The sequence below is a fragment of the Sinohyriopsis cumingii genome, chromosome 17, assembly GCF_028554795.1.
Source record: "Sinohyriopsis cumingii isolate HCF-2022 chromosome 17, ASM2855479v2, whole genome shotgun sequence".
Classification (NCBI taxonomy): domain Eukaryota; kingdom Metazoa; phylum Mollusca; class Bivalvia; order Unionida; family Unionidae; genus Sinohyriopsis; species Sinohyriopsis cumingii.
This window is the reverse complement of record NC_142977.1, coordinates 9,871,587-9,943,675: the sequence shown is the minus strand read 5'-3', so window position 1 is coordinate 9,943,675 and position 72,089 is coordinate 9,871,587.

Here is a 72,089-nt window from a genome sequence, read left to right as displayed (position 1 = left end):
TGACGAAATTACATTTAAATAAAATAAATAAACGATGTGACGATAACGAAAATGACACTGACGACGACAAAAATACCTACGACCAATTTATTAACAATGGTACTAATATACTTATTTTTCAGGAACTATAAAAAAAAAGCTGGACAAACTCATGCAAGAGAAAAAGAGGAGGGTCATGTGAGGCTCTAGAACAAAGGGTCACGTGAAGCCCTGGGATAAAGGGTCATGTGGAGTCCTGGGAAACAGGGTCATGTGAAGCAGTGTGACAAAAGGTCATGTGAAACTATGGGACAAAGGGTCGTGTGGAATCCTGGAGCAAAGGGTCACGTGGAGCCCTGGGACAAAGGGTCATGTAGAGCCCTGGGACAAAGGGTTATGTGAAATCCAGGGACTTAGGGTCATATAAAGCTCTGAGACAAAGGGTCATATGAAGCTTTGGGGCAAAATGATCACGTGTCTGTCAGCAGGAGAGATTTGCATAATCAATTGCGATCTTTTCCTGTATAGCCTAGCATTATCTCCAACCTTTAGTTGTTTGGTTTCTTTTTCAACTAAATACTGCGCTTGAAGATGGGGTGGGGGAAACACAGGTACATATTTCTTCCGTCCATTAGAGACACGCCGAAATGTAATACAAAATAAAAAATTTAATTTCCTGAAAGATGATGTTTAGTGCAAGGGCATAGATTGCTTCATGCAAGGAGTGAGTGTTCCATTTAAAACCAAAATATATGCCGACCTATCCGAAATGGAGGTATATTTTGGACTTGTATTTTGCTCGCCTTATGCAAATCATCTCTTATTCGACCGATACAATGAAAGATTTGAGCTGATGGAGTACAATGAACTCACCCTAACCCTAACCCCTAACCCTAATCCCCCTAGACATAACTCTAACCTTAACTCTATCCCCATTTATTCTATTGATGTCAGGATAGATTTGAACAGATGGATTATAATGTACTCATTCAAGTAATTATTATGTTGATGTCACCAGATATTTGACAGATGGAGTATAATGAGCTCACTTAATTATTCTAGTGATGTCACAAGAGGACCCAAGACTGAGTAAAATGCTATAATTTCAAGCAAAGCATCTATTTTTCTAGTGATATCATTCGACACTTGGACAAATGGTATGTATTTTGGTTTTCTGACCAAATGACCATGTCCAAAAAAACGGTGTGTATTTTGGTGCTCTGACCAATGACCATGTCCAAGCAGAAACATAGTCATCTTCACGTCCGAAAGCGTGTGAAGTTGGAACAAAATGGCGACTTATTTCTTATTTGCTTCAGCGTATACAAAATTACAGGCTAGGCATGGCGGCCGTTTCCTTGACCTTGCTGCCGTTGCAATGATTACAACTTCGCTTATGCAATGCTCAGACTAATGACGTAATAATACTACAAACTATGACTAAAAAGTGATATAGGTTCCTGGTCAGAGCACAGTTCAGAGTCTGATCCAGGAATAACATTGGGGGCAGGGGGCGTGAACAAGTATGCAGGTGGTCTCTGCAATAGTCTGTGCAAACTCGATGAGTTTTTCCCGGATGTAATTTTTGCGTCAGTTCCGCTGTCATGGACGAACAAATCTAGGTATCAATACCATAGTTGTCGATTGTAATTAATTCTGTTTGTTCACAGTTCCTGATGCATATATGAGTAAGTAAAACTCGACAAATGGTTGAGATACATTACCTTTGAAGGGAGATTATCCTTTAAAAGCCTTCTTTCAATTTAACAAGGATCTGGTGACGATCTTTAATGTTAAATAATTACAGATTTTACCAATGCTTTGTATAAAGCCTTTAGATTGGATAAAATTGGCCCATATGACACAGAAAACAAGAAGTTCACAACACTAAAAAAGAACTAACTGTGTATTAATATGCCATTTTTGTGTGCTTTGACAATAGTTTTAGAAAACGCTTAAAATATAGTTCTAGTATTTATTTGTCGAAATTCTTTGATTAAATGAGAATTGAACTTCATACTTTACATGAAGTATGACGTAATGAGGCCTGAACATTTATTATATACAATACGACTGGCTAAAGCTTAATCTATGAAATTCAATTCTTAAATATATTTTTTGTTTGTTTTGTTTTTGATGGTTTTTTGTTTTAATAAAAGGGGTTCATATTTTTTAAACCTTATGATAAATTTGAGCAATAACTACTCAGGGGGTATGCTGAATAACGCCAACTTCTGTGATTTGGTCAAAACAATGTAGTATGGCGTTACGAGTTTAAATAGATTTATTCACCTCACTTCAGTAATTGCTCATTATTAGTATGGAACAGTATTCATTGATTAGTAGTTCAAATAGCCAAATAGCATGATCCTTATGCAACGTATCTTTGATTACCGTATATACTTCCGTTAATTTTGGTTCAAATGGAAATGACTACACCCTGATCTTCCTTGGCATAAATCAGGTTCTATGATATTTGTTCTACTTTACAATCCTTACGAACCGCACAAACCCAGAACTGCTTGCACCTTATCCGAAGGTAGATCCGGAACTAAACAATTTACAGTTGGAATCAACTGAGACGAGGGTATATACGGTATATCAGGGAATGAATAGGTGCATAATTCAATACATTGATCAGCATGACATACCTTATAACATTAAAAAAATGATTGATTGCAATACTTGAATGCGTCTGGAAACTTTGACACCATATCAATAGATGTTTACAAGACTTAATCCAATACGTAATATTTAGTACATCTTCAATGACTGACAGTACCACACAGAGGTCACAGTAAATATTGGGATTCAGATCAAATTAAGTTTAATCCATTTTACGCTGAATGTAGAGCTTGGTGACAGAACGAGTTAGTTTTCTTTTGATGAACAGTCATAGCATATTGTGCCTTTATTCCGTTAAGGAAAAACCTATAACTTATCCATATTATAACTTCGGTGGCCTAAGTGGTTTGAGTGCCCGCCTCGGGTGCGGGAGGTAGAGGGTTCGAAGCCCAGCCGAGTAATACCAAAGACATATTTATAACAATGGTACTAGCAGCTGCCTTGCTTGGCGCTCAGCGTTTAGAGGTTAGTGTTAGGACCAGTCGGCCCGGTGTCAGGATACATGTCTGCGTCATGATATCCCAGTGCTAGATATCACTATAAACTGCCATACTGCAGACATCGTAGCGATATGTGTAGAAAATTGTTAAAGCTATGTTAAAAATCCAAATCACACACATACGCGCGCGATATTATAACTGTTTGAAAACAAATCAACATGACAGCGTCCCTCAGTAGAAATTCTGCCATATTGGTTCAATTCCTCGTGGTAAATGACCGAGATTATGCGAAAACGGTTACGCTAGTAAATGGTCTGATTTCTGGTCAATGCATGAATATCCAATATATTAAATGTAAGAGTTGTTTTCAATTTTCTTTCTTTTTCTCTTTCTTGGTGTCAAATTAATGTTGTGCTTGTTTTGTGAAGGACAGTTACGTGTCTGTAGATGACCAGTTGCCTTGATTGAGCAACCCTTTGTTCGAATCGGTTATAGTCATCGCACCGGGTGTCATGGAGTCGACGGTCAATCAACGAATCACGACCATCGACTTACTTTATTAAATATGAGGTTATGAATAAATTTCAGTAGGTATTAAGCAGGTCATTTTTGATAGATATTAGAAATTATGCAAACAGGTCAATCAAGCATCATTTGCCTACTTTCACTGGATGTGCCAACATATTCGAAGTACATTCTTGAGGCCCTTATTGATACGAAGAATACCAAGCCAACATATGCGGATGATCCCTGTCAATATCCAAGTTTTCTATTGTAGAACCATTCTTTATAAAGCATGATAAAAAATACTGGATTGTGACCCAGATATCATGGTTTTCAGCAAAGTTGGACCATCTATATATTCTAAACTAAAAAATGTATGAAGACAAACAAGTGAATTACTTGCTGGATTTTCAAGTCCGTCAGTATATTCCTTATATAGTCATCCGAAAGCACATGGCGATTTTCTCCTTAGTGGTTTGTAAGTCTTGGTGATTTTGTCATATGCGACCTGTCAATACGAAATGTGAACACAGAGTAAAAATGCAGTGTCATCATGGAACTGGAAATAATCTTATTAATTTTTATTCAGTTATGCAGTTCAATGCGGTCAAATTCCAAACGAAGAGGCTTCTTCATCAAATGTTCTTGGACAAAATAAAGTGGAGAAAATATGATCAATTAATCAGTCAATAACGAAAGAGTTCATGCGTAGGTTTTATTCATTTACATTGTAAATAAAGGAATTTTCAATGAATTCTACAAAGAATAGAACTTTTGTTAAACGAAAATTCTCTTAGGCGAAACAAAGGCGACATATTATAAACCTGCTGGAATTCCAAATAAAGATTGGAGAAAAATAAATGTTGTATGGGTACAACGTTAGTACGTGTATTGCACACGTTTGTATTTCACAAGCATTAAGTCTGAAAAGACCAGCTATCATTACATCTCGGTAAATTTATAGACACGCAGAGGGAATGCATGGCTAAGAGTGTGGAAAGCTAGACACATAAATGGGTAGATAAATATATAGACACATAAATGGGTAGATACATATATAAACACATAAATGGGTAGATACATATTTAGGTAGAGGAGTGAGATATTAAATTGAAAAGTTAAATTGAACTTAATTTGATTAGCCGAGGTAAACAATAGTCATTAGAAATAACAATAAATCGATATATATATATATATATATATATATATATATATATATATATATATATATATATATATATATATATATAGAGAGAGAGAGAGAGAGAGAGAGAGAGAGAGAGAGAGAGATTCACTGTTCATTGCATTTTGCTATGTGAAAAAGATAATCTCGTAGTTAATCAAAACAAATCAAATTATTGAAATTTAGCATTACAACGATAGTGAAAACATGTAACTTTTTTCAAGTTTAAATATTTGTAGAATTATATAGGATATAATGAATATGCGTTTGGCCTTGAATAGAACAAAAGACTCAAGATGGCCCGTTGGCATCATCTGACTATGAACGCTAACAACGCACCCTAACATCTACATCACTACTAATACATAGAAAACCATTTACCGAACTATAAGCGATTAGACTTTAAAATGTATAGTTCGTTCCGCACAGCATCGCGAATAATATTCACTCTGTTTCTTTTTCATTCAATATTCACGTCACCTTCAAGAAGTGAAGATAAAATTATCAATTTTGTTGTGCATGAATAATTGAAACATAATTAGTATGGGCCAACAGCGCAACGTTGTTTACTCGATACATGCTGAAAAATAGTTGTCAATGTAAATTTAATCATCTGTTTTCGCCTTAGAGTTATGGAGCACTGACCTTTATGGGAACCGTAGCGTGTTACAGGTAAGCGAAGTGTTGTTCATATTATATCATATTTCATACCGAATAATTTATTTTAAATAAACCAATGCAGAGAAAACGTGCCAGTCGTAACGCAAGAGCTGTCACCCTCTACATCTACACCAACCTTGTGTGTTCCACATGCGGAAGAGACTTCGGTGCCCCAAAAGTCCTCCCCGTACAAACCGAGCAACAACAATCATAATTATTATTATTATTATTATTATTATTATTATTATTATTATTATTATTATTATTATTATTATTATTCTATACAATTAGGTCACTTCCTAACCGGCCTAGCTGGTCCGGAACTGTTATTCTGGTGATATGTACACTCGACTGTGAGCCGGAGGAACCGAGTTCGATTGCCGACCGCGACACTTAGAATTTGTCTTCCCACGAATGTCAGTGTCAGGGTAAATTGTAATATTCTGAACCATTTTTTGTTGTTGTTGCCGACATTATTTATCATATTCCTGCATCTCTTTGGATCGTTTGACTGTAAAGTGCGTAATTTCTTATGTAATGATTTTGAAAACTAGATTAATATTTTGCATTATTTTTCTTATATGGTCTACTAGCAGTCAGCCTGTTACATTTACTGAATAATGTACATTTATGACGTTTGCTTCAAACAATTGGCTAGTTACTTAGTTTGAGAAATATCTTCCCAACACCGACTCCCCATACTCAAACAATCACTTAATTCTAACAAAGCAATTATCAGAGACGCAAAAACAAATGGTACAGATCATAGTTCTTTTATTAAAGTATGTATGTAGTAGCGGTAAAGTTCAAAAATGTAAATATCAGTTGTTCAAACATTTGAAAGGATAAGTCATTTAAACATATAAAAATGTTAAAATTATCAATAAAGGAACAAAATAATATAAATTTTCAATTTTATACAATTCAAGAAATGAATATCAGGCGAAAATGTGTTGTATAGTAAACTTTTTTGAATCCTGGTTGATGTTCTTAAAACTAATTCCGTTTAATTCTAATAAAGTATAAAGTCTTTGGTTGAATATACATGTCAATATCTTTTCCAAACAACCACTACTAGATAGGAGTCATTAATTGTCGGTCTTTGTAGGACCCCCATATTTCGTATAAACTGGCAGTAAAATACCTTCTAAACCATCAACCAGGTATAACGCTCCAACTGAAAATGAAATTAAAGGCAGAGGTTTTAAGATATCAGTCTGTTATTAGAAGTAAATAGGATACACATGCTATGAATACCGATTGGTTGAAAAGATATAACTGTAGTATATGCTATGGATTGTGATTGGTCGAGGAGATGGAAGTGTAAAATGCTCATGCATTCTGATTGGTCGAATAGCGAGAAGCCAGTTAGTTAACCGAATCAAAGTGCGCTAAGAAAGAACTTTTATAATAATCTCGTGGTGTAATGAATAGCAGGTTGATTAGCCTACTTCTATAGACAATTAACATTGACAGACCAATTAGCCTACTTCTATAGCCAGTTAACATTGAAAGGCTAATTAGCCTACTTTTATAGCCAATTAACATTGACAGACCAATTAGTCTACTTCTTTAGCCAGTTAATATTGACAGGCTAATTAGTTTACTTCTATAGCCAGTTAACATTGAAAGACCAATTAGTTTATTTCGAAAGCCAATTAATACTGACAGACCAACTAGCCTACTTCTATAGCCAGTTAACATTGACAGACCAATTAGTCTACTTCTATAGCCAGTTAACATCGACAGACCAATTAGCCTACTTCTATAGCCCGTTAACATTGACAGACCAATTAGCCTACTTCTATAGCCAGTTAACATTGACAGACCAATTAGCCTACTTCTATAGCCAGTTAACACTGACAGACCAATTAGCCTACTTCTATAGCCAGTTAATATCGACAGACCAATTAGCCTACTTCTATAGCCAGTTAACATTGACAGACCAATTAGCCTACTTCTATAGCCAGTTAACATCGACAGACCAATTAGCCTACTTCTATAGCCAGTTAACATTGACAGACCAATTAGCCTACTTCTATAGCCAGTTAACATTGACAGACCAATTAGCCTACTTCTATAGCCAGTTAACATCGACAGACCAATTAGCCTACTTCTATAGCCCGTTAACATTGACAGACCAATTAGTCTACTTCTATAGCCAATTAACATTGACAGACCAATTAGTCTACTTCTATAGCCAATTAACATTGACAGACCAATTAGCCTACTTCTATAGCCAGTCAACATTGACAGACCAATTAGTCTACTTCTATAGCCAATTAACATTGACAGACCAATTTACCTACTTCTATAGCCAGTCAACATTGACAGACCAATTAGCCTACTTCTATAGCTAGTTAACATTGATAGGCCAATTAGTTTATTTCGAAAGCCAATTAATATTGACAGACCAATTAGCCTACTTCTATAGTCAGTTAACATTAACAGGGTAATTAGCCTACTTCTATAGCAGTTAACACTGACAGACCAATTAGCCTACTTCTATAGCCAATTAACATTGGCAGGCTAATTAGCCTACTTCTATAGCCAGTTAACATTGACAGACCAGTTAGCCTACTTCTATAGTGAATTAACATTGACAGGCTAATTAGCCTACTTCTATAGCCCGTTAACATTGACAGACCAATTAGCCTACTTCTATACACAATTAGCATTGACAGACCAATTAGCCTACTTATAAAGCCAGTTAACATTGACAGACTAATTAGCCTACTTCTATAGCCAGTTACCATTGACAGATGGACAGTTAGATGTGACATTTCACTTGCTGTCACCGTGTCAATAAAAATCTCCAATGTAAGAAAGCCAATCAGATCACGATTAAAAAAAATGTTTCCTCAATGAATGCGAGATAAAGATCGAAGGACGGGGCCAAGCCTCCTATTTTAATGGCGGGGCCTCGACCTTCGAAAGTTTTTTTTTTTTTTATATACGCCGAATGTTTATGGCGGGGCCTCGACCTTCATAAAGATTTTTGTTTTTCATCTACGGGGATTTTTAAGTCTCTACTTGTTTTGAGAAATTCGTTGAGTGTATTGTCTTGTGACAGTGATTTATTATCGTATAGCCGTTAGTCAGATTTACGTATTTCATCTTCAGTTATATTGTTATCCTCGATATGCATTGTTGTCTCAACATTTTTGTGCTCATCAATTGAATATAATTTACGGTCACACTGTCTATTTTTAGAATCAAAACTAAATGCATCATATTGCTTGAAATTAGTACTATTCATGTTACATGTATTCTAGGGCTTATGAAAAGTCGCACTCAGGCTGTATAGCGTCTTTTCCATATGATTGGAAGATTTGTGCACATAGCAACAGCATCAGTCTAAGCCTTATCACATACAATACTCTGCTTTCAAATCCGTTTATTCGACATGCAGAATTGTTATAAGATTAAAAGCGTAATACATTTATCTTTATTTGCAAGAATTTGGCAAGGAGATAAATTACAGGTCACCTGGTTGGCCATTAGGACTGCCTGTTAGGGCCATCGGAAATAGAAGATAGTTTGTATCTTGCGAGAATATTCGTCTACACATGCATACAAAGATCGTGTTTGTGACACGAAGGTACAAGTAGTTTTTACGACAGACAATCACAGGTTGCGTTTACGACATCCAGGCACCGGTAGCGTTTATGACATACATGCACACGTTCACGACACACGGAATCAGACCACAATTAATAGTTCCGGTTCAGTGCCCACGAATGTAGTCCAAGTCTATTTTTAGAGCATTTTTTCCTGTCTCCTTTTGGTGGTGATACAAGAGTTAGATTTAGGAATTCTTGGTATGGAATTAAAGTTAATTTTTATTCTTTAGAATATGAGCTTATAGTTGGGTTGTCTGTGTGAGTGTGCTTCAGCGACAGTGTACAGTGAGTAATAAGGTCTTGGTGATGATCCGGAAGTGAAATCTGTGTCCATTGCACGTTGGTTTGTTTACAGTCCAGCCTCTCAAAAAATACCAGTGAACCTATGACAAGAATTTCACCGTGAAGTCATCTTTGAAGGTATTTTAGATTAATATATGATTTGTATTGATTGTTACACAGTGAAAAGTTCAGTACTGAGAAACAAATGTAGAGAATATATAGTAAAATTTATTGTGTTCTGGGTCCATACAGGCACAGGTCGCTTTTACGACCTGCAGTCACATGTTGTGTTTACGAGTAATTTAGTTGAGCACAACAAGTGTCCCGAAATGGTTCATAATTATTAGATCACAGATACCTCCAACACTTAAGCCACACGGTAGCTTAATGTAATTTCTAAAGATTTACTGACCAATGCCTTCACTGGTTGGATGTGAACTATGACGTAATTACACTTACAATGGCGGCTTTTTTGAAGTAGTCAGGTGTAAAGGTCCGACATTCAGGTGACTGCATTATAAACTGGTATTGTAAGGACATACTAGTGTTCAAATAGTCCGAACTAATTATTCCAGTGTTTTGCATTCAATTTACTCATAACTTTTAGTATACACAAAGTATGGTGGGAGGATTTATGTAAAGAAAAAACTTTTAGTTTGTATAAACCGGCATGCTAATAAACAGGTGGACCTTACTGTCTTGACTTTTCATAGGTCTCTACACATGACGGCACTTGACATTGAATTTATATCCATGAAGGTGTGAGGTGAGTTTATTGGCACACTACCCTCTCTGCGTTACCTACTCGACACTATCAGTACCTAAATGGTTACTTAGTCCTTTCTATTACGACCTAAATAATGGTTGCTTATTGGGTCCTATCAATGCCTAATAAATGGTTACTTAGTCGATTCTATCAGTACCTAAATAATGGTTACTTACTTAAACTCCTCAGTACCTAAATAATGGTTATTTAGTCGATCCCCTCAGTATCTGAATAATGGTTACTTAGTCAATCCCTTCAGTGCCTAAATAATGGTCACTTAGTCGATCCCCTCAGTATCTGAATAATGGTTACTTAGTCAATCCCCTCAGTACCTAAATAATAGTTACTTAGTCGATCCTCTCAGTGCCTAAATAATGGTCACTTAGTCGATCCCTCAGTGCCTAAATAATGGTCACTTAGTCGATCCCCTCAGTACCTAAATAATAGTTACTTAGTGTTACGTGTTTAGGCTCGAATAAACAGTAACAAAGAAAAGAGTGAAAACATCAAGCTTTGAAAAATTTAACAAATAATTTATTTCCCTGGAAAAAACTCTGTAAAAATGAAAGAATAGGGACTTAGGTTTTAAAGAATCAAATCCCAAAAAAATAATCCAAGAATAATCCACGAATCAGATTTTTGAAGTCCTAATAATGAAATGTTCTAATGAATTCAAGTTCGAGTCTCGACCAAAAAAACCAAGATGGAAGGCGATGACGTATACCGTATTCTTTGTGGTGTTGTAAGGTATACAGTTCTGTCTTTTTCACAAACAATAATCCGGTATTTGAATTAATGAAATGTCTTTGTCCAAGAATTATGGATGAGCATTCATATATTTCCAGGAAAAGGGTTATCCTTTAGAATCCAAATAATTCAAATAGAAATTAAATTATAACACCAACTGACACAACAAACACTTTCCAGTGTAAAGTAAAATCCCCGACTGAGAAATATCTCTATAATGGAAGATTATACAGTAACTTGAAACGCAAAACAAATTCCCGGATGAGGGTCAACTTTCCAGAACCTTCGAGAAGTATTTACGTCTAAAATCACGTAGCCCCAGTATGACCTTGACAAAAACCAACCATTTACTCTAAGAATAAGATAAAAATAAAAAGTTGTTTAATTGTCTCAGTGATTTCTGATATTAAGGTCGGGAACTAGGTCAGCTTTAGGTGTTTACAACTGAAGAGTCAAGGACAAACTATTTTCTGAAAAAAGTTATAGTTCCTAGTAAAGAAAAGTACATTATTTTGACATGTAGTGAAATTAATAATATAAAGATTTTAAAACTTACAAACAACTAAATTAAATCAAATATAAATTAAATCAAATATACATAACACTCGATCCTATCAGTACCTTAATAATGGTTACTTATTCGATCCTGTCAGTACCTAAATAATGGTAACTTAGCCGATCCTATAGGTACCTAAATAATGGTTACTTAGTCGGTCCTATCGATACCTAAATAATGGTTACATAGTCGATCCTGTCAGTATCTAAATAATGGTTGCTTAGTCGATCCTATCAGTACCTAAATAATGGTGACTTAATTGATCCAACCAGAACCTGAATAATGGTTTCTTAGTCCATCCACTCAGTACCTAAATAATGGTGACTTTGTCGATCCACTCAGTACCTAAATAATGGTGACTTAGTTGATCCACTCAGTGCCTAAATAATGGTGACTTAGTTGATCCACTCAGTACCTCAATATGGTTACTTAGTCGGTCCTATCAGTACCTAAATAATGGTGACTTAGTTGATCCCACAGAACCTTAATAATGTTTTTTTAGTCGATCCACTCAGTACCTAAATAATGGTGACTTAGTTGATCCACTCAGTACCTGAATATGGTTACTTAGTCGATCCACTCAGTACCTAAATAATGGTGACTTAGTCGATCCACTCAGTACTTAAATAATGGTTACTTAGTCGATCCACTCAGTACCTGAATATGGTTACTTAGTCGATCCACTCAGTACCTAAATAATGGTTACTTAGTCGATCCACTCAGTACCTGAATAATGGTGACTCAGTCGATCCACTCAGTACCTGGATATGACTACTTAGTCGATCCACTCAGGACCTAAGTAATGGTGACTTAGTCGATCCACTCAGTACCTAAAAAATGGTGACTTAGTTGACCCACTCAGTACCTAAATAATGGTGACTTAGTTGATCCACTCAGTACCTAAATAATGGTGACTTAGTTGATCCACTCAGTACCTGAATATGGTTACTTAGTCCATCCACTCAGTACCTAAATAATGGTGACTTAGTTGATCCACTCAGTACCTAAATAATGGTGACTTAGTTGATCCACTCAGGACCTAAATAATGGTGACTTAGTTGATCAACTCAGTACCTGAATATGGTTACTTAGTCGATCCACTCAGTACCTAAATAATGGTGACTTAGTTGATCCACTCAGTACCTAAATAATGATGACTTAGTTAATCCACTCAGTACCTGAATATGGTTACTTAGTAGATCCACTCAGTACCTAAATAATGGTGACTTAGTTGATCCACTCAGTACCTAAATAATGGTGGCTTAGTTGATCCACTCAGTACTTAAATAATGGTGACTTAGTTGATCCACTCAGGACCTAAATAATGGTGACTTAGTTGATCCACTCAGTACCTAAATAATGGTGACTTAGTCGATCCACTCAGTACCTAAAAAATGGTGACTTAGTTGACCCACTCAGTACCTAAATAATGGTGACTTAGTTGATCCACTCAGTACCTAAATAATGGTGACTTAGTTGATCCATTCAGTACCTGAATATGGTTACTTAGTCGATCCACTCAGTACCTAAATAATGGTGACTTAGTTGATCCACTCAGTGCCTAAATAATGGTGACTTAGTTGATCCACTCAGGACCTAAATAATAGTGACTTAGTTGATCAACTCAGTACCTGAATATGGTTACTTAGTCAATCCACTCAGTACCTAAATAATGGTGACTTAGTTGATCCACTCAGTACCTGAATATGGTTACTTAGTCGATCCACTCAGTACCTAAATAATGGTGACTTAGTTGATCCACTCAGTACCTAAATAATGGTGACTTAGTTGATCCACTCAGGACCTAAATAATGGTGACTTAGTTAATCCACTCAGTACCTAAATAATGGTGACTTAGTTGATCAACTCAGTACCTAAATGATGGTGACTTAGTCGATCCACTCAGTACCTAAATAATGGTGACTTAGTTGATCCACTCAGTACCTAAATAATGGTGACTTAGTTGATCCACTCAGTACCTGAATATGGTTACTTAGTCGATCCACTCAGTACCTAAATAATGGTGACTTAGTTGATCCACTCAGTACCTAAATAATGGTGACTTAGTTGATCCACTCAGGACCTAAATAATGGTGACTTAGTTGATCAACTCAGTACCTAAATAATGACCCATATTATGTAATCACCAAAAATAACCATTATTTACAAGCGTTCGGTATCGTGCTAAACGTATATGGAAACGTGTATACACATTTACATTATGTATACAGTATACTAGGGTAAATACTGCGCTGTGAGATTCGATGTTCTCTATGCATTTCTAATACAAACCCATGTAAAGCTTGTAGCAGATAGCTAATTGGTTGCAATATTCGCGTACGGTTCATATTCATATGTAAATGTAATGATGTGTCGATGGCTTTTAGTATCATAAGGCATTCAACCAGAGTTCAGAATAGGTCACAATATAAACATAATATATGAAGTGGAATATTTATTAATTAACTATGAATGATAAAAGCACGTGTTAATGTACACAACTTTACACATCGAAATCAAAGGTTTGAACTCGTCAAGGTCACAGTATTTAATGGGCTCTATCAAATAAACAAAGGTTTGAACTCGTCAAGGTCACAGTACTGAATGAGCTCTATTAAATAAACAAAGGTTTGAACTCGGTCAAGGTCACATTATTGAATGGGCTCTGACAAGTAAACAAGGTTTAAACTCTGTCAAGATCATAGTATTGACTGGGCTCTATCAAATAAACACGTCTTTATGTAAGAATTGATAAGTGTGCTGTCTGTAATATTTGCGTGAAATGTGAAAGAAGCATGCACAGAGATTACCAAAGAGCAAAGCATATCAGTTTGTAATAAAGGGTGTTTCCAAGCCATCGTTTTCTTTTGATTGCTGTACATATGAGACCGCTCCGGTGGCCTAGGGGTTAGTGCATCCCTCGGATGTGGGAGGTCGCTGGTTCGAACCCTAGCCGAGTCATACCAAAGACTTTTTAAAATGGTACTAACAGCTAATTAAAATTTTAGTGTTAGTACTGGTCGGTCTGGTGTCAGGACATGATGCCCCAGTGCTAGATATCACTATAAGCTGACACACACAGTGTTCTGGTAAAAAAGAAACCATTTCAGTCTCATAAATAAAGAAATACTATTTGACGATGTTTTCCCTGATAATAATGTGTGCGACCGTGAATCAACTTCAGCAATTAGCTCGTGGGAGTAAAATAAAGATCGCAAGCTGTATGTGAAATGCGGATATACATACAGAATTAAGATTCAAATGAGACAACGTCCCCACGACTTCCCCACGATGAACCACGACTTCTCCACAACTCCCTAACGACTTCTCCACGATGAACCTTGGCTGGATGTAACAGCGATTGTTAAAAACAAAACAAAACAAACAAAAAATATATAAAAAATACGCTCGAGAATGTAGAACAAATATAAGGAGAGACACAGGAAAAGCCGACAGACTTGCGCTATCAGGACGTTCGCAAGATAAGTTTTATATTGAAATTCCTCCACAGGCCACGCTGGCTGAAATTGCAAGTGCGGTTGCTAATGAAAAAATCCGTTGTCGAAGCTACCGAGTATTTTCACCAAAAGTCTGTGGAGCATCTCTCCAACATTCGTCCGTCGATAATATCAACACTCAGATACCTACGGGTTCAAGGCAGACATTATTCTGGCTGCACACATGATTATGTCACTTAAGCTAACAACGAGACTCGATTCATCAGACAATGATTTGTTTAAAATCGCAAAGCAGCGGTTACACAGTAGTGCCCGTGCAATCTTCAACGTGATGAAAACGAGGCCATCAATGAGGTGGCATCAGTGAGAAAATACAGCACGCAATCATGCCAGAGCCTAGCAAAAACATTTTAAAATTTACATCAGTATAGCAAAAGATGAAGGTCCCATATGTTTTTTTTTTTTTTTACGCTGATTTCGAATGTTTGAATATTTCATTAGGCTCCAACGACCTAGAAATCCGCACGGTTAAATCAATTATGGTGCAAGTGTCAGATTTATACCCATGCAAGGTTTGTTACGTTGTACGTCCGATGTCCGATGTGATGGAACGAATGTGCCACCAGTGTTGTATCATGGCAAGTATTCTTTTGACGTGTTTATTAAATCACTCAAGGTTACCGCGACATGGATCTAATAGCAGCATACCTCGCCCACGGACATGATTATGACCCGTGATGAAATTTGTGAGTTTTCCACAGTCAGTAATTGCTGGATTTGTCAAGTAGCTTCAGCTCCATCGATGAAAACGTGCGTGATCACTGTCACATCATTGACCGTACATCAAAGGAATTGCAACAGGAGTTAATGCAACATCAAGTGTCATCCCCAATAATACTGAGAAAGAAAAAACACATGACAGACCGTCATATGCACTCAGATTTAATCTTGTCAAGAGCAAAGCAGAAATTGACTTTTCTGACCACCACCCTGGTGGATTAATACCAACGCGAGGCCTGCTTCAAAGCATGGTATTCGAACGTAAAAACACCCAGTCGCAAAGCACCTATCCAGGCGTGCAAACATATAGGAATTGTGTTTACAACGATGAAGAGGTATTCACCGAGAAATCCAGCCTGGTTACATTTGCCAAAAAAATAGGTCGAATTAACGTTAATTTATCTAAGAAGAGAAAGATCTCGACTGTTACTAACCAAGGACACACTTGTTCGTGTAACAGTTTTGAATCGAACGTGAGAATACTCGTTTTTGAAACTATTCAATCGCGTAGTCAGTAGGGTTTTATATGTCTATGGTGCAGACGCCAGAACTCAGTATCACCGAAGACTTAACTATTCCCGAGAAAACTATTATTTGTTAGTATTTTTCACTTGAACCAGTAAAAACAAGTAACTGGTTAGAAGTTCTTTTGCGCGTTAGACCTAGACTTGATGAGTCTGGAAAGGGTCTGTAATTATAATACGCGATTATTTTATTAGTAGAAGAAGCGTGATGAACCCTCAAAGTTACCGGATTGAAAACATAATTGAAGCAGAACAACAGCTGAAAAATTAAATCGCAAAGAAACTCGTTTCACTCGCGAAATAAAAACGCGCGTGCGTGGTAGTATATGTTATCGGCGGAATCACTGCTACGACCACTGTTGGTCTCGGTGTTGCTGCAATTGTGCTGTCGAGGCTATACCGATAGTAACCAGCGTCGCAGTCGGCGCTAACGAAATAGCGAACTAATTTCGTCATCGCTTCTTTTCGCGAATACGTGTCTATTCAGAAATTCTAGAGGCGGCAATACAGTCTCAGTACAATTTGCCGAGCTGTATTCGGTGGCCATGTAAGATAAAACAGCACAACAGAGTTGGAGATGGTGCTGCCTGAGATGGAAAACCACCGACGTCTCCTCGCACAGGTACGGAACCGGGGTGTTAGTGACCCAAAACATGTATATATACCCTAGGTAGAAAAATAGAGTAAATGTTTGCCCGTATATATCAATCTGTCTGCGAACTCACAGCACTGCAACTATCCAACTCATTACCTTTCCTCACTGATGATTTTCGCACACGTGTGCATCTGTGATTGTAGCCCACTTGAGTCCACGTGTAAGATTCAGTTTTTAAAACACCTATCCCCGTTCAAAATGTCTGAATGCGCGGGGACAATCCTTGTACATTCATGCAGCGAGGTGGAAGTCATGGAGTATAGTGAAAATAGGGGTCTGTGCGTTCGGGTATATTTTGGAACTTTCACTGCAATAAAATGCATATCTCCTAATGTCTTTACATGTACTAAGAATAAGACAATTCTTGATGATGGTGATGATGATGATGTTGATGATAACGACGAATTTTAACATCGCTGATAGATTCAATAATAATAATAATAATAATAATAATAATAATAATATTATTATTATTATTATTATTATTATTATTATTATTATTATTGTGATTGTCTGTCTGTCCGATCATAATTGATCATAAATCAGACTTTATTTAGAGAGAAAAAGAGGGTTAATATCATGCTGATTATAAATAAATTGTTTCTAACAATGTAACATTACCGTATTTTTTATTATTTGCGTAATTTCTAATATTCAATACGGTGCAAAAGCTTGAATAATACTTTTTAATTTTGTAGTCCCGATTTAAATTTAAAATTGAGCAAAGATTCTTTTCGTCAATTGCAAATGTTTGGCGGTGACTGAAATGGTCAGGAAAGCATGCAGAAAGTATGAATATGTCCGTGCAACTATTCGTTTTTTTTCCCCATTGAACAAAGATGACGGAGAAAGCATCTGTCCTTACGTATTCGATGTCGCCAGCCAATACAGTGCACACGGTTTATAAACTTTACAAAAATTACGTTTGCCTATACGGTGAATATGTTACAATAACGTTACACAATTGGTATCTTTAGCTACTACAGTGTATACGGTATAAAAAAAATCTTTCGCTTCGATATTACAGCGATGGTTAGAAATACATAGAAAGTGAACTCTTGTGGACTTCCTATGACCAGACACCGGACACAGGTCTTGTAGATTTCCTAATGACCAGACGCCGGACACAGGTCGTGTGGACTTCCTAACAACCAGACGCCGGACACAGGTCGTGCGAACTTCCTAATAATCAGACGCCGGACACAGGTCGGGTTTACTTCCTAATGACCAGACGCCAGACACAGGTAGTGTTGACTTCCTAATGACCAGACGCCGGACAAAGGTCGTGCCCTTTTAGTCCATTTCTAGATAATATATTTATTGAAAATTTAAATAATTTTTTGCTGGAAAGTTTGCACTTCACAACAATTGGTAAGAAATACAGTAACCTATGCTGATATTAAAATATTGCCATACTTTGCATAAATACATATGATTCAATAACTGATAATATTCAAAATAAAATTCGAATACATGCATATTTAAAGTGTCCTGTCGACACAAAAATTTGACCAAAGTTTCTTCCATTCAGCAGGAAGTACTTGACAGTGATCGCAATGATCCAGAAAGTGAACAAAACAACAAATATGCTCAGTCAACCAAAGCATTTCTTTGTTACTCAACAAATAAGATTTACAAGAACAACTCTGTGTTTACATATCTGATATCGTCCGCAGTACAAGACATAAACTATATCTCCAGTAATCCTAGATTGAAGCAATGAACAAGCTAATCCTGGTGAATTCTCTAATGATCGGAATCCATGCATTGGCTTTGCTCAATTAGTCCGTCTCTAGACGCTTGATTTAACGCAGAACTCGGATTGATCATTGTTGCCGTGGGTTGCCAAATACATTTTTCACTTGGCCGATAAATTATTTCTGGGCATGAGAATATGCCGTTGGCTCATCTTTTCTATGCAAGATTGGCACGTGAAATATATTGTAAGAATACGTTATCAAAATTATTATTGAGTTAAGAAAATGCCCAGCCATGCATTGTTCGAGTTTTAAAAATCGAGCCTGGAGGTAAAAACAATCTTTCATAAATTCATAGCAGTTGGTTGCTTGAATATTGGTTTTGAAGTTAAGACAAACTTGACACGAAGATGGAGGAAAAATATATTTAAATCAAGAAAACTAATGGGTGAGGTTGGGGGAGATGAACGTTCTTAATTTGTGATAGCATGAACTATAGGAAGGTCAAACACTAGCAAAGTAACAAGTAAACTAAATGTAGTTATGCTATTATACAATCTAAGTCGAAGTGGTGCAAATAATCCAATGCACCAGCCAAATCCAAGAACAGGTCGAAGTGGTACAAATAATCAAATGCACCAGCCAAATCAAAGGACAGGTCGAAGTGGTGCAACAATCTAACGTACCCACCATCAAAGGACGGGCAAACAATCATCGTTCGTGTTTTACAGTGTTTAAACGGGTACCTCGTTCTAACTAAAATGTATGAACACCTATGAAATCATGTCAATAGGATTCGAAGACTACTACAGATATAGAATAAAAATGGTTCCAAGTTCAAGTCTACTAATGCGTATAATTTACCCATATGCAAGCTTCTTCTGAATCTTTACGTTTTTTACTACCTTAATTTATTCAGCCAAACTGCCACCTTAATTCTTTTAAATACGGTATATAATATTTTACCACATATAGGCTGTTTCCAAAGATGACAAAGTAAATATTTGTCTGTAACCTATATTTTCCCCGTTTTCAAAAACACGTCATAGTGTCGTCATCATTTGTTCCACGATGAGCCACCCACTAAAGCTAAAAGTCGCAAGCTCATCAAATCTGACACGTCTAGACTGTGGGATCCCATCGCTGCCACCAAATGTTTACAAGAAATTATTTGCAGCTGGACTGAGACTCGAACCTGAGATCTGAATCCCGCCCTCACCCCCACCCACACATTTGTTTGATAGATCAAGAGGAAGACTTGGTGATGATTACCATGTCGACTATGTCGATTTTGACCAATGCACGAGTCCGGAATTGTCGCCGATCAGTTTTGAATGTCTCATAGATTTTCATTTGCAAATACGACTCATTATGTCTCCGAACGTCGAAAGTCTCAATAGTAAATATTCAGATCATAAAGTCTTCCAAAATCATAGTTTTTCAAGACTTTCGAGAGTTTTACATGACAACCATAAATTTAAAGAGATACCAGTAGTAAACTGCCACATGTTTATCATCAGGACAGAATTATGAAGTGTTGTACTGAATACAACGGGTATTATTTGGGAAGACATGAGTGAGAGCAAATTTAACATAACACAGTTAAAATTTACGACGAAGACTTTACGGGCAGGTTCTGCTGTATGTCTGAACTTGCCAGATCACATTTGTTGCAGAGATGTTCGTGACAGAACAACAACCATCGATTTGTAATTGATGCAATGTATCAACGTTCGCTTCCTTTCCATATTACCGACATCAGTGCCTAGTTCAATTCATACAACAAGGATCTGATACCGAAAGGATGCTGTAAAATTCTTTAATCTGGTACAAATTCATGGAAAATCAGAAACAAAGGTTTGATTTAGGCACGGTTCCATCGATTTTTCCATAAAACAGAATTATGTAACTGAGCTTTCGTCACATGTGTATGCTTCTAATCGCTGTAATCCTGTTTTTACATTATTCTTTTTTGTTTGCTCTGTCAGAGGCTAATATTCTGATGCAAGGTCTTAACTGAAAAATGCAAAATCAAGTGACGGTATCGTTATTTCACCTTCCCCTTAAAACTACAATTACTAGATAGCATTAAGGCGAAATCTGGTACATGTTGTAGGTGTTTGGTCCTAAAATAACAACAACAACAACAACAATAATAATAATAATAATAGCAATAATAATAATAATAATAATAATAATAATAATAACAACAACAACAACAACATTAGTTCTGGCAGGTGCTTTCTTATGTCAGCGCAACTACAACAGAATGTGTTTATATTAAAACTTACAGTCCATATATGTAAAACACGATAATGTACCAAAGAAGAGATCCAACCGAAATTATTGGCATAAAATGTCCGCGTTATATTCATAAATAACTGGTATATTTAAAAGAATTGTTGAAAATACACTATCTTTCGTAGCTGCATTATTCTGATCACTACCGTTGCGAGCCTCCTTATGTTAAACACTAAATTTTCGGGCCGAGTTTCACGTCTATAATTTCGTGTCTCCTTACGATAAAACCATACTCTCGGCACACGAGTTTTACTACTATCATTTCGAGACTCCCTACGATAACACCATATTCTTAGCACGAGTTTTACTACTATCATTTCGACTCTCCATACGATAACACCAAATTCTCGGCATGAGTTTGACTATCATTTCGAGTCTCCCTATGACAACACCATATTCTTGGCACACGAGTTTTACTACTATTATTTCGAGTCTCCCTACGATAACACCATATTCTCGGCATGAGTTTGACTATCATTTCGAGTCTCCCTATGACAGCACCATATTCTTGGCACACGAGTTTTACTACTATTATTTCGAGTCTCCCTACGATAACACCATATTCTCGGCATGAGTTTGACTATCATTTCGAGTCTCCCTATGACAACACCATATTCTTGGCACACGAGTTTTACTACTATTATTTCGACTCTCCATACGATAACACCATATTCTCGGCATGAGTTTGACTATCATTCCGAGTCTCCCTATGACAACACCATATTCTTGGCACACAAGTTTTACTACTATTATTTCGAGTCTCCCTACGATAACACCAAATTCTCGGCATGAGTTTGACTATCATTTCGAGTCTCCCTATGACAACACCATATTCTCGGCATGAGTTTGACTATCATTTCGAGTCTCCCTATGACAACACCATATTCTTGGCACACGAGTTTTACTACTATTATTTCGAGTCTCCCTACGATAACACCATATTCTCGGCATGAGTTTGACTATCATTTCGAGTCTCCCTATGACAGCACCATATTCTTGGCACACGAGTTTTACTACTATTATTTCGAGTCTCCCTACGATAACACCATATTCTCGGCATGAGTTTGACTATCATTTCGAGTCTCCCTATGACAACACCATATTCTTGGCACACGAGTTTTACTACTATTATTTCGACTCTCCATACGATAACACCATATTCTCGGCATGAGTTTGACTATCATTCCGAGTCTCCCTATGACAACACCATATTCTTGGCACACAAGTTTTACTACTATTATTTCGAGTCTCCCTACGATAACACCAAATTCTCGGCATGAGTTTGACTATCATTTCGAGTCTCCCTATGACAACACCATATTCTTGGCACACGAGTTTTACTACTATTATTTCGAGTCTCCCTACGATAACACCATATTCTCGGCATGAGTTTGACTATCATTTCGAGTCTCCCTATGACAACACCATATTCTTGGCACACGAGTTTTATTACTATTATTTCGACTCTCCATACGATAACACCATATTCTCGGCATGAGTTTGACTATCATTCCGAGTCTCCCTATGACAACACCATATTCTTGGCACACAAGTTTTACTACTATTATTTCGAGTCTCCCTACGATAACACCAAATTCTCGGCATGAGTTTGACTATCATTTCGAGTCTCCCTATGACAACACCATATTCTTGGCACACGAGTTTTACTACTATTATTTCGAGTCTCCCTACGATAACACCATATTCTCGGCATGAGTTTGACTATCATTTCGAGTCTCCCTATGACAACACCATATTCTTGGCACACGAGTTTTACTACTATTATTTCGACTCTCCATACGATAACACCATATTCTCGGCATGAGTTTGACTATCATTCCGAGTCTCCCTATGACAACACCATATTCTTGGCACACGAGTTTTACTACTATTATTTCGAGTCTCCCTACGATAACACCATATTCTCGGCATGAGTTTGACTATCATTTCGAGTCTCCCTATGACAACACCATATTCTTGGCACACGAGTTTTACTACTATTATTTCGAGTCTCCCTACGATAACACCATATTCTCGGCATGAGTTTGACTATCATTTCGAGTCTCCCTATGACAACACCATATTCTTGGCACACGAGTTTTACTACTATATCATTTCGAGTCTCCCTACGATAACACCATATTCTCGGTACGAGTTTTACTACTATCATTTCGACTCTCTTACTGGCATAAAATGTCCGCGTTATATTCATAAATAACTGGTATATTTAAAAAGATTGTTGAAAATACACTATCTTTCGTAGCTGCATTATTCTGATCACTACCGTTGCGAGCTCCTTATGTTAAACACCATATTTTCGGGCCGAGTTTCACGTCTATAATTTCGAGTCTCCTTACGATAACATCATACTCTCGACACACGAGTTTTACTACTATCATTTCGAGACTCCCCACGATAACACCATATTCTTGGCACGAGTTTTACTACTATCATTTTGACTCTCCATACGACAACACCATATTCTTGGCACACAAGTTTTACTACTATCATTTCGAGTCTCCCTATGACAACACCATATTCTTGGCACACGAGGTTTACTATTATCATTTCCAGTCTCCCTATAATAACACAATATTCTTGGCACACGAGTTTTACTACTATCATTTCGAGTCTCCCTACGATAACACCATATTCTTGGCACACAAGTTTTACTACTATCATTTCGAGTCTCCCTATGACAACACCATATTCTTGGCACACGAGGTTTACTACTATCATTTCCAGTCTCCCTATAATAACACAATATTCTTGGCACACGAGTTTTACTACTATCATTTCGAGTCTCCCTACGATAACACCATATTCTTGGCACACGAGGTTTACTATTATCATTTCCAGTCTCCCTATAATAACACCATATTCTTCGCATGATTCTGACCACTGTCCTTAAGAGTCTACATATAATAACACCGTTATTGAAACTTTTGTGACCACGAAAGTTAGGCCGAGGATTAAATTACAAAACAACTGGACTATTTATAACTTAAATTAGAATGAAGCTATGATCATAGAACGTTCCTATTTTTCTTAACCTGGGTCTTTCTACTGGACACACACACACACACACACACACACACACACACACACACACACTTCCACGACGTAATTGTCCTTTTGTCAGGAGCTCAGTAGTTTGGTATTCAGGCAAGAGATTTAAATGTTGTGGGTAATCCAGTCCGATGACAGCGTTAAATCGGACGAAGTGTTTTATGGCAATTTAACAAGAATAATTTAATCCACATAAACAATATCGAGTTTTCGTTTTAATTGAAGGGTTTCAAAAACATGGAATACATGCCCATTCGTACGAAACATGAGGTAATGCGCAGGAAGAACTTGAGAGAATATTAATCCGTATGCAATCAATAAAGGATCGTCGTTAGGAAAATAATAGAACATTTGAGATCTTGCATTGTTGCTGTAGTGGGTGCCAATTTTAAATTAGCAAAAGATTTTAATCTCAGCCGAACAACGACGAGCGGTTTGAACATTCTGGAAGAACTATTCAACATGGCGTCATCCTCCTCCGCCGCCCTTCATTCCCACCACACACACCGTCTTCGGCATGAATGTTTATTAACTTGTCATGAACTAATGAGATTCACACATTATTACTGCCACAGAGGGCGTGGACCATTTGAAACTCTATTAAAGAAAGTTTGCTCGTGAAATGAGATGTGCCCCGGCTGGTCTAAAGAGCTTGCCTTTATGGATAACTCACATTTCATCTCCGTCCGCCTGGGTTCGAGTCTCGCCTCTGCCAACGGGGGTACTTGAGAATTCCCATTAGCTCCCATAGGTTTGTGGGTCTTTTCGGGGTTTCCCATGTTCTTTCTCTAACAAATATACTGGGATCCATGTAAAAGTGGCTTTAAACCCAAAACTGTGTAACAAAAGCTTGAAAAGAGAACCCGTATAGACATAATACATTACATTTGCTTCATCTAGCGAAAAAATAAATGAGTGGTGGGTGGGGTCCATTGCATAAGTGCAGCTTGTTATGCATATTTAATTTGTACTGTCTGTCGGCTTTTTTAATGGTTTATATGTTATGTATATTTTGTAATTAACCTTAGTCCAAAATCAAGTCAATGGTCAATGTGATTAGTGACATTTATTTTGTAAACAACATAATGCAAAGCTAATATTTCTCTATGATTATACATTAAATATTCAGATCATCATTAATGAGTTAAGGGCCTACCTGACTAGTGACATCTATTTTGTAAACAACATAATGCAAAGCTAATATTTCTCTGTGATTATACATTAAATATTCTGATCATCATTAATGGATGTGAACATGTTTACTTTTACATGAATTAGAATATTAGTTTTGCACTTGGAAATTACTAAACTTGTTAACAACTTCTAATGTTTGAGAGACGAGTCTAACCTACATTCTGGCTCCTTTATTGTGTCACAGCTTTATTGCTTTTTATATCAATGTTGTTTGCTTCAAAAACAACTCATTCTTGCCTAAACATCCGAGCCGAATCAATCTTATTGTTTTATTTAGTGTTTAATTTGTTTATATATTATTAATTGATAATACTCATTAATACTTCTTGGACTAAATCAATTATTTTTGGAATTATAGTGTATTCAGCCAAGAACATTTTGGATTATATTATTGTGATACATCAAAAGACTGCTAGCAAATCGCCACATTCCAGACCTTTGGCAAATTAGCACATTCGAAACTACAGGCACATCAAGCAGCAGGGAAGTTCTACAGACCAGACCGTTCCAACAAAAAAAATCCTCCTACGAGAACTTTCTCCGTAGAAGCCTCAGATTTCAAAAATAAACCTTCCCAGGAAAAACAATTTGCGTAAATTCGATACAGAGTGCAATTTTTGTGTGCAAATTATATCATTCTGGACAAGGAAAAAATACGATTTTTTAGGGGGTGGGGGTGGGAAAACGATCGGGTGTCGATGAAGTTTGGCAAGGAAAAAGCTGCAATTTCATGAGTAAATTTGATCAAGACCGATTCGATACCTACTACGCGGATCATGAAGATTAATCGTGATAAATCCGTGCGGTGTTGCTTGAGCGTGACTGAAGAAATTTTTAAATTTATTTATATCCATATCGCCGTTACACCAAGTCTGATGAATATTTCTCAGCGTGTGAGTATCAACGCCATTGAATACTGATAAAATATTACAATTGTCCCTAATTACCTTTGGAATTTGTGTATATCGCTGCGTCACGTAAATCACATCGGTGTTCTTGTGTCGGCCACGCGAGAATATCCTAGCTGGGTTGGTCTGCTTATCCAGCATCACATCATCGAAAACAACAAGATTATTAACATCGCCATCTAAATTTTCCACTGATGGAGCTTCATTAATATCTGTGATGAATTCGATTGTGCCCTCATCGGTATTGTCGCTAAATTCTTTTAGTACTTGATAACATCGCTGATCATCAACAGATGGCGCAACCAAATACAATTTATCCCATTTCAACCATCGCATAATCAAATTCAACAACAACTGCGTTTTTCCAGATCCTGACGGTCCAATGATTATCATTCTTATCGAATTTGGTAACGCCGCGGTGTGTTTTATTTGCTCGCGTTTCTTCGTGGCCGAAAAATCAATTACATTCATGTTACTAGAATACATGGATCTATATTGTGTTAAGTGTCGCACTCGAACTGCTACGATAAATCCAATCGAAGTCGTTACACGCAACAACAGAAATGCAATCAAAGGTGAATGTGAAGTTTGCAAGACAATCAAGTTTAGATTTGTAAAAAAAAAAGTAGAACCGGAGGAGACATCGCCGCCTCCTTAACAAATCTACCTGGAGCTCCTTGGGCGAAATATCCCGGAGAGAAACATCTGCCAGGATACAATTACTGTGGACCTGGTACGAGGCTCGATATAAGACTCAATAATAATAATCAACCAAATCCTGGCGAGGATCCGATAAACGCCATTGATAACGCATGCTACTACCACGATCTTGCATATCGCAGCGGGGATTTACAACAAAGACATCTCGCTGATATTAGACTAATTCACGCAATAGACGCAATTCCTAACAAAAATTTTAAAGAGAAATTGGCAACTTGGCTGGTAAAGGGTGCGATGAAAGGTAAATTAGTTCTCGGTGCTGGTAATTTATAATGGAGCAAATATATTATTCTCCGCGAGGATTCTGGCGAGGAAAATCAGCAATTGCTAAACTTGCCAAGGCAGCAAAAGTAAAACAGTCCGTTGCTGCGTCATGGTTATCGAAACAGGCAGTCTGGCAATTGTATCTTCCTCCACCTAAAAAAATACCGTACGCGAGTTTCTCTGTGAACGTACCTAATGAAGTTCATCAGGCTGATTTAATGTTTCTTCCTCACGATACCGTTGACGGAGTTACATACAAATATGTCCTAACGGTTGTTGATATTGCTAGCAGATACAAAGAAGCAGAACCACTATCGAATAAAACAGCAACGGAAATTGCAAAGGCATTTGAGAAAATTTATTCACGATCCCCGTTGACATGGCCAAATCTTCTTCAGGTTGATCCAGGTCGAGAATTTCTTGGCGCGGTTACTTCATTGATGAAAAAGAATAATGTTAAAATCCGTCGCGGTATTGTAGGTGTTCATCACAATCAAGCTATCGTCGAAAGATTCAACAAAACGCTTGCAGAACGATTATTCGGATACCAGTACGCGCGTGAATTTATTCAAGATAATCGATCTCACGATTGGGTATCAAGATTGCCTCAGGTAATTAACGCGCTGAATAATGAGACGACTCGAACAATATCAATGAAGCCCGCAATTGCAATTACAAAATCGAATATACCACTAAAGCGAGATTCAACAATTCCATCTGTGCTAGGTAACGTTATTGTAAGGTATTTATATAAGGAAGGAGAAGCCGAAGGAGGAAGAAAAAGAGCAACCGATCCAACTTGGAGCGTTACGACACATAAAATATCAGCCGTAACAAGATCATCAGGAAGACCAGCAATTTATTTTCTAGATTCGTTAGCGCCACAACGCGGATTTACCAAAGAAGAATTACAAATAATACCGAGAGATACTCAATTACCGCCATCGTCACTTATGTGAAATTTAATTCTACCTAACTGAGATAATTTTCTTACTCGAGACACAGCTAGATAAACTAAATTTGACCAGGAAATTCTATCATCGACGATCCAAACTTGGCCATCTACTGTCAATCCCTGCGATGAATGTATCGTTGTTGCGTATCCGAGTTTCCATGGAGATCTTTCCGCGTTTATCGCATCATTGACAAGATTAATATCAACGAAAATAATATCATTCAAAACCATCATTTTTTCTTCTCCGCATGGCAAAGTAACATTAATATTTTGTTTCCTGGTATCAGCTGGCCTGTAACACAACGGTACCTGCAATGTTGAAAATTTCTCACAATGAAGTTTGAATAACATTTCCTGAATAGCATCGCGAACAATCTTTCTGCTAGCAACAATCAGATGATCTGGACGCCACAAAGTTAGAAAAATATTCATCGGAGTCTCGTCAATTATTTTTCTCATCACATCACATTGAAACTTATTAGGTTGTAATCGAATTATTTTCTTAAATTCGGTCAGTAAAATATCATCGGATCTATAATCAGCGTCAATTTCTTCATAATAGTCAACGAATTTTCTGAGCCATTCATGAGGAGATTCGCCATCAATAGGATCTGGCTGACCATGATCTCCGCACATTATTACAGCGGTATTTTTCTCCTCTAACCAACCCAGGAATGATTTTAGTGTGATTAAATTTACCGTGCAAATTTCATCAAATATAATGATTTTGTTGATATATTTGTTTCCCATGCGAGCCGAATCCCACAATCCACCGCTGTACTTGAAATAACTATGATACGTACAAGAATCAACGCCGCGTTGTCTTATTTCTCGCGTTAATCTGTGAGTTGGAGTCAGCACGATCATATCAGATTTTGAAAATAAATTTATCGCTCTTGTTGTTTTACCGCTACCGCCAGGACCGTTCATGTAGACAAATTTACTTCGTGAAATCGGATCAAATGCAGATGCGGCCGTTGATACTTCATCGCATTTATCTTTATGAAACTTATCGCAATCTTCCACATCAGCGTCTTCGCAATAATCTAGAATATCCTCGTTTTTTATTCTCCAGGTTCCCCAGGAACCATTGGTGATTAAATTCTCCAACCTGCATTGATATTTCTTATCGATATAAAACGAGTCCGTTGCAACCCTTACCGCGATATCAGCAAATTTATTTATCATCGATAACAAATTTATACTCACATAAGCGAGCATCGACGATCTCAAATGAGTATATTGCGCTGATTCTCCATCGAGATAACTAATCACGGTACCCAACTTCGTTCCATCAATGATAATATTCTCTCTGTTGCAGAATATCCCTCTCGATACTGTATCAGCAATAATAAAATCCATCTCGGCATCATTGATAAACAACCTAGCGTGCCGATGTTTATGATCAACGGATCCTCCTTGAGTAAATTTGCCAATTATTTTTCTTCCGATATCTTTCGCATTTTCACAGTCCGTGGGCAACCACACCTCGGTCTGTTTCCTGTACGATATAATCGCCTCGCTCACCGTCAACGATATTAACATCGACGAATCCAGCATATATCTCAACAATACCGTAGGGACCCATCTGCGTTGAGATAAATGTCGACCAAACCAAATATAGCAGATTTTATGTAAGTTTTCAGCAAACTCGAATGAAGTAACATAAGCGAATCCTGTCATGACAAAATCGGGTAACGGTCCGTTAATCGATACCCTTGTCATATCGCTGGTTGGATGACCAAATTTAGCAAAATAATCAGCACAATCGCCATATCCGAGAAAACTTCCAGGATAGCATGCGCTCATGTCAACGGATATCATATCTTCGAAATAATATTTGGTATTCCATAATCCTCCATGGCCGTATTCGATACAGCTAAGTTGAATATCAGCGAGATATTCATTCCTCGTAGGTTTCCACGAGTTTCTCTCTCTGGCAGCGTGAGCAGTAACAGATGGAATAGTAAAACAATTTGTCAGTAACTGATCGGGATTTGATGAATACTTCACTGCGATATTTTTCATCGATTCGTGTAATATTTCATCACGGTAAATATCTCCTCGCGGCAAAATAAACTGATCATATTTTTCTTCACTCGAAAATAACCAAACCGATATTGGATCAGACGCTGCTAATATTTTGATATATCTGAACATGGCATCGGAATTGTCTTTTGCAGCGTCCGCAGATTTACTATCTGTGGGATAAAATTTAACAGAACGATCCCTCGGGAATATCATTACCGACTGCGACCACGCGTGCGAATTATGATCAACAATTTCGATTGGTGTTCCTCGAGAATTATACGGTGATGAATATAATATTTCACCCGATAGTGTTTTAACCGTGATAGGAAATTTAAGTTTCTTGCTCAACACAGCAACATCGTCAATCGATGCACCATTAACAACCGTCTTCGCCCATGAGTTAATTTTATCCAATCTCAATTGAGTCAAGCCAGATCCACGACGAGCGTTTTTCATGTGCTCGATAACGCGCTCAGCAACGCAATTTATTTTCGGAGATTCCTTCATCGCAGGTAGATTTTTTACATCAGGATTATTATTCAGCCGGTAAATTCCATAAACAACAGCACTAGAAGGATAAGCTCTAGCATAATAAGGACCATCAATCCCTAATAATAATCCCGGCTTCGAATTTTTATCAAGAACAACATTTTTCTTACCGCCGCGTACTGGATCTCGTTTATCGCGAATGATCCAAGTATCATCAGGTATTTGTGCGGTAAATTTTATTCCAAAAATAAATCGTTCTTCTTTATGTGAGTTTTTTATATGATCGATTATCTTCCTCGCTCGCTCTAGATTCATCGTAGCATTAACGAAGTTAGTTTTCCACGTCGACCAGGTATGAATCGCTCCATCATCGAAAAATTCTTTCTTAGCACGATCAACTTCAGGAATGATAAATTCTGCCTCATCAAGATCAAATGTATCCATTATTATATTTTAGACAAATGTTTAAATATAATGAATAAATGTTCATGGATAACAGTCGGATCAACAAAATCATGCGACAAATCCTGCAGAGGTGAATATTGCGGCGCTCATATATATGCAATTCGACGAGGCAGCAAAGGACCACAGCGATGTTTAGTTTGTCAAGTTGGCACCCGAGGAAAGACACGCTTATGTTTCTCTTGTGGAGGAAAAAAATATCGTGAATTACGGAGATATTATGAAAAAAAATCCTCGTCAGTGATAAAATGTGAAGAAGATTATATTAATAGATTCAAGGCAAATTTCGATTTAGACATATAAATATTATATAATGGATTCAAAATCAACGATTCCTACATACGAGTATAGATCACATCCAACAATCGGTGGATATGAGGCATCTGAAGATGGTATTGTCAGAAATGACAGAACGAAGAAAAATGTCGGTAGGGTTAATAATTCCGGTTATTTATTGTTCTCCATCCGCAAAAACAAAAAAGGAGGAGAGACGGGTTATTACAATCACAGGTTCATTTACGAGTGTTTTCGAGGACCAATAGAAATTGGACTTGTTATTGATCATATCGATGGAAATAAACTCAATAACAAACTAAATAACCTTCGAGCGATAACTCAGAGTCAAAATTGCGCCTTTGGTAATACAGGTGGTTCGCGATTCGCTAAATCTGTCAAATCGATAAATCAAGAAACAGGTGAAGAACTTGCATTCGAAACAATGAATGCTGCTGCAAAACATTATGAAATTAATTCCGCCACAGTGTGGCGAGTAGCAGAAGGAAAAATTCACGCTACATTTTCATATAATTCCGACGCATGGATCAGATTCACCTACATCCAAATAATACCAGACTCAGATAACGAAGATTTTGAAGAATAATTGAATATTACAAAATTAATATAATGAACGAACAAATCATAAGCAATATCATTGTAGCGATTGATGATCTGAAGAAAAAGATAAATCTTTCATCGGATCTAGATACAAATAAAATCCGGTCTGAATTCGAAACAATCATTCTAGGAAAACTCGAATACAAATACACACTACCGTCCGAATACAAATTAATAAAGAAAATCCAAATTGCGATGTATCAATCACTAGCTACAGTCAACGATGATCGCATTGAGGATTTCGTTAAATTATCGATGTTGGTGGAAAATGCTAGATTGATTTTATCTGACGCATATGAATCACGAAAAATTACAAGTTCGCGTGTCAGACAGTTGAAAAAACTTGTCGATGAAAACAAAATTAGGGAATCTTCCGATTCCTAATTCCACAAAACAAAAAAAAAAGATTAATTTTGAAAATTTCCCTGGATTTTATTTATTTTTTTCGCCCATTTTTTCCCGTGGACAGATTTACGATCTTACTAGCAAATTGATACTTACAGTCTCTCCTCGTATATCAAGTAAATTTCCTTTTTGATCCGTTATTTTGAAATTTATTCTCGACAATAATCGATTATGACATCGCAGGTAAAACGGATTAACTGGCTCCTTTATTATCAAATAACCAGGAGAGGCGCTAGGAGAAAACGAATACAAAATAAAACCTTGATGCGCTTGATTTGACACTGACGAATCAACATTATAGCTACCCTCGACAACATCCGCGTGAAGATAAATCGCGATAACATCCGTTATATTAACAATGCGAGGAGATATATGTCGTCCACCTTTGTCAGGATCGTTATTGTGTTTGAGAATTAATTCTGAATATACTTTTTTAGTCCATGCGGCATGTAATTTCGGAAATAAATCATCAATGGTATCAGTGACGGATTTTCTCATCGCATCAAAATCAGAATTGGGAAATTTGAAATTTGGTAGCTTTTCCTCGGTTAATTCAAATACTCTCATGAATTTTTGTTTCTCTCCTGAGTTTTTGATCAACTCGAATTTGCTAATAGGGAGAACATAGTCGGCAACTGATATATCGTCGACTATCGCCTGAATGAACATATCATGATAATATTCAATATCATTCGCGAGTTGATTTAAAATTTTCACGTGTCTGATAATTTCGCTACATGAACCAGATTTATTTAGGATGCATTCATGAAATGATCCTCGCAATAAATTTAATTGTAATTCGTGTTCCTGAATAAACTCGTCTAGTGTTCTTCTTACCAAGATACCGTCCATGGGGGCTATTATCCTGTTAATGTGGGTATCGTCGAAGATTTTCACATCCGGGGGAATTTTAGGAAGAGGCAACCACGAGAGAATTCTTTCGTTAATAAAAGTGAAAGCGAACATTACTAGATTAAATTTGTGGTTATTCATGAGGTTGATGGCGCTATCGATCAGAGGTTTGTGTTTTATATCTCCATACCATCCTTCGTTGGTGGTAAAATCTTCTTTTTTTGGTTCCGGTAGTTCTGGAAGAGCTTCCTCGTACCAACCTGGAATAATAACATCCGATTTTTTTGGTTCTACTAGAGGTGCGACCTCGGGCCAACCTAATATATTTCTAATCGATGATTGGTAAATATCTACCACGTACGGTGATTTCACTTCTATCATTGACGATAGTGTTGGATCATGTGCAGATATCTTTATTCCCGGAGTAGCATCGCCGGTTATATTTGATATTCTAGTGGTAAACTCATTATTCAGCTGATCAATTTCATAACTGCCCGTTGGTATACCAACGACGATCCAATCGGGAGTTCCATCGGGTTTATTTTTATTTGCAAAAACAAGTGAATTATTTGGCATCAAATTACCAAATGACGTCGATCTAACATTAGGCCAGCTGTTGTAGACGCGCAATTGTGTTAATGCAATTTCGTTGACGCTGATTGGTGTTGAAAAATTAATGCTAAATTCTGGTTTCGTTGAACTTAACGATATTAACGTTGTTGTCGGCGGCGTCGTGTTTGTCACGATCTGGGCTAGCTCGGACATTATTAATATTCATTTGTTCAATCTCCGAGTAGATACTGATAATCGAAGAAAATTCTAGATCAGATATAATACCATCGTTGAGACTTTCGGAAAGTAGCGATGATAACTTCGAGTACGCGTCATTGATCTTAGTTAGTTTACTTTTATACGATGATAACTTTTCACTCGTGCACGAGGATATCTTTTTCGCGATGATATTTAAAACACCCGCGATTGTTGTTGTTGACGAGATTATTATCGTTGCTACAATTGGCGCGATTGTTGTCACTACGGATAAAATTATTCCTGCACCAGCGACCACAGCTGATACTGCGTAAACAGCTACATCAATAGTAACTAATCTACGTTGATACTTCTTTATTTTTGTCTGATAATCATCGAGAAGTTTTTTTAGTGAATCCTGCCATGATCGCGCCTGATTGTATCGGTAATCCGATGCGGTCATTTATTAATCTACGATAACAATTGCGGAATTACTGCCTATATTCGGATAAAAATTCGAAAATTGCAAAATAATTCACCGGTCCCATGGTGGTTCTATCTGGCGGTTCTAGCGTGAATGTTGGATTGCCATATTCACTTAACGAAATAATAAAAAATCCAGGGCAGAATTCATAAATTTTATTATTCTGATCCGGTTGTACCTTAAATTTTATATCGGAGATAATATGTGCTCGATATACGCCAGCAATTGGCGCGGTAAAGCTAAATGTGTCATTCTGGGGTGTCCAGGTAAGATTATTTATGGTTAACACAAATGTTAGATTGCATCGTATAATTCTGTCTATCAAATGATCTGGCACATAAAATTTCGCCAATCTTGGGATATTCAATGACGATATTTTTGTGTTGATATTGTTAATTTTTGTGGTTGTTTCGATAATTTCCCTACCTAATTGTTTTACGTCAGTGGCGTGACCAGTTTTATCGACGGATTGGTCAATCTTTGCTGTTGCAGCAAGAAGTTTCGTGCTTAAATCTCGAATTTCTCCGTCGTACGTTGATATATCTAACTTTTGACGCGTCAATTCATGTACCACGTTAATTTTATCGTTGATGGATTTTATTTTCTCATCTATTTGTCCTTGCATCACGTTAATCCCCTTGGTAAATTCAGGAACAACAACATCGCCGAGTTTAATAATTTCCTCGCTGATTTTTTTGTTGAGATCGTCGATTGATGGTTTCTCACCCATCGAGATATTTATCTTGGTAATTTCCTCGTTGATGGATTTTACTCTATCGATGAGATCGCTGTGTGTATTTGAGGAGGTATCGATGAATTTTTTTATATCCTCGTCGAGTTTTTTTCCAAGTTTACTTGATGCATCGTCGAATTTTCTAATATCGCTAAATAATTTGTTGAGTCGCTTATTTATTTTGTCTTGCGCGTCATCGTGTGATGCTAACGCCGCTGATAATTCATTATTTTTTTGTTTTATATTCACGAGATCGTCCTTTGGTGGAAACTTTGCAATGATATCGGTAATATCAGCAATAGATTTTAATACCGTATCCGATTGACGAGTAAATTGACTGATATGATCATTATATTCTTCTCGCTTAATTATATCAGTTATTTTGATGTTGCTAGTTTGTAATCGCCCTTCGGTATTTTGAAAAACAGCAACTTCACCAGGATCAACTTCTGATAGTGATAGAAGATTGTTAATATCGCTCTTGGTTGCAAACTTTGATGTATCGATGCCGCCTACTACTTCTCTTTTTTCTTTTCTGAAGAGAGATCTACCGTAAATGTCAACCATGATATTTATCTAAGGTATATTCAAATAAAATTTTGCGATAAGGGTTGGATGATTTTGAAATTGCATCAAGGACGTTAATTGACTCCGGGCCACATATTGGTGGATCCGCTAATGTTTGTGTTGGAAGCGTTGAATACCAAACCGGAAGTTTTAGTTTTGACACGTATTTGATAAATTCGTTTGGCGGTGCTAATCCGTATGAGTCGAAGTAAATAACTTCGCGAGGATTAATCGCGTAAGCAACCCAGTGAGTGCCAGGGCCGGAATTTTTATCGAGATTTATTATTCCTGTCTCGGTAGGATTTGGTTTATCTGGTAGTTGATCTCGCATAAATACGCCTCTGAAAAATTTTATTTTCTTTTTTTTTGCTTCACTGATTAAATCTAAATTTGAGGCTGGTAGGCTCGACTTAACCCGGATCCGTACGGGGGTCGTCTTAGATAAAGGCCGGATCCTTGTCGTCGCTGCATCATTTTTGCAAGAAGGAGGGGAGCAAGAAGAGGAGGAAATATCCCTCCCTTTTTTTTACGATATCTTCCTCCGACGATCTTTTTTCCTAATACGGTACCCATCCCACCAAGTGCACCTAATCCTACTGCCTTTCCAATCATGGGAGCAGCAGCAGCTATCAATCCTGGAATAGCGGCCAATAGAGGGAAAATACCACCTACTTTGATCATATCTCTGATTGCTCCTATTGAGAGATTCAGGCGAATACCAGTATTTGCTGATCTGGCTCTGGTGAAATGTCCATGTTGATTTTTAGTTAACGATAGTTTGTTAGGTCCACCGTGAAGCTGATTGCTTTTTAAGGTTAAACTTAAACCTCGCCGCGCTGTTGTTGCCGATTGAAGCTTTTTCACCTGACCGGGAGTCAGAGTTACGCTGACGTGATCGTATGGCATATTAATAATCACTTAATCTAAATTTGGAATTTGTTACATGTTTTCTACGGGCGCGTCGATGACTCTCATTCTACCGCTGATGCCTTCCAGAAACATTGTTCTATCGCTGAGAATAACCGCAATGGCTTTTGCGTTTTGTCCAAGTGTGTTAATTCTGGCCTTGAAGTGAATATCGACAACCGACTGTTTTACCAAATCGAGATGTTCCAGGGAAAAGTAATAGATGGGATAGAGAGTATTAAAATCCAATTGTGATATTTGCAATCCCGTATCAATATTTTGATCACGGCCCATAAAACTTAGTAATCGATGATATGCGCGTGCCGTGGAGTAATTTTCAAAATTGATAGCTATTTCTTCGGTTGGCTCCTGTTGGCCATTTATTCTCAATGATACGTTTGTTGCCACAAATCTATCGAATATCATGTGACTGTGTTCTTGATCGTATCTAGCCATATTTTGTATAACAACAAAGATGTGTCTTGGTGCGGATGAGCCCTGTTGTGACGCAATTCGCCAAGTAAATATTCCGTTAATATTAACATTTTCGATAGAATCAGTCATTGTTGTCAACCAAGACATAACGGATTTTCCCCCCTGATTCATAAATGATAATAATTTTTCTTCTATGATCATCGATGGTGTTATCGCTGGCATCCACAAAGTAAATTTTTCAAGGACAACTTTACCGACATCAGCTGCTGCGCCACCTACTCGCCAGATGGCTCTATTATCACTGGCATCCCGAACGAAAGTTATCGTATGCTTCGCTCCGTAAATAACTTTTCTAAAATGTCTACAAAATCCAAAAATATGAGATAATGGAATTGCACAAGAGAATCTTCGACTATTTCCCAGTAACATTTTTTTTCGCACATGAAATCCAAGGTTATAACGGTCATTAACGCTAATTATCATATCTTCAACAAGAGCGGGAGCAGCGGCGCGATCATTAGGTTGTCTGACGACATACGGAAAATGATCGGGGTCATTAGTATTATCCTTCACAAACATCATACTAGGACCGGCTGATCTGGTAAAATCATCCGAGTATCTTGCTAATCCTATAATCGTCGTTGCTACATCAACGTTATTCGTAATTGATTCAATCTCCTTTCCATCGATCATGTAAGTAAAGCTCTTGAATAGTGCCATAATTCCATTATTAACAAACCCAACTTTAAAATCCGCTCCAAAGTCAGTATCATCGGTCCTAACAAGCCTTCCAACAAATTCAATATACGCCTCAGATGGAAGAAAATATCTTGTTGTATCGTGGACTTGTATTTCCTTCCGATTTCTTGAATTGGGTTCAACTGTATCGTACGAGAAATACTGGAAATCTCGCACTGATGTATCCCTACCTACTGGTTCATCCATGTCAAATACTTCATTTGACACTTGTGCGAACATTTATTATTAATAATATCGTCTAAAACGAAGACCATCGCCTGAAATGAAACTTGTATTTGCTAGATTTGTATTAGCAACTTCATTTGCAATATTTGTCTTAGCAACCTCCTGCGCTAGATTTGTTATAGCAGCTTCTTGTGCTAGATCATTTATTTTTTTATTTGCCGCATCATTTATGGCCTTACTGACTTCAGGTGGCATTTCGCTGGTAATGGGTAATTTGACGGGTTGTTTTTTACGTACTAAACTTAATATTTTATTTTTGATGGCGTTGAAGCCTTTACTAGCCAAATTACCGATACCAGAAACAGCAGTCTCACCTATCTTTCCTATCGCTTTCAATCCTAGTTGTTTTACCATTGGTCCAATTTTAGGTATTACTCGCGTAACGAGACTTCCAACAATATCGCCGAATCCGTTGCCGTGGATATATTTGTACACGGGCAATCGAGAGTTAACTACGCGGACCTGTCTTGGTCTGCGCTGATGTTTGTGAACAATCATGTTATTTCAATTGTGTTATTTTAATCGATAAGCTCATCGACGAGTTCCTTGTAAATGTGAGAATCAATGATACCACCACGAAATAATCGCTGACAAATATCTGAGGCTTCGTTGATTATTTCACGAGAGTTATTTCCAGCTCGTTTTCCTCCGATTAATACTTCGAGGCGAGATACGTCGTTGACAACACTGTCAGGACAGATGGTATATCCACTTCCTGTTTTGGGTTCATCTTCAGGTTCATCTTCAGGTTCATCTTCAGGTTCATCAAGCAATTTTAATATTTTTTCTTCCTGATTTAATCGGTTTATTTTTTCTGTAAAATTTTTGTAATCGGGATCTTCGATATCAACAGGTTTTTTGATAGAAGCAAAATATACCGCAGGTATCCATTGTCCCTTTGTCATATTTAAATCATGATATTTTGTTTTCAAATATTTTTCTGGTTCTGCAAAACCAAACCTTGCGATTCGAATTAATTCATCTTGGTCACTAAATTTTTCAAGAGTATCACTGGTAAAATATCTTGATGACATAATTCTTTTTTGTTTAATTTTTGGAAATTCGGTTTCAAATTCTTCTGGTTCGGTTTCAATTTTGTGAAATGAAGACAAAGGTAGCGATAATTGTTTAGATTTGTATATCTTTTCATAATTACCTACCAAAAGAATAAATTTAGTATATTCTGGATCATTATATTTAACTATTTTGATACCCTGGTATGCATAATATACCCACCTTGTCCAATTTACGAATGTTATTTTCTCGGATTGACCCGGTTTCATCAGTTTTTTTCGTCTATCTTTCTCAAAATTTTCCACAGTAAATTTTATAACCTCATCCGGATTCATTGATTTTATTCTTGCGATAGTCTCATCGGTAAATTTATCGGAACCCGAAATTTTTATTTTTCCACTTTGAGGTTGTTTTTGCGGCAATTGTTCTTGTTGTGCTTGTGCTTGTGCTTGTGCTTGTGCTTGCGCTTGTGCTTGCGCTTGTATTCGTGTTTGTTCTTGTTCGTGTCGAATTTGCTCAAGTTGACCCGGAACCACTCGGGTATGTTGCTCAATATCTCTTGTCATAGGAATAAACCCGATATCCCTAAGTTCCTTATCTTTCTTTTGTTTGCCATATGCGACTTGTTCGATAACTTCGGTGACTGGACTCAACCATTTTGACGATACCTCACCAATATGATATTGAGCATCATCGTACTCACGAACTTTTTTCTTAAATAATTTTTTTGTCGGAATGAGTTTCCTTACTGCCGCTAATTCTTCTCGTGTTAATCTTGCAGAATGAGGCTCTCCAACTGTGCTAGTTTTTCGACTCATCTTATTTTCAACTATATTGTTTTATTGTGAGATAAAATTAATATCCGCAGCTTTTTCTTGCAAACTTCATCGACACCCGATCGTTTTCCCACCCCCCCCCCCAAAAAAATCGTATTTTTTCCTTGTCCAGAATGATATAATTTGCACACAAAAATTGCACTCTGTATCGAATTTACGCAAATTGTTTTTCCTGGGAAGGTTTATTTTTGAAATCTGAGGCTTCTACGGAGAAAGTTCTCGTAGGAGGATTTTTTTTGTTGGAACGGTCTGGTCTGTAGAACTTCCCTGCTGCTCACATCAACACATTCAATAATGGAATTTATTTAGAACACCACCGGAATTAAATTGTAACTTCATATACTTGGACTTGTGATAGAACCTTTTGGACTATCTGGGATTTAATTCACAATACCGCAAGTCTTTTCTAAATCTTCATTTTGCATTATAGTGAAATAAATAATTTGTTGAATTTGCAACCTTGCTGGATTTCGATCTTTTCTTTTACATAGTTTAAGAAATAAGATTAATGATTGATGATCGTGACCGACCGGGTGTGGTGGTGGCGGTAGGGGGAGTAAAAGGGGAATATTGGAATTATAGATATTGATATTACTGTGTATGACGTGGTATTAAAATAAGAATTTAAAAAGAATAAAAAGCAGATGCGTTTAGCAGTGTCCGTATCTCTAAACATAACAGAATAAAAGAAACAAAACTAAAAAGTACGTTTCAACAGATGATATATTTCACTCAATAACACTATATACCATGAAGAAAACCGTACATAGCAGTTAACCACACGTTTTTAAATATATTATATCCAGGCCTGGCCCTAGGGCAAGGCGAACGAGACAACCGCCTTGGGCTCCGCGCTTTCAGTAAATCAACTCCGCAAGGCAATTTTTTTTTGCATGGAGGTCCCGCTGATCGCTTAGTGCCTTGGTCTCTGAATGCTGCCTTGGGCCCCGCATGCTGCTTTGGGCCCCGCACATCCTAGGGGCTGGCCAGATCATATCCTCTCTGAAAATTCTGTATGTTGGTATTTAAATCTTGCTGTTTTAATTCAAATGTACATAACTCAGTTCTTTTCTTTTTGCGGTTATCACGAGAGCAGTTGCTTGATTCGGCCTGTTGAAACAAGGTAATGCAAAATCAATCATCTAAAAAAGGGTAGTGTGCATGACAAAGATTAAGCTGAAACATTCGCCCTCAACCTATTTTTGTCAGAGCAATTTGTTGAATCCACAAAGCAGTGTTTATACAGTGCTAAAGAAAGAATAGTATAGTTGTCAGCAGCTTCATACGTGTCTTCCTCCCTGTATCTTTTTTATTCTCCAGCCCCGCGATCACGATATGTTTTGAGTATGAAATTCATCGAAACTGTTCTGAGTATGAAATTCATGAATAAGCGCGAAATATGAAAACGTTGACATTCTATTAGTTGGTTCTTTTCAACATTGTCCTTTCTACTAGCATGCTGCATTTCAGCTCGTAGACAAATTACAAGCTTCGCGTCTTAACTCCGGCTCCGCAATCAGAGTGCTTAATTTCAAATACGTAGCCATATTACATCCATCGGGTTTTTACTTTGGCCCCTCTTTTAATTGAGTGCTTAATTTCAACCTCGTAGCCATATTACATCCATCGCGTCTTTACTTTGGCCCCTCTTTTAATTGAGTGCTTAATTTCAATCTCGTAGCCATATTACATGCATCGCTTCTTAACTTTGACCCCTCTGTTCGAATGTTGAATTTCAAATACGTAGCCATATAATAAGCTTCTCGTATTTACTTGGTCACTTCTATTAGAATGCTGAATTTCAACTACGTGAACATGTACAAGCATCGCGTGATAACTTTTCCCCCTCTACAAGAGCGCTGAATTTCAATTTCAAGTAGACACACGACAAGCAGCAAGTTGTAACTTGGGCTTATCTACTCTCTTGGCATCAGTCCGTCTATGGGAGAAGATGGTGTAACTCCAGAGTAAATTTTTGTTTCTCCTTCTTTCTAGCTCTCTTTTCAAGCTTGCGTTATGTTTCTGTTTTCCTCGGCCTTTTGAACGCCCTGTCTGACAGCTAGGCGCCAGGTGAAACGGTCGTTAGCACAGCTCTCCCAGTTGTTGACATTGATGTTGGCCGTCTTCATGTCCTTTTTGCAAACATCTTTGTAGCGCAGACGTGGTCGTCCAGTCGGTCGTGTACCTTCTGATAACTCCCCATATAACAGGTCCTTGGGAATGCGGCCTGGGTCCATTCTCTTGACATGGCCGAGCCAGCGAAGGTGCCTCTCGCTGAGAATGGAGAACATGCTGTTCATGTTGGCGCGTTTCAGAACGTCCGTGTTGGGTACTTTGTCCTGCCACTGGATGTGCAGAATGCGCCGAAGACATCTCAGGTGGAAGCTGTTGAGTTTCCTCTCGTGTCTCGCATAGGTGGTCCATGTTTCACTGCTGTAGAGGAGTGAACTGAGCACGCAGGCCTGGTAGACAGACAGTTTGGCCTTCTCAGTGAGGTTGGGGTTGTTCCAGACCCTCTTGTTAAGTCTTGCAATCACTGCTGCTGCCTTGGCAATCCTGCCGTTCACCTCAGAATCAATGGAGAGTGAGCTGGAGATGGTGGACCCGAGGTATGTGAAGTTTTCAACAACTTCCAAGTTGTACCCATCGATGGTGACGGAGGGAGAGGAGTCTGCGTCCTGTGCCATGACGTTCGTTTTCTTCAAACTGATGGCCAGTCCAAATTCCTTATAGGCGTGGGTGAGGCGGCATACCAGATGCTGAAGTCCATCTTCCTTGTGTTATGTCAAGGCTGCATGGTCTGCATAGAGCAGTTCACGGATGAGTACCTCTGTGACTTTAGTCTTAGCACTGAGACGGGCGATGTTGAACAGCTTGCCGTCAACTCTAGTATGGATGTACACTCCCTCGTTGCAGTCCTTGAAGGTGTACTGGAGAAGCATGGAGAAGAAGATGGCGAAGAACGTCGGCGCAAGGACACAGCCTTGTTTGACAACGGTGATGACTGGGAAGGCCTCCGATGTTGCGCCATTGAAGCACTCTTTGCTGTGCATGTTCTCGTGGAACGACATGACGACAGAAATCAGTGTTGGGGAGTACCGATATCTTGCAGGAGTTTGAAGAGCCCACTCCGACTGACCACGTCAAACTCCTTCGTCAGGTCTATGAACGCAGCGCAGAGGGGTATCTGCTGCTCGCGACACTTCTCCTGCAGCTGGCGTAGTGAGAAGATCATGTCTACAGTTGACTTGCCGGCTCGAAATACACACTGGGACTCGGAAGGCTAGGATCTGCAAGCGTGCCAAGGTAACACTAGAGAAAGCCTTTCCGACGATGCTGAGGAGGGAGATGCCCCGATAGTTGTTGCATTCGCTATGGTCTCCTTTGTTCTTGTACAAAGTGGCGATGTTGGCATCATTCATGTCCTGTGGGATGTGTCCCTGTTCTCAGCAAAGGAAGAGGAGTATGTGTAGGGGCTGCAGCAGTGCTGATTTCACGCTCTTGAGGACTTCAGGCGGAATGCCGTCTCTTCCAGGAGCCTTCCAACAGGCAAGGAGATCGACGGCTTTTCCGAGCTCTTCCAGGGTGGGCAGTTTGTCTAGTTCCTCCATGACAGGCAGGTCTGCGATGGCGTCCAGTGCGGTGTCAGTGACGATGTTTTTGGCGTTAGGGTGTCCTCTCTAGTGGAGCTACGAAGCCTGGGCAGGGTGGTATGGTGAATCAGCTGTTGCCCATTCAGCAGATCCTCCCTCTCCACGCAGATGGTGCACCCAAGGGAACGACGAATGCCGATACAGCTAGGCATCAACAACGTCACAGGAGTTGCCGGAATGACGTTGAAGTCCGGCGGACCATATTTTTCACTAACAGGCGAAGGGTGAAGGTGGGCCACTAGCGCCTAAAACCAGTCGTTTCGGGTAGATGGGACTCGTAAACCTTGGATGGTAACTCATCTAGGTGAAGGAAAACACCGATTCTAAACCTCTGCTGCCTTGCGGCTATACCCACTCATGGGAAAGGCTAAAGGAATAAACCCCGACAGAAAATCCGGAGACGGAGTCCCTAAGGCTTATCTACTAGAGTGCTTAAGTTCAAGTCGACACACGACAAGGAGCAATTTATAACTTGGGCCCATCTACTAGAGTGCTGAATTTCAACGTCGTTGACATAGTACAGGTACAGCATCTTAAGTTTGTTCGTACTACAAGCGTGAAACGTTTCAACTACTTAGACAAAGTACAAGTATCTCATCTTAACTTTGTGCACTGTAAAATCAAGCTAATTTCAGTATATAAACACACTATAAGTTTCACATCTGAACTTTGTCCAGTCTACAAGCGTACTAAATTTCAACTACTCTGGGACACTTCAAGTGTCAGATTTTAACTTTTGTCCACTCTACAAGCGTGCTAAATTTCAGCTACACATAGTACAGTTATCAAATTTTAGCTGTGTCAGCTATGTTACCACGAAAACAGGGCCGACAAGAGAGCGGGTGGGGGCAATCGGTGATATATACCCGGCAGTGCCGGATTACCAAATAGGCAGAGTAGGCACCGGTCTAGTGGCTCCGCGACAATGATCAAAATAATATTGATAAAACGTATTAGGAGATCATTTGCGGGGGGGGGGGGGGGGCAAGATTTCGACTGTCTAAGGGTCTTAGGGCCTCCACAGGGTTTAATCAGGCACTGATCCACGACAATTGAACAGTGATTTGCAATTAGTGACATACTTCCGCATTAGGCCCAGGCCTATTGCAGCAAATATTATGAGGCAACCACTTTTTAACGGTGATTGGTGCGGAATAAATGCCATTTCTTTTAATCACTGTAAATGGAGTTTGCAGGTTATACATTTAATTAGAATTTAACCTTGCGTGGTTAAGTAATTCTTAAGCATATTTTAAAGTAAAGTCATTTGTTTCTGTATGCTTTCGTTAAAGAATAACGTGCTCATCTGATCTAATGCTTTAATTTCAGTTGATCAATATTTTTCTAGAGATTTCGTCTTCTAGGGCAAAACAGGGATGTTCTGTTTATGTCCATATGTGCAAAAATTAAAAAACTGGCACAACATGAGTAATTTAAGCTAAATGGATTCATAGAGTTGTTTGGCAGGGTTAAATAAAATGCAAATCACGAAGTAGGGTATTGAAGGACATTAAATGTATCACCAGTGTAAAGTGTACTCCCAAGTATGAAAACAGGAATAGCTCACCCCTCCCCATCCCCCCCCCCCACACACGTATATACTGTGCAACTTCTTCTATTGCTCGCGAAACACCTTACAAAGTAGCGGAATAAAACATTGGGCTCAGCAAGGATTCGAACTTCCGGCGTTACGGAATGTAGTATCGACCACCAACTCCACACATAAGGTTTAGCAAATAAGGTACATTAAATAAATAAAATTATATGCATGTTTTATTTTTCGTTTTAGCCTGATCGAACAAATTCTAGATGGCATATGAACACATATGCACGTCAGTCCGAGATGCTCTCAACATAATTTCTAAAGAAAATCCTCCCGACATGGAGCAAAGCATGATGATCGTTTCTAATGTATTCGATACCCTTACACTTTCTGAAATTAACTCAGTAAACAGAACTCGTAGCATAATGCATTCTGGTCATGGAGAGGTACACGCCGCTAAACCGATTTCTCAGTTTAAAACCATACCAGGATTTACTTTATTATTTTTATGTATTTAATTTTACTCCGTATTAAATTATACGTGGTATTAGTACAACATGGGTACTTAATAGTACACATTTGCCTCCCTAGTAAATTTTAAGTGACTATAATCCAGCATGGGTGTGCAATCGTGGACCTTTTACACAGTATTGTAAGTGACAATAGTCCAGCATGGGTGTTGAATAGTAGACTTTTTACTCCGTAGTGAATTATAAGTGATATTGCTTCATCATGGGTGTTGAATAGTAGACTTTTTACTCCGTAGTGAATTATAAGTGATATTGCTTCATCATGGGTGTTGAATAGCAGACCTTTTACTCCGTAGTGAATTATACGTGATATTGCTTCATCATGGGTGTTGCCTAGTAGACTTTTTACTCCGTAGTGAATTATAAGTGATATTGCTTCATCATGGGTGTTGAATAGTAGACCTTTTACTCCGTAGTGAATTATACGTGATATTGCTTCATCATGGGTGTTGAATAGTAGACTTTTTACTCCGTAGTGAATTATAAGTGATATTGCTTCATCTTGGGTGTTGAATAGTAGACTTTTTACTCCGTAGTGAATTACAAGTGATATTGTTTTATCATGGGTGTTGAATAGTAGACTTTTTACTCCGTAGTGAATTATAAGTGATATTGCTTCATCATGGGTGTTGAATAGTAGACTTTTTACTCCGTAGTAAATAATACGTGATATGACTTCATCGTGGGTGTTGAATAGTAGACTTTTTACTCCGTAGTGAATTATAAGTGATATTGCTTCATCATGGGTGTTGAATAGTAGACTTTTTACTCCGTAGTGAATTATACGTGATATTGCTTCATCATGGGTGTTGAATAGTAGACATTTTACCCCGTAGTGAATTATAAGTGATATTGCTTCATCATGGGTGTTGAATAGTAGACTTTTTACTCCGTAGTGAATTACAAGTGATATTGTTTCATCATGGGTGTTGAATAGTAGACTTTTTACTCCATAGTGAATTATAAGTGATATTGCTTCATCATGGGTGTTGAATAGTAGACTTTTTACTCCGTAGTAAATAATACGTGATATGACTTCATCATGGGTGTTGAATAGTAGACTTTTTACTCCGTAGTAAATTATATGTGATATTACTTTAGCATGGGTGTTGAATAGTAGACTTTTCACTCTGTAGTAAATAATACGTGATATTACTTCATCATGGTTGTTGAATAGTTGTCCTTTTACTTCGTAGTAAATTATACGTGATATTACTTCATCATGGGTGTTGAATAGTAGACGTTTTACTTCATAGTAAATTATACGTGATATTACTTCATCATGGGTGTTGAATAGTAGACCTTTTACTTCATAGTAAATTATACGTGATATTACTTCATCATGGGTGTTGAATAGTAGACTTTTTACTCTGTGTTAAATTGTAAGAGAGAGTGTCCAGCATTGTTGTGCAATACGTAGACCTTTCTTCTGTGTGCATTCGAAAATATGGATTCAACACCCATTTCAAACACAAAGAATAAAGATTGAACTAGTTTATAATAGTGGATGCATAGACCATTTTAAATTTGGGAAAGATTTTGTCTGACAACTAAAGCGAAGAAATCGCAGATTTTCTGGCTACATTTAATATCGGTATATGTCACGACTCTGCAAAATATGGGCATTTCATTCTCTTTCATATGGCTATCGAATGAACGTGAATCATATAGCATTCGGTATTATCCAATCAATCACCGGCATGATTCAGCAATCTGTAATACCCAATCAATCACTGGCACGACTCAGCAATCTGTAATAGCCAATCAATCACCAGCATCGCTCAACATTCTGTAATATCCAATCAATCATTAGCATTGCTCAGCATTATGTAACATGCAATCAAGCATCACTATCATTTAGGCTGAATTACTTCTTCGTTATTATCTCTTCATTTCAAAGATCCAGAATTGAAGAGATAATAATAAGAAAAAGTAAAATTGTAGATATTGGTTTGGTGAATAGGACATGCTTGTATGTCGTTTGTTTTTGCAGGAATACGTTCGGTTCATTTTTTTTCTTCATTGGCACAAATTTGGATGACCATGATAATAATGATGACATTACTGAAAATAATGCTAATGACGAACGCAGAAATTGCACATGACGATGATGGCGAGGAGTATGATGATTTAAGAAATTCTAAAAAAAATTATTTTCATATTTAAAGCGCAAAAAAATGCAGCCAAGACTACAGCTAGGCATGGGAGCACATATTAGTGGGCCTTAATTTATTTAAGTTACGAGAAAATGTGACAGGCATAAAATCAGTGACACGAATAAATTAAGACTGTGGCTGCAGTTCAGTCTGTATCGTTTATTAATTTAAATATTTTACGGACGTCCCCGAAATTAAATGTAATTGTTTGTTGTCGATATCTCTATTTATGCTGTAGCAGATCGCATGGCAAAACGTACTTTGCAAAATTCTTCCAGTGAGGATCAGTGGTATGAATATAACATTGAGCACCTGTCACTGATATGTCAAATATTTAGCACCTGTCACTGATCTGTCAAATATTTAGCACCTGTCACTGATCTGTCAAATATTTAGCCCTTGACACTGATCTGTCAAATATTTAGCACCTGTCACTGATCTGTCAAATATTTGCACCTGTCACTGATCTGTCAAATATTTAGCACCTGTCACTGATCTGTCGAATATTTAGCACCTGTCACTGATCTGTCAAACATTAAGCATCTGTCACTGATGTGTCAAATAATGTTCATCTGTCACTGGTCTATCAAATATCGAGCATCTTTCGCTGATGTCTCAAATATTGAACATCTTTCGCTAACCTGTCAAATATTTAGCACCTGTCTCTGATTTTCAAACATGCATTTTTCACATCGTTAGGAAAAATTATCTTCATTTACGTCGGCGATGTGAGAAGCACTGATGCTTAGGGTTTCAGCGTCCGACTCATGTTCAGAAGGGAGAGTGTTTGATTACTAACAATGGATCGTCTGTATTGATTACCATCATGTGTCACTGGGAAAGCACCTCACTTTCATCAGTATCACATAGTATTTGTTATGCCGTTACAAACTAAAACAAACCAATGAATCAAGACTACGTCGATAAACATTACCAATCAAACAAAATACAATTTAGATTGTGCTTAACCGTTGGTAGCCTTGACCCTTCTGATGGACTGCTCTCAACTAAAGTTCGTGACGAGATTCAAATGATTTTCAATCAGTTTTAGTGTTTGATCTTTTTTGAAGTTAGAAGACATGATATTTAAAGGATCGATTTCAGCCGTTTACAAACCATTAGTCATATCTTCTCTTCAATTTAATTGTTATTTTTGTCTGGCAAAAGAAAATTAACCAAAACGCATTAACTAAATAGCTTCATACTCCGTAGAGAACACATATGACAAAAAGTCATCAAGCATACAAAACTACTGCCTTTTTTGCAATAGCTCAACTATTTGCTCTTACGTAAGCAAAATAATTGCTGCAGCGAATGATGCTATTAAAATTATGCAAGCTATAGTCACATTGAAAATATGAAGTTTTTATTTTTGTGTAGGCAAATTGTATGCTATGAAGTAAAAGGTCAACAAGGGGACTAATAGAAAAGCTCATTTAGTTACTGAGTAACATACACAAACATATATATCTCTCTCTCTCTCAGACCCGCTCCGCTGGTCTAGTGGTTAGAACTTCCACCTCGGATGCGGCAGGTCGTGGGTTCGATCCCCGGCCGAGTCATACCAAAGACTTACAAACATGGTACTAACAGCTGCCTCGCTTGGCGCTCAGAATTAAGAGGTTAGTGTTAGGACTGGTCGGTCTGGTGTCAGGATAATTTGACTGGGTGGGACATCATGCTACATGACTACAGCATGATCCCCCAGTGCAGGACATCACTATACAACTATACAACTGTAACACTGCAGACATCGTAGCGATATGACTGAAAACGTCTCTCTCTCTCTCTCTCTCTCTCTCTCTCTCTCTCTCTCTCTCTCTCTCTATATATATATATATATATATATATATATATATATATATATATATATATATCTGTGTGTGTGTGTGTGTGTGTGTGTGTGTCAGTTGTAATGCAGGACAACTAAACAGTAACATTGAAATCTTGATGGAATTAAATCACAATATGAAAGAACTGACCGATTAGTTGATTGTAACGTTCTCTTGGCCGATTTACTGTTTGTAAGGTCCGTTTGACTGACTGATTGTAACGTATTTAAGTTTGTTTCCTTTCTTTCAAACACATTCTTTCCTTGTTTAGAAATTGGGTCTGAAGTGACAAAAATTTCGTAATCACAATCAAGGCTAATAAAATACTGTTCAATAAGGTAATGTAAGACTTGTACACATTACGACATAATTATTAAGTAATATTAGTTACACAAAATACGACATTATTATTAAGTAATGTACGAGTTACACACAATACAATGTTATTATTAAGTAATGTATGAGTTACACACAATACGACATTATTATTAAGTAATGTACGAGTAACACATAATACAATGTTATTATTAAGTAATGTACGAGTAACACATAATACAATGTTATTATTAAGTAATGTACGAGTAACACATAATACAATGTTATTATTACGTAATGTAAGAATTGCACACACTACGACAAAAAAACTAAAAAAACTAAACTAGCAAGCAGTTTTGGAAGGTTTATAGGACCCAAACCAGCAACCATTAACTGCTTTAACTGCCACACCACCGAAGATCTACACCACATATTCAATATATGCCCAAAATATCAAACCGCTCGGAAAATATTTATCAAAAACCAAAAAGAGATTGGATCACCATACACATACCCAGAGTTACTTATGGACTCTAATAAAAATAAACAATCAGCATATAAAAATATAAATCAATTCATAGACTCAGCAGGACTTAGGAACAAAATATAATTACTATCCCCACAAAACCAAAAGACCCAGTAACTAGCTAAATAAATTTAGAAGCCACCACATAAAAACCCATAACATATCATTCAATTTTATAAAAGCATTAATAAATAATTCACTTACGAGCACCTATAAAAAACTAAGGAAACCGCAAAATCGGATGTCCTAGATGTCCTTAACGAAACGAGTAATCAGCTAGGATTCCGGCCCTAGATGTCCTTAACGAACCGTGTAATCGGCTAGGACTCCGGTCTCTTGCTAAATAAAGTATAAATAACATTCAATCTCTAAAAACATTAATTAATAAATAACTTAAAGAGATAATATCTAAAAACTTATAAATAACATAACGTAGGAAACACACCCTAAACACCTCGACTAGTAATACCATAATAACCTTGAAAATCTCTCTTCATACATGATTTCTACTAAGAACCTCTATAAACAGCATAGAACATACCCCCCCCCCCCCCTTTTAGAACATTTTGAAGAAGAAAAAAAAAAATCGAAAAAAATTTTAAAAAAATTGCAAGAAACACCAGGCAAATGCAACAAGAAACCAGCGATGTAAAGCAAGCAGGACCGTTCCCGAGCTCTCCTTCCCACTAATGACAGCCAACCATACAACTGTAGGGACCTTTATGGACCTACAGATTGAGGCCAAACTATCAGGGTTCCTTGAATCCATAAAAGCCTGGGGGAGGTGGCACCATCCCCTTCCCCAGGAACAACTAGCAGGCTGCGGTGCAGTCAGAAAAAAGTGGCACATGCACAGTTGTGCGCACGCCACTATAATTAAACTCAACAACAACAACACTACGACATTATTATTAAGTAATAATTAGAGTTACACACATTACAAAATATTATTAAGGAATGCAAGAGTTAACAAACAATGCGATAATGCTATTAAGTAATTAGAGGTTACTGCATTTGTATGGGAAAATATGAATTGGTTTTTCTGAAAACTATTGCACGACTTTGCGGAGTGAAGTATTTTTCAGAAAAGAAACGAGTTCATATTTTCCCATAAAAATGTAGTAACCTTTTTTATGTATGCTCACTTTGTTTAACTACCTCATGCTTAATAATAAAAGACATTACAAGAAACAATGGAATTGAACTTATGCCTTATTCCGAAATAAATTCAATACCGTAGATTCACCAATACACAATAACATTATTCATGCACACATAGCTCCGCCCAGTAACCTTTTCACTTAGTCGCACACTCAACATCAGTTTAAAAAAGAACTGTCGTTTTGGTCTTCTTAAAATTGAACTTAGAGTTTTATTATGAATGAATGCCAATGAATTTTGTTTCCATGTTCATCCAACTCAGTTCTGCTTTTCTGATTATGAGGGGCTGGATTATTGGGTCAGTGAAGTGCAGTAAGAAGAATGCATTTAAGCTGGAAATGTAGGCTACTTGAAATTCCAGTATAGGTTCGATGTTTATCAGGTTTTGCGGGACATGTCGGTCGGATTTGAAGAAGTAATTAAGAAAGTACATTCTGAGGAAATACAAGATGCATACATGTAATTATATTATTACCATTCATGTTAATAGCTAAAGAAAACATGATTATGCCTTGTCGCTTGCATCTCGCTGTTGGAGAGATCCCAGCAATGACATGTATCATACAGCGTGTCTTCTATCACTATTCTAACATTGCATCACAATATTTGCACGTTGAAAATTGAAAAGCAGCTGTTGTATGACACTCTATTTACCCAGCGGAAATAATACTTTTCGTCGTCTTGGATTATTGGCTCTGAGGCTCTTAGTTTCCTAACGAAACCTTGAGCTGCATTTTTTTAAAATCTAGTATTTTGACAAAATTGAAAATGGTACGTCTCTGATAGATATGCGACAGCCTTGGTCTCAATGTGCTTTTACATGCTATATTGTTTTAGATAATAGAGAGCACTCTAATACTCTCAACCATTCTATTTGCAAAAAGATATAAACATTCTCCTAAATAAATGTTTCGATGATCAAAACGGTATTTTATTGCGTCACTCATATTTGTTGTTGACGTTGCGAATATCACGTTCATTCGTTTTCTTCTTCGAAAGCTTCGTTTCTGACTCACTGAACTCATCCACGTCGTTAACTTTATCATCTATACTTTCAAATGGACGAAGCAGCTGCTTTAGTTCACTCGCAAACGAATTTTATCAACCAAATCTAAAGCGTATAATACACTAGTGTACATTGTTCGTTTACAAAGTAGTTCCTAATAAACTATACTATTTTTAGGCATACGTGTCGTTCACGTGCGTGCCAAATGAAAGTGTTCAGCATCATAAAATACTGCACAATTCTGACAAAGTAAAGCGAATGGAAACAAAAATGAGCCTATAAAAATGTACGAGTTGCACTCAATAAAATGCTATTATTAAATAAGAGTTACACACAAGACGACATTTTTATTAAGTTATTAAGAGTAATTCACAATACAACATTAATATTAAGTAATATTACGTAGGGTCAAAGTTAAACACAATACGACATAATTATTATGTAATGTAAGAGTTACAATTTGATGGTATTATTAAGTAATTTAAGAATTACACACAATACGAAATTATTATTAGGTGATATAAAACTTGCACAGATTACGAAACTATTATAAAGTAATGGAAGATTTACGAAGAATATGATTGTATTTTTAAGAAATGTAACAATTACACACACTACAATATTATTTTTAGGTAATATAAGAGTTATACAAAATACGATGGAGTTAATAAGTAATGAAGAGTTACACACAATACGATGGTATTTCTAAGTAATGTGAGATTTACACACCATACAATATTGATATAAAGTAATTTAAGAGTTACACACATTATGACAATATTGTTAAATAATGTAAGAGTTACTCATACTGCCAAGATATTACTAAGTAATATAAGAGTTTCACACAATACGATGGTATTATTAAATAATGTAATAAGTACACACAATATGACAATATTATTTAATGTAAGAGTTACGCACAATACGATGGTATTACTAAGTAATATTAGAATTACAAACAATATGACAATATTGTTAAATAATGTACGAGTTACTCACATTACGAAGGTATTACTAAGTAATAGAATAAGTACACACAATATGACAATATTATTTAATGTAAGAGTTACGCACAATACGATGGTATTACTAAGTAATATAAGAATTACAAACAATATGACAATATTGTTAAATAATGTACGAGTTACTCACACTACGAAGGTATTACTAAGTAATAGAATAAGTACACACAATATGACAATATTATTTAATGTAAGAGTTACGCACAATACGATGGTATTACTAAGTAATATAAGAATTACAAACAATATGACAATATTGTTAAATAATGTACGAGTTACTCACACTACGAAGGTATTATTAAATAATGGAATAAGTACACACAATATTACAATATTATTTAATGTAAGAGTTACACAAAAAACGGCGGTATTACTAAGAATTGTAAGAGTTACACACAATAGGATGTTATTACTTATTAATGTAAGAGTTACAAACATTATAACAATGGTATTAAGTAATATGTTGCACAGAACACGATGGCATCATTAATAAATGTAATAGCTACACACAATATGACAATATTATTAAGTGATATAAGAGTTACACACAATACGATGGTATTACTAAGCAATGAAATAGTTACACAGAATACAATGTTGCTATAAAGTAGTTCAAATGTTGCACACATGACAATATTATTAAGTAATGTAAGATTTACAAACTATACGATGATGTTACTTAGAAATGTAAGAGTTACAGACAATACAATGTTGTTATAAGGTAAAGCAAGAGTGACACATTATGCCAATATTCTTAAGTAATGTGAGAGTTACACAGATTATGCCAATATTATTAAGTAATGTGAGAGTTACAAACAATATGACAACATTACTAAGTATTGGAAGAGTTAAATACATTACGAAAATATTATTAACTAATGTAAGAGTTACACACCATACGATGGTATTATTAAGTAATCTAAGGCTTACACGTAATACGATGGTTTTACTAAGCAATGTGAGAGTTACACAAAAATACGATGGTATTACAAAGAATTGTGAGAGCTTCACACAGTACGATGGTATTATTAAGTAGTCTAAGGGTTACACACAATACGATGGTATTAGTAAGTAATGTAAGAGTTACATACGAAACAATATTGTTATAAAGTAATGTTAGAATTACACACATTATGAAAATATTATAAAGTAATGTAAGAGATACACACAATACAATGATGCTATAAAATAATTAAAGTGTTACTCACATTATGAAAATATTATAAAGCAATGTAACAGTTACACACAATATGACGATATTACTAATCAAAATTAGAAGCATTACACATACTATAAAAATTAGCAAAACTAAATATACCATCAAAATTAGAAACACTATACATACCAACAATTTACGAACTCTATACCTACCTTCAAAATTAGAAACCCTATACCTGCCATAAAAATTAGAAATACTATACATGCCATCAACAGAGGAAACACTATACCTACCATCAAAATTAGAAACACTATACATACCATCAAATTTAAGACACTATACATACCATAAAATACAAAAACACTATACCTACCATTAAAATTAGAAACATCATACTTACCATCAAAATTAGAAACACTATACTTACCATCAAAATTAGAAACTCTATACATACATTCAAAATTATAAACACTATATCTGCTATCAAAATTGAAAACATAATATATACTATCAAAATTAGAAACATTATACATGCCATAAAAATTAGAAACACTATACCTACTATCAAATTTAGAAACACCATACCAACCATTAAAATTATAAACACTATACATAGCATCAAAATTAGAAATACAATACAAAACATCAAAATTAGGAACACTATACATAGCATCAAAATTAGAAACATTATACACAGCATAAAAAATACAAAACTCTATACCTACCATCAAATCTAGAAACACTATACATAACATCAAAATTAGAAACACTGTACATGCCATCAAACTTAGAAACACTATACCAACCATTAAAACTAGAAACACTATACATAGCATCAAAATTAGAAACTCTATACATGCCATCAAAAGTAGAAAAACTTTACCTACCATCAAAATTGAAATTAGAAACCCTATACCTACTATCAAAATTAGAAACACTATTTTTTACCGTCAAAATTAGGAACACTTTACATTCCATGAAAACAATACCCATCATCAATATTAAGAGCACTATACCTACAATAAAAATCAGAAACATTATACTTACTGTCAAAAAATTCTTTGGATAATTTGTTTCCGTCATTTCGGCTGATCAATGGGAAGAAAAACCATCTTACAAAGTACATGCAACATAGTCAGCATCCAATTACAGTCTAACAAAGTACATGCAACGTAGTCAGCATCCAATCACAGTCTAACAAAGTACATGCAACGTAGTCACCATCCAATCACAGTCGTACAAAGTACATGCAACGTAGTCACCATCCAATCACAGTCTTACAAAGTACATGCAACGTAGTCAGCATCCAATCACAGTCTAACAAAGTACATGCAACGTAGTCAGCATCCAATCAGTCTAACAAAGTACATGCAATGTAGTCAACATCATATAGAAGAATAAATCTTAAGAGTGAACACAAATGCAAACATATGGGAATTTTTGACATAATTTTGGAGATTTTTTATATGTATCAAACAGCAAAGAAGTAAATAGTGAAAATGTGACAGAGAACGTGAAAAACGTACGATAGATATTATTTTGTCGTCAAGATAATTATATTCTTGTAGCATGTTTTATAAGGATCGTGATGGACAGAGCTGATGTAAATCTGCACATCTTGCTTCTATATTTCGCAAGAACGTTTTACAAATGGCCAGTACTGCTACGACCAGGAGATTAAGCTGGGGCATCATGATTGAGTTTAAGTCCATTAACTCATGTTTGTTAAAGAAAACGGTATTGCTTTCTATTAATTGTAGTTGCTTCCATTCACGCATTTAAAGGGGCATTTATTTCGTAACTATACAGAAGATGCTTAACCCTGTTTCCATTATACAATCTGAGCAATAAATTGATTTTGAGCTTTAACACGACAGGAAATACGTGTCTGTAAACAGAATGGATGAATAGTGTAGATTTTATTTTGTGTGGAAGGCTCGAATTTAATAAATGAAATCACTTTCTTACGAGAGCAACTTATCAAAACTTGTACTGTTCACCAGAACATCCTGTGATAACTATACAATAGGAAACAATAGAATTGTCAAAGGCGAAGGCAGGTCTAATTTGTCGCACTTATACTTCTCATTATCTTTGAATAATGATCTATTTACGCTGAACAAAATTATCGGTACAACTAGAAGCCAATGATGTGACTATAAACCATTGGTGTGCCTCAAGAAACCATTGGAGTGCTACAAGAACCATTGGTGTGCCTTAAGAAACCATTGGTGTGCCTAAAGAAACCATTGGTGTGCCTTAAGAAACCATTGTTGTGACTGAAGAAAACTTTGACATGATTATGGAACAACTCAACAAGCACACACTGGTTCAACGTTATCAATAATTCATAAAACCGATGATGCAATGAAAGCGATTTTGAAATTTTGGAACAAAGTGTCCATGTGTTTGAAGGTAAAACATACGTTGTTTGTGATCCATATCTTTTCAGTAGTTGCGGATCATACATAACAAGCAAGGTTAAAACCATCATTCTTTCCTCCTTTTATAATTTCGATACACTGGATACCACTTTTATGTATTAAATTTTATTTCATCCTTATTTAATAAGAGAATTTTAATTTCCTATATGGTGCATTGAATAATTAATGCTATCTGTCTTCCCTAACATTGAAACAAAATTAATTATTGGTACGTCTTCACTAATATTGACACAAAAGTAATTATTGGTATGTCTTCACTAATATTGACACAAAAGTAATTATTGGTGTGTTTTCCCTAATAATGACAAAAGTAATTATTGGTATCTGTATTCCCTAATATTGTCAAAAAATTAATTAGTGGCATTCGTCTTCCCTAAAATTGACATACAAATATTTATTGGTATCTGTCTTCCCTAACATTGACACAAAAGTAATTATTGGTATCCGTCTTCCCTAAAATTGTCAAAAAAATTAATTATTGGCATTCGTCTTTCCTAAAATTGACACAAAATTATTTATTGGTATCTGTCTTCCCTAACACTGACACAAAATCAAAGCTTAATGTGAAATGAAAATGACACTAAAACGTTACGAAAGAAACCACAAAGTATTGCTTGGTGTTATCAGCTTCAAATTAAAAATTACGCTTAGTGTCATAAATTGAATGCGAGAAAATCCTGCAGGTCCTGCAAGTGACGACCTGACTCATATTCTTTGTACACTCGTTTTGCTTGGTATCCTTGTAGAACTTGTGTCAAGAGTGCTTTAAAAGAGAGCCATGTTTAGGCGAGTCAGATTCAAACGGCAGCAGATATCCTCAACAAGACGAGAGTGGTGACAATCAGTGCTAACACTGGTGCAAGCAACTCCTTAGCAGGTCATCTCCTCCTCGACAAGGTCACACAATTTTACCAGGACAGACACTGACTTCCATTATGTCTGTAATTGGTCCTTCATTGATATAAGCCAAGCCGGCGGATAAGTTCTTGATTACACATTGAAAAATCTGTTAGTGAATGTCTTCTGCAGAAGAGGTCCTATATTTTGATTGACCTATATACATATTCGACTGAAGGCATGTTCAACCTGAAATTAATCTTAAGACAGCTAATTGTTATAGAACTAAAAGTAAACTTATTCAGTTATTATTGGTTGCACGTATTTCAACTAAGGGTTGAGTTCCCTTAGACTAACCACCCCACCCCCATCTTACATGTTGGTGAACGAGTGTGTAGTGGTTTGTCTGTTTGAAAGATCTATTTTACCCTTATTATTGTTCTTCATTTGCAGCGATGAAAACGAATTTATCCAAGTAGACGACACCTTTCTTTCTACTTCTAGTCACAGGCATAATACATTATTTAGATAACACTGGTCAAGAAAAATTACTAATGCTTTTATATATATATATATATATATATATATATATATATATATATATATATATATATATATATATATATATATATATATATATATATATATATATATATAAAGCTGGTCCCATATTGAATTAATGTTGAAGACTCGAGCTGAGAGCTGGCACCTTAGTTGTACAGTCTTCTAAAACAGATTATGTAATGCATGTCTTCGTGTAAAGCAAGTCCTTTCCTGACAAACAATTTCATTCATGTGCAAAAATATTTGACTTAACGAATCATATGGATGCTGTTTACATTATACACATATCATGTCTTGCATGAATCCGCGGGACCTGAAATGGGTAAGAGATACATTAACAGATTGCTTGAAAGATCTAGCGTTGACGTTCTGTGCATGCATCAGTGGTAAAGCCAGTCGGTCGTGTACTAATAAGAACTCATTTGAAGCTTGTTGTGATTGCAAGGATCAACGATTGCGATGGATAGTCTCTCTAAGGATTGAAACATGACCTGAACATTTCACCAACAGCGGCAGAGGAATCTATCCATATGAAAACCTTTTGCATGAGGGAACTATTTTTTGATGCCGTCCTACGGCTTCCTGGGAGGTCAACGTAGATAATGATAAAATGAACAATGTGATACAATTTAAACAACTGTGACTAATTTAATGCTTGTAATACTCTATATGAACTGTCATATCAATCAGTGTTCAGGGAAAGAAGAATGGTGATAGGTGTGGTGTGGGGCAGGTAGTTGAATCAATCAGTGTTCAGGGAAAGAAGAATGGTGATGGGTGTGGTGTGGGGCAGGTAGTTGAATCAATCAGTGTTCAGGGAAAGAAGAATGGTGATGGGTGTGGTGTGGGGCAGGTAGTTGAATCAATCAGTGTTCAGGGAAAGAAGAATGGTGATGGGTGTGGTGTGGGGCAGGTAGTTGAATCAATCAGTGTTCAGGGAAAGAAGAATGGTGATGGGTGTGGTGTGGGGCAGGTAGTTGAATCAATCAGTGTTCAGGGAAAGAAGAATGGTGATGGGTGTGGTGTGGGGCAGGTAGTTGAATCAATCAGTGTTCAGGGAAAGAAGAATGGTGATGGGTGTGGTGTGGGGCAGGTAGTTGAATCAATCAGTGTTCAGGGAAAGAAGAATGGTGATGGGTGTGGTGTGGGGCAGGTAGTTGAATCAATCAGTGTTCAGGGAAAGAAGAATGGTGATGGGTGTGGTGTGGGGCAGGTAGTTGAATCAATCAGTGTTCAGGGAAAGAAGAATGGTGATGGGTGTGGTGTGGGGTAGGTAGTTGAATCAATCAGTGTTCAGGGAAAGAAGAATGGTGATGGGTGTGGTGTGGGGCAGGTAGTTGAATCAGTCAGTGTTCAGGGAAAGAAGAATGGTGATGGGTGTGGTGTGGGGTAGGTAGTTGACAAAGTTCAGAAGTTTCAGATTAAGCCATGATTATGTAAACTGTGATTTGACTAGACATCCATGTTATTCTGTTTCAAGTCTAACTATACGTGTAGTAAGTAGTGAATGGGGGCACCCTAGCCTCAACGGGAATTAGCATTACAGACAGGGTCCCGGCACTCTAGCCTCAATGGAAATTTAACATGGGGAATACAAGCCCGGCGCTCTAGCTTCAAGGGGAATTGAATATGGGAAAAAGTCTTGGGCAACTCTAGCCTCAATGGGAATTACCATTACAGGACCCCATGGGACAATCTGGGGACTATGTAAATTTAACATGGGAATAGATTGTGAGTCTGTTGAGTAACAAAATGGAACAGGGTCGGGACCCTATTTTAATAAGATCCCGACCTGAGGGGTCTATGGAAAGGGAACAGGGGAGAGGGATAGAACACACACACACACACACACACACGCACACATATATTAAATAAATAAAGGGTAGGCAATTGAAAGTCGATCTCTTTTCGAGAAATGTGGGTGGTCCTGAAAAGGGCCTTTGGGTTTATATATGCCCTTAACATGAAGTGCATCTGTGACTTCTTCTTGTCCTTAGGCTTCGTCTCACTGTAGGACCGTAAATTAGGACTCTTTTGAGGCATCCTTGCCTCTCCACGTAAATCCTACGTATCCATAGGTTGCTGGCGGTCCTATGGACAACTGTCCATTCGGATCGGACATGCATCGGTATGTCCGTCCTGAACATCATTGTTGACACAAGGGTGGAAGATTCAACGTCAGTCCACATGCTGAGGCGACGAGAACAGGTAAATCAATGCAGTGAACTGCGCTTATTTATAGGTAGAGGAAGGATTGAAACGGATTGAGTTCATTGACCAATCCAAACACGCGTTACAAAATTCAGTCAGCTCGCATCCAATCCGAAGAGAACAGTCTGTGACGTCACGTGGTCTATATAGATTCGCTACCGATTGTGTGCAGTCAATCGATGCGAGACAGTGATTCAACATGACGGAAACTCAGAAAACGATCCATTGGGGTGCACCAGCAGGGGAGACTACACAAGGGAACCCGGACTTACTTTCAGAAGAGGTGAATTGGGATTTTGTGGATTTTCTTACCTCGCAAGAATTTGTTCCGGAACCTTCGTCACCTTCATTACCACACGTGGAGAATTTTAGACAGAGACAGAAAGAAGAATTGGAGAAATTTATACAACGACAAAAGGAAGCGGAACAAGCTTTTCTTTTACAGCAACAACAGCAAGAAGAGGTAAGAAAAAAACAACAACAACAACAAGAAGCAGCTGCAAAGAAACAAGAGGGTGAAAATCAAACGGTCACGGTACTGTTAGACATTTTAGCGGAGTTAAGAAGTCTGAAACAAATGTATCAGACTTCTTTATCACGACGGAAGAGAATACGACCTTCCCCAGCTAAACACACCAACCCTGTGACTAAGCCTACCGTGCCACCCTTAGTGATTTCAACCAAATCATCATCATCATCATCAACAGTACGCAGTCCAGAAGTAGGCCTTGGTCGTGGCAAAGGGTTAAGGCAGTTAAAGTTGATTGCTTAAACTCACCCCTACACCAAAAAAAGGCCCTTTTCAGGGCCACCCACATTTCTCGAAAAGAGATAGACTTTCAATTGCCATTAACTCAAAAAAACAAAAAAAAAACCATTTTACCACGATAGTACGTGGCTGTGTATGAGTGCGTGAGTGTACGTTCTTATTTTAAAATCAAAACCCAAAGACACTTACCTTTTATACCTAATTTATTCTTTTAAAAATATTTACAATCCAATTCACAATTCACAACAGAGCACTTTAAAAAGTTCATACACTTCTTCTGTCTCATTGTTTAGTCTCTCTGTTTTTTAAATTTCTTCACCGTCACAGTCTTTTCCTCTTCCTCCTCCTCACTTTCTTCCCTTCTTCTTTTCTTCTCCTGTTTCTTTTTCTTTACCTGGCAGCTTTCTTCCTCTGAAGAATCCCTCTCTTCTTCTGAAGAATCCCTCTTTTCTTCTGACTCCTCTTGTTTCTTATTTGGGCAATCTGGAGACCAATGTTCTTTTTTCTTGACAATAATAACATGTATCTTGACTTTTGTCTTTTCTATCCCCTTTTTTTCTTTTTTGACGGTCTGGACACTCTGAAGACCAATGCCCTTTCTTCTGACAGATATAGCAAGTATTTTGACTTTTATCTCGCAAGGAAGGAGAGTAGTCCGTCGGCTGGTCTGAAGAGAATTTTCTAATGACCCCTCGCAAAGCTCTGATGAAATGTTCGATTTGTGTAGTCTCTTCCATCGTCGTGCTCTGTTTGAGAGTGAAATGAATAGTGAAAGGACAAGACACACACCCTTTTATATACGCTGGTCTGCCATGACTATAAATTAGTCTATGGTGTTTAAACTTTAGTCATTTGACGTTTTGCACTCAAGATGAAACGATCCAATTCATTCGAGAAGAAAGAAGAAGAAAGTAAGAGGCAGAAACGTGATCTATCGCCTCGTACCAGGGTTGAAGTCTTGGCACAAATTCATGCCAGTGATTTTGAAGAGGACATGAGTGAACCAGAATCCAAACCCTCTAAACAAAGTTCACCACCCTTAGTTAACCCTGAAAAGTACTATTCCATTCGAGAGACAGAAAAGCGCTCCTCTAGAAAATTTAGAACCACGGCTTACAAATACACGGTGAAGTTTAAAGATTTCAAGTCCGAAGTACCGTTAGAGAAAGCAGAAGGGTTCATCACCGGGGTGTGGTATTCTTTGCTCACCACACTCAAGCGACAATGTCAACCCAAAGAAGACGATCGCTTGAGACTTTCCATACAACACGACGGTTTGAAATCCCCTGTTTGGATCGAGTTTAGCACCCCTGCAGAATTGACTGCTTCCAAAGTCATGGACAAAATTCAACACGTACAACAATCCAATGACCAGTTTGACATCACCGATGGTAAAGCCACACTGGACATGACCCACGTCTCTCCTTCTCAAGGGACTGGACGCAAAAAGATGTTATTGGTGGACGAGCTTAGCAGCACCAAAACAAGTCTCGTCCGAATTCACAACCCTCAAGACCAGATGTGTTTAGCCAGGGCCATCGTGGTGGGACGAACCTATGTCAACAACAACGACACGGTAGAATGGAAAAGAGCCTGGAAAACTATTCGACAATCGGACCGAGCCAAACAACAAAACGAAGCAGAACTCCTGTTGCAACAAGCTGGCTTGCCCAAAGACAAACCCTGTGGCATTCCTGAAATGCAAAAATTGCAAGATGTCCTAGCTCCACGATACACCTTGAAAGTGCACCCTCAAGAAGTGCCCGGACCTCTGTTGTTTCGAGGGAAAGACTTTAAGGATGGAAAATACATTCACCTTTATCATCACGATGACCCTTTCGATACCATTACAAGTATCACTGCATTCCTGGGATACAATTATTACTGTGAGAAATGTGACTATGGCTATAAAAATCGAGAGCAACACAGGCATTGCGGATCGAAATGCTCAGGATGTTTGGCCTCTCCACCCTGTCTGAGCGAAGGACCAGTGCATTGTTCAACTTGTCTGCGCACGTTTGTCAGCCCTACCTGTTACCAACAACATTTGAAGACGCAAGGTTCACAGCAGAAATGTGCTTGTCAACTGCTGAGATTGTGCCCTACGTGTGGACAAGGCATACGTACCAACAGTGCCAAGGCACACGTATGCTCAGGAAAGAAAAAATGTCACATTTGTCACCAAATCGTGGACTTGGAACATCAATGCTACTTACAAAAATACCAACCCCCACCAGAGAAAGGACGGTCACAAGAAGAAAAGCAATTTCATCTTTTTCGATTTCGAATGCATGCAAGAGACCGGCATTCACATTCCTAATTTCTGCGTGGCTCATCGAGCGTGCGAGAAGTGCATTCAAGAACCTATCTTCAGTCATTGCCCTCACTGCAGTAAGATTCCCGGAGGGCGTGAAAAAATCTTTCAAGGACCGAACACGCTAGCCGATTTTGCACAATGGGTCTTAGACCCCATCGACAAGACGTGGAGCCAAGAGGACATCGAACGTTACGGAGATTGTCATCGTCATGCCTCAGTGATGGCTCACAATTTCTCCGGATACGATGGACAGTTTCTTTCGAGATACTATACGGAACAAGGCACCGAACGTCCTAAAGTCACTTTGAACGGAGCCAAAATCATTTTCATGCAAGTGGGACAAGTGCAGTTTAAAGTTTCGATGAACTACTTAGCCATGCCTTTGAGTCGAATGCCTAAAACGTTTGGAATGACAGAAATGGCTAAAGGGTACTTTCCACACTTTTTCAATACGGAAGCCAATCAACACGCCGTTCTACCCCATTTACCTGAGGCTCACTATTACGACCCCGACAACATGCGTACCGAACAACGAGAAGCTTTCTACGCTTGGTACCAGGTTCACGCCTCGGACACTTTCGACTTTCAGGAAGAAATGTTAAAGTATTGTCGTTCCGACGTGGACATTTTACGACGTTGCTGTGGAAAATTTCGAGAACTGTTCATGGAACACGGAGGGGTCGATCCTTTGAAAGAAGCTTGCACCATTGCCAAAGCGTGTTCCTTAGTGTACCGGCAACGGTTCATGCCTGGAAACACCGTGGCTGTCATCAGTCCTCAAACGACCAACTATGTCAAACGTCAATACTCGGTCAAAGCCCTACGCTGGTTACATTACTTGTGCGACAAGGAAGACAAATGGATTCAGCATGCCCGAAACGGAGGGGGCGAAAAGACCATCGGAACGCATTCGGTCGATGCCTGGGACTTAGAAAACCCCAAGATCGTGTACGAGTTTAACGGTTGCTTATTTCACGGATGTCCCGTCTGTTACCCTGACCGTGGCACTAAAAATCAGTTTTTACAACGAACCATGGAAGACTTGTACCAGGCCACTTGTCAGCGACGCCTAAAGTTAGAACAGGAAGGATACCAAGTGGTGGAAATCTGGGAACACGAGTACGATCACCGTATGAAAACCGATCCCGAGTTTAAACGCCTCGTGGAAAGTTATCAGTTCATGGACCCGCTGAACCCGAGGGATAGTTTGTACGGAGGAAGGACCAATGCCACCTGTTTGCTGTACCAAGCCAACGAAGAGAAAGGAGAAAAAATAAAATACTTGGACGTGTGTTCGCTGTATCCCTACGTGTACAAATATTGTCACTTTTCTGCAGGGCACCCGCAATTGCTGACGGAACACATCGACCTGAAAAACATTCGACAATACGAAGGCTTGATCAAGTGCAAAGTTTTGCCTCCCACGGACTTGTACCATTCTGTGTTACCTCACCATTGCCAAGGCAAACTTATGTTTCTTTTGTGCCGTACTTGTGCCGAAACGTGCAACCAAGACCAACCTTGTCAGCACACCCAGGAAGAACGGGCCTTGACGGGAACCTGGGTCAGTGTAGAATTGTTCAAAGCTCTGGACATGGGATACCAACTGTTAGAAGTGTACGAAATTTGTCACTTTCCCAAGACACACAATACCACAAGGGTGACCTCACGCAGAAAGGCATTTTCGCCGACTACGTGGATGCCTTTTTGAAACTGAAACAAGAAGCCAGTGGCTATCCTTCTTGGTGTCACACTCCCGAAGGCCAAAAGACATTCAAAGAGAAATACTGTGCACAAGAAGGCATTACTTTAGATCACATCGAGAAAAACGAAGGCAGGCTATCGTTTGCCAAAGTGATGTTAAATTGCTTGTGGGGTAAAATGGCACAACGTCCGTGTTTACCCAAGACGGAGTATTTGACAGAACCTTCCCGCTACTTTCAGATGATTCACGACAAAACCAAATTCATGAAACACGTGGACGTCGTTCGCGAGGATTTGATCTTGGTCAATTACGAAGAAGATCTGGACTTTGTACAAGACGACCCTTTTGGAAATGTCATCATTGTGGCTTATGTGACAGCTCATGCTCGCTTAAAATTGTACGAAGCTTTAGAACTGTTAGGGGAACGCGTCCTGTACTTTGACACGGACAGTTGCATTTACATCCATCACCCGAGTCAACAGCACCCTGACATCGAAGGAGACCGTTTAGGAGCCTGGACAGACGAGCATCCCGACGACAAGTTTCTAAGTTTCGTCAGTGGCGGTCCAAAAAATTACGGCTACGAATACCGGGACCCACAAGGACAAGTGCACACAGAGTGTAAAGTGAAAGGATTGACTCTGAATTATCGTACCAGTCGTGTGGTGAACTTTGGGGTATTGAAAGAAGCCTTGCAATCTGGAGAGGATGAACACTTTAAAGTGACCACCTATCAACCCAACAAGATTGTACGTTTACCCACTCACCACATCGTCAGTCGACCCTTGGAAAAAGTCTATCAAATCGTGTACCAGAAGCGAGTTCGATTTCCCAATCATTTCACCTTGCCGTATGGATACGCCGGTATTGGTCTGTATATAAAAATGAACCCTAGGCAAGATCGATAGTTCATTGTGACTACCAAGACCGAGTGAACAACATGAATACTTTCAGAGAAACACAAAACAAGTTCAGACAGGCACAATTCATGTTTGGGGCTTCTGAAGTGGAATGCGATTGTGAGCCTTGCGACTTTTCAACCTGTGTTAGTGACAGTACCAGAAGAACCGGTCACCCAGGACAGGACTGTCGTGGACATCCCTGAAAGACCCTTCCGGAGGACACTTGTGTGACCTTACCCCCTATAGAACTGGTCAGAACATTACCCAATACATGTTGTACAGACACTTGTGTTTATTCCACGTTGATGGTTATCATGTGCCTATTATCGTTGTACTTAAGCCTTTGACTTTTATGTATTTTTGTCTTTCGTGTTCATGTTTAAAACATTCAATAAATGTGTCCTGAAAAAAGTATGTAAACTCTTGTTGTCTGTTTTCGTGTCACAAGTGACATTCCTAACACTATGGCTACCTCTGCTGTCTCTGCTCCCTCTTCCTCTACTGTCAAAGTCATCGACGAACACTTAGATCGTGCCAGTTGGGAGGCTTTGTATCTTCGCCATCCCTTTAACATGCTCATTGCTGGACCTAGAGGTTCAGGCAAAACCGAATTCGTCAAACGCTTGATCAAACATAAACATCATTTGATCGATCGATCACCTCAGCGCATCGTGTGGTGTTACAAAGAGTGGCAATCGGCGTACAGCCTCTTGCGAGAAAGTCAAGGCGATTCCATTGTGTTTGTGGAAGGCATTCCTAAAGAAGACGACGGCATCGTCTCTGACTCCCGTCAAACCCATTTGGTCATTTTCGACGACATGTTAGGAGAAGGCGAGGAAGAAATTAAACTGTGGTTCACGCGCAAAGGGCATCATGGTAATGCCAGTGTCGTTTACATCACCCAAAATTTGTTTCAACAAAGTAAAGCCCATCGCACCATCAGTCTCAATGCGCATTACGTGGTCTTGTTTAAAAGCCCTCGAGATAAATCGCAAGTGCAAGTCTTAACCAAAGAGTTAGGAACGCCTTGGCTGACTCAGGCGTACGACGATGCCACTCAAAATCCACACGCCTATTTACTCGTCGATTTGAAACCTACGACCCCCGATGATTTGCGATTTCGTACCCACTTGTTTCACCACTGGTGCCAAGACGGAAAGCCTGTCCTGTACACGTCTCCGTCCTCGACTTAACTTCATTCCACAAAAAAATCTATAAAAACGTGAGACCGTTTTCGTCTGTCTCACACAACGTCAACATGACGTCCCTTCAGTCGCATCTTCCCGTCAAATTGATTCGTGCCTTGCATGGCATCAGTCGAGGAAAAAAATCCACAAACACGAGCTCGTGTCTTAGAAGCTAGTCTCAAAGAAGTCTTACGATGGTTCACGGTGACGGCACGTAAATTACTGCAAGGGATCATTCAGATTCCTCATCAAACCAAACGCTCTTTTGATCGAAACAAAGTCGCTTTGACCCAACTGGCCGATCCCCGCATCGACACTCAAACCAAAAAACAAATCATTTTGAAACCTGGAGGGAGCGGTACTCTAGGAGGGGTCATCATTCGCTCTCTCTTAAGATGGGATCCTAATGCCCCCAAAGTTCTCCCCAGGAAGAAAGTCAAACGAAGCTCCAAGAAGAAGAAAAAGACCAGGTCCCCAAGGAGTACTTCTCCAGTGGCGGGACCCTCCTCTTACCAGACACCACCCCGGAAAAAGAAAAGAAGCCCCCAGAAAAAGAAACAGAGAAAAAGTCCCCAGAGAAAGAAAAGTCCACAGAAGAAAACTAGTCGCAAGAGAGGCACTTCGGCCAGGACGCAACCTTACACTCGCAAACCACGACCTGCCACGGCGTTGACCGCGTCTCCGGCAGCCTCAAGTTCATCCACTTCTCCGTTGATGACACCAAGAACTGAAGAGTACTTGGAGACGTTGATCACACCAAGAACTTCTCCGTTGATGACCACAAGAACTTCCCCAGTGGCAGGACCCTCCAATTTAGTGGCAGTGGTTGCTACTTACAAAATACCGTCTCCCAAAATCAAAGTCCAAGAAAGATCGGGCATGTTACAAAGTTTACTGGATTTGTGCAAGCAAGAATTGACTCGATTTAGTCCGTTGCGTACCCCTGCACGACGTGTCATGCCTTTCCTTGAAGTTGATAAAGACAATCAGTGGCGACGCGTTCCAGTATAAAAAAAAGGTCTGTGACCGAGTAGGGGTATCAGTGTTTTTGGTGCTCCTGAAGATGTCGCCCTCTAGAAAACATCCCTCTTCTAAACAACCCAAAGGAAAGAAAAGGAAAGGACTGCCTCCTCGTTTAGTCAAACATGGGGACATGTTATCTGTCCTGTCCAAAGCTTCTCCGCCCCTACGAAAAAAAAAATCATTCAAACAGCCTCCAAAGAGGTCATCGATACCGTGTGCGAATGTTGTTTGAACGACTTGGAAGGTACGATCCCTTTGTCCAAACACCAAAAACAATGCTTAGGCAAACATCGTCACGTTCTTCGCCAAATGGTTCAAAAGAAAATCCCCCTTCGTCAAAAGAAGAAGATGTTGGTCCATCGTGGAGGCATTTTACCCCTCTTGTTAGGCCCATTGTTGAAAGGAGTCTTGGGAACCATGTTGGGAGGACTGGTGGGAGCAAGATAAAAAGGCCCTCTGAAGTCCCAAGATCTCAGAATCGACCCTTGACAACCCCATGGAAGGACGAAAACTAGCTTTAGTGCCTTACAAACGATGGATGGAATACCATCGTTGACAAGAACAACGCACCCCGCATTTACCTCCCAATCCCCATTTGAGCGAAATGTCCCAGTTGCAACACGAATTGCAGTCCTTGATGGATCGCCAAGATTTGTCCGAAACAGAAAAATCGCAAAAGTACGGTCAACTCTTGCAACGACAACAACGACTGCAAGTCTTTCACCAGAAAGCTTTAGACGAAACAGCTCTACCCACTCTGAAAGATTTTAAGACCTTGATGAAAAGTCCAGCACCATCACCAGTACCACCACCACCACTACCAGTGACCAAGACAGAAAAAGAAGAAGAAGAAGGGTTTCAAACTCCACCAGAAAAAGTACGCAAGTTAACAACACCACCTACCTCCAGAATTGGATGGATTGAAAAGGTGATGACCACCCCTTCTCCATCACAAGAGAAAAAGAAAGTGAAGACAGAAGTGAAGACAGAAGTGAAACAAGAACCGATATCCCCTGTTCCGACATCCTCCTCTGCGACACCTATTGCTGGTCGCACACGCAAAGCATTGCAATCCAAGAAAGTACCCCAAGAGAAAAAGAGTAGCATCTTCCAAGAGTGGGTGCCTTATTAACACACAAACACAAAATGGAAAAAGTGTTAGCCAGCATTTACTACGATCCCTCCCATCCTGCAGGTTACTCAGAAGTTCAAAAATTGTATCGTGCTCCCAAAATGCGACTGAAAAGTTTCCGTTTACCTCAAGTGCAACGATGGTTACAAGAACAAGCTACCTACACTTTACACAAACCCATTCGACGCAAGTTTTCCAGACGTCGTACTCAAGTGGAAGGCATCGATCATCGATGGCAAGCCGATTTAGCCGATGTCTCTCATTTGGCCAGCTACAATCGTGGCTACAAATATTTGTTTTGTGTCATCGACGTCTTTTCCAAATTTGCCTGGGTCGTACCCTTGACTTCCAAATCGAGCAGTGAGTTAGTGCGAGCCCTGCAACGAGTGTTGAAGCAAAGCGGTCGTCACCCTCTTCGATGGCAAACGGACAAAGGTACCGAATTTCTGAACCAAGCTTTCCAAAAAGAATTAAAGAAACGTGACATTCATTTTTTTACCACCGAAAATCCCGAAACCAAAGCCAGCATCGTGGAACGTTTTCAACGCACTTTGAAAGAACGTATGTGGAAATATTTTACGCATCACCACACCCTGAAGTACATCGACATCTTACCGCACCTGGTGCAAGCGTACAACCAATCTTACCACCGAAGCATCGGACGTGTCCGGCAAGAAGTGACTCCCGACAACGAAGTGCTGGTGTTTGAGCGCCTGTTTGGTACGTCCCCGACGAGGGCTGCCCCCAGGAAAAGTGGAGTGTTGACCGTAGGAGATTGGGTACGCATTGGCAAAACCAAACGCACTTTCGACAAAGGTTACTTACCTAACTGGACGACCGAATTGTTTCGTGTCACTGGACGAGTGCATGGCCGTCATCCTGCCGTCTATAAATTGGAAGACATGAACGGAGAAGTGCTCAAAGGAACGTTTTACTTACCCGAGTTACAACGTGTCACCAAAAAAGAAGACGACGTGTACGACATCGAAAGCATTCTCGAACGCAGGATCCGTAAAGTGCGCAAACGACGTGTCAAAGAAGTCAAAGTACGTTGGAAAGGATATCCACCCAGTTTTGATTCTTGGATCGACGCTTCGCAAGTCATCGACTATAAAAAGAAGTGACCATCATACCCTTTCACACAGACGCAGCTACGACGACCACTCCTTCACCTAGTTCTTCTCTGCAAGATTTACAAAAACAACCCTTGTGGGTGTGATGTGGAGAACGTGTGCCTAAAACGCAAATCGTCTTTTCCTGCCAAATTTTCGTGGTGTATTGTGTCATCGGGGTAGCCATTGCCAATTTGAGTGTGCAACAAGGAGACAAACAATTGTGGACCATTTTATTGAGCAGTTGCATCGGTTACTTGCTACCCAATCCCTCCCTGAAATTCTCCTCGAACGGGAACCACGGGAACCTTGTGTCCAGTGCCAGTTCCAGTCACCACTCCAACAACAACAATAACCCCATTTTGAGCGGAGACACGCCTCTGACGTCCAGTAACCCCTCGGACAGCCACAGAACTCTGGAATTATGAGTCACCAAAACCAATTTTACTTAACCTTACCCAGTGACAGTTCCATGGAGGTGTTTTCCAAGAACCCGTTGTGCTCTTAAACGGCCAAATTACCTCAGACGATCCCATTAGATCACGAAGCCCATTTTGAAGTGGCTTTAGTAGAAATCATTCACCCGACCCAAGTCCTCAATGTCCTTCCCAATCAAAATTTTTTTGATGTGGAAGTTCATGACGAACAATTGCAACAGTACTTTGATACCCATGGCAAATATGACAAGAAAACCCCTGGCACAAAAAATCAAAAGTACACCACCGATCACTTGTTCGTTCCCCCAGGCGATTATTTTAGTGGTCAACATTTGGTGAGCACCATAGCCTCCAGGTTTAATGTCGTGTTTCTGAAAGCTTTGGAAAGTGTCAAAAAAGTGTCACCATGGAATACCACAAAGCAGCTCGTCCCTTTTTGATGAAATTTGACGGGAGTAAAATCATGTCCATTTTATTTTGTCCTGAATTGTTTGACATGTTGGGCGGAGACATGGACATGAGAAAGGCCGTGATGAAGAAAAACGAATTGCCAGTCATTTACGACAACGAGTCTTTTAGCAAGTTATTTCTTGCCCCGGTAGAACTGAACCAAGGACTGAATTTGATGTTTGTGTACTCCGATGTGGTGGAGTATAACGTGGTGGGACACACCTCTGTGCCGTTACTGCGTGTCATTCCTTTCAAAGTTGATTCTGCCACGGTCACTGACGAGGAAGGTGGAAACACTGACCACGTTCACCGCGAATTTGTACATCCTCACTATTTGCCTGTCAGCAAGTCGTATTTGGACAACATT